General features: G+C 34.8%; 1 long non-coding RNA gene and 1 pseudogene across 1 annotated transcript; both read right to left on the bottom strand.

Moving 5' to 3' along the window:
- Positions 1-14,459: 14,459 nt before the first annotated feature.
- Positions 14,460-46,773, bottom strand: LOC123382905. The gene is made up of 4 exons (XR_006592047.1): positions 46,612-46,773; positions 44,887-44,983; positions 27,938-28,099; positions 14,460-14,893 (listed from the first exon to the last, which is right to left on the bottom strand). It is a non-coding gene; the product is annotated as an uncharacterized LOC123382905 (long non-coding RNA).
- A 5,893-nt stretch (positions 46,774-52,666) lies between these two features.
- LOC111558471 lies at positions 52,667-52,780 on the bottom strand (annotated as a pseudogene).
- Positions 52,781-72,089: the final 19,309 nt, after the last annotated feature.

A 72,089-nucleotide genomic window follows, 5' to 3' on the forward strand; every position in this document is an offset into this window, starting at 1 on the left:
AAGACTTCAAATCAATATGCTCTGTTATCTTTATCTTTAGAGTAGGCAGTTAGTTAGGTTTTAACCAGATGCCTGGAGGCCCGCAAAGGAGGAGTCACGGCGCTGTCAGCAGAGTTAGAAACCTGGCAGCTCTCCCAAAACAAAGCCACAGGAAGAGGGATCAAACTGGGCAGGCTCAAGACACAGATCCTGACCAAGTAAGGGAAAAAAGGGTGAAACACGGCTCCCGAGAGGTCTCTTCCCCAAGTAATAAATATTCCATCCCTTGTTAAACCACTGTCAATAAAAGATAGAAACTCAAACCCCAGGGTGTGCAGCTGTCTCTTGAGCTCACCTGCTCTCACATCTCCAGAGGGTACTGTCACTTTAATAAACTTCCCTGCTTCCACTGCTCAGCCTGGGTCTGGTCTCTCCTTGAATTCTTTCTTGGGAGGAGACAAAAGAGCTTCCAGCAACATCCTGGGGATGAGCTGAGTGAATCCCCAGTCCACAAGGCCACATTATTAAGAACTATTCTTATTTTCACTTAGATTTTGATAGTTGTAAAATACATTTATATCTTTCAATAAATATTTGCTATAATTTACTATGAATCAGGCAATGTTTTATGTAAGACACAGAATTATTGTTTTGATTTAATCCTTTTATTTATTTAGGAAAAACATGGGAATATAAATCAGAAGATGGGTTCAAATTGTTGATATTTCACTGTGAGTTTTGGGGAAAGTTATCGAATCTCTCTGGGTCTGTTTCCACACTGATTTAAGTGTATGTACAACTGCTATACAAATTGAAAAGCACCGTAGAGACGTTAGCTCAACTATTATTTCAAAAGCATCAAGCGTTTTGTATTTTTACACACATTTCCATTTGTATTACTGGATAATCCATTCAAATATGAGATAAAGCTTTATCATTTCCCAGGATATTAAACCCTATTTTTATTTTTTTTTTAATTTTTTTTCAAAGTTTATTTATTTTTGGGACAGAGAAAGACAGAGCATGAATGGGGGAGGGGCATAGAGAGAGGGAGACACAGAATCGGAAACAGGCTCCAGGCTCTGAGCCATCAGCCCAGAGCCTGACGCGGGGCTCGAACTCACGGAGTGCGAGATCATGACCTGGCTGAAGTCGGACGCTCAACCGACTGTGCCACCCAGGCGCCCCTAAACCCTATTTTTAAAGATCATCATTCTTTCTCTCTAGTGTCATATAGTCAACACTATTGTGCATATAGTTTCGCTTTTCCAGTTTATGGGCAGGAAAATGATGCAGTTAAGTTACTTCATCTAACAGACTGTGTTCGGTGGATCCTGTGCCAGTTTCCTTTCCTGGAATATTTGACCTGAGAAAGGATATAGAAAATTGAAGTTCAGTCGCTTTGGTGAAGTGGATCTTGCAGGTTAGACTTTTAAAACATGTCTTAGCAGAGTAATTTATGTCACAATAAATTTGCTTTCCTCCTTTACAAGATAAATCAACATATAGTCCATGGTGTTTTATTTTATACTAAAGATAAAATACTATAAAATGGAATTCAAATGGTTTTGTTTTATCTTTGTTGTTGTTGTTTTAACTTCAAGGTGTTCAGAATGTCATCCTATTGCTTGTAGCAAATGGATTGCAGGCTTTGGTTTTGCTATTCTAAAGTAGGTGGGATTGTTTTCACACCACGGATACTCCAGGGACCAAGTACGGTCTCGTAATTGTATTTACTTCATGAAAACATTAAGTTTATTAATTTGCATAAATGCAGAGGCAAAAAGTGCAATAGAAAATGACAACATGATTCTATCTGTCCGTGTTTTTGTCTCAAGAGTAACCATGAAGAATAAGAATAAAGTTCTTTGAAGATATTACAATGGTCAATTTCAATGCCTTGCAGACATGAGCATGTAGTTTATGTAAAAACAATACATGTTATAAAATTTTAAGTGCTTTGTAATTTTTACTCCAAGTATGCACTTTGCAAAAGGGAATCCTACTTTTTTATAGTGCTTATTCTAGATTTTTTCACTATCTCTCTCTCTCTCTATTTCAAATTGTTTTCCTTATGAATTCATTAGAAAGAAAAAATACCAATGGGATGGCCTATATAGAACCTTAAACAGATATGTGGGCAAATTTTATTTATTTTTTTAGAACGGATTGTTCACACTTTTACAATGATGGGTGCATGATGAAACACAGAGTGAAGTTGGTCTTGAGATATGTCTTGTAGATGCTATGATTTATACCAAGTAAGAGGCTGTACTTAATATTAAGCTATTCCAATGGAAGAATGTATTTTTATGGTTCCATTGAAAAATATTACTCCTATTCAGAAAAGAGTATCGCTATAATAGCATATGGTTTTACTAAATTAGCAAGTTAGTACTGAGATAAATTAAGTAAATGCAATTTATTTAATTTTATGATAAACCCAATTAAATGTAACTAAAGATCTCCCATAGACATTGTAAACTATGATTTTATCATATTAATGAGTACTTCAAAACTATTGGTGACTGTTGTTTTAGACTGATTATTTTAGTCCTTTCGCATGTTATTTTCAAAATGTGAACGTCTGATTTGAACTCAAAATGTGTAAAAAAAGTTCTTTTAAAGGAACAAAGCTCAAATAATGGGAAGCAATGCATCATATATAACCTAATAATATTAAAAAAAAATTTAAAACTGTTGGTGGGAAAAAGAAGTTTTCCCCATTTATATAAAGAAAGGGTCACCTACTCTTAATACCGATTCTAAACGCAGAAGAGACTGTGGTTTGGGATGCAACAAAACAAAACAATTATAAAACTATAAAGTATGTGCTGCCAGCACACCATCACTCAGATTCAGTAGAAAATCAATTCGGGAAGAAGCACGATACAATTTCATATGCCAAAAAGCCTTGTAACGAATTGGGTGTGCAAGAAATTATGGTCAAAGGACACAGTGTCCACCTAGAAAATAACTTTTGAAGACGATATTTGTATTTTATTAAAAGCATAACCTGAAAATAATCAGTGGGTGCTATAGTATTAGATAATTTCTTCTCTCCATTCACATTTTTAGAATCAAAATTACTAGACAGTCATATGATACAATAGTCTGAGTACTTTTTGTCTTTGGCTTTATACATGTGACTACTAACTCAGAGATAGTCAGGGCTTTACTATATACTGGAATAAACCATACTTTTCAAGAATTTAAATACTTATATAGAGGAAGACCGGGTAGAGTTTTGAAACTATACCTCACACATTTTTCTACGCTTGTATAATAGTGTTCAAATTTACTGTCTTTTTATTTCTAGAAAAAGGTTGTGACAGCAAATCACTTAGAAGAGTCATAGGTGTTTCCTTACTAACCTTATTAAAATGTAAATCACAGGAGGAGATTTTACACAATAAGATAAAAGATTAGCGGATGTGCAAAATTTTCCCTTTTAAGTTTCTCATGCTCTAGAAGTAAAAATAATAATTAGAAATTCTTTAAATAATAATTATAATCTTTGTAAAACAGTTTCTGCTTCAGTAATTATTTTTCTTTCTTCTTTTGAAAAAGTATGTTACATATTTTATAAAAATTAAGCAATTGGTAAAATTAGCATATTAGAAAATTTTAGTTACCATTTAATAAAATACAATCTACAATAATCTAGTATTTTAAAATATTGAGAGGAAACTACTTTAATGTTTACATGGTAATTCAAGTGAAATTGGTTTGAGCCTTAAATTACTATTTCTCATTTGACTATACAACCAAAGCTACTATAAGACTTGACATTAACCATCACATATTTGTATCTTTTGAACAGAGAAAAATATATTTCAGAAAGTGTCCTATATCTTCCGTTTATAACAAGCATGTTATACTTGCATATGAATGCCACTGGAGAACAAAGATTGCTTTTTCAATATTTTAATAGATGTAAGAGATCAAATATGTATCTAGCGTTTATTGTTAATAACAAAATGTTTGCTAAAGCACATGGTTAATAATAATAGTAATAGTAAGAAAAATAATGAGGACTGAAATAGAATTTATTATTTGCTGGACATTGTCATTTTTTTTGTCATAATACTTATTTTTATTTCATTTTAAGTAAGCAAAACTTCTATTTTTTACTCTACTGGTATATTTATTTTTTTTTTTTTTAGCTTTTTAATGTTTATTTTTGAGAGACAGAGTGTGAGCGGGGGAGGGGCAGAGAGAGAGAGAAAGACACAGAGTCTGAAGAGACTCTAGGCTCTGAGCCATCAGCACAGAGCCTGATGCAGGGTAGGGCTTGAACCCACAAGCCGTGAGATCATGACCTGAGCCGAAGTTTGATGCTCAACTGACTGAGCCACCCAGGCACCCCACTCTACTGGTATATTTAAAAAGAATTGGTCATGGGTTGACTATAACTTCTGCTTTATTTTCTGAGAGATGGATTTTTGTTTTCTAGTGGAAAATAACGTTACATTAAATATGTCTCTTCAAAGATACCATATTTAACTAGGAAGTTTTTCAATATCTATTTATTCTTTTTTCTTCCTTTATCTCCAATCTTAGAAGGTCACATGTAATCCCAGTAATCATATAATTTTCCACTGAGGACAGAAATACACCTCACTCCTAAATTTTACCTTTCCTCCCCTTCAAGAAACAAAGCAAATTAAATATTTTGAGAACTGTGTACTTTAATTCCTTGCGAATTTGCTAGGATTAATGTGCTTACAAAGTGGATCAAAGTCAAATAATTTGAAGTAAATTTGAACTAGCTGCCTGTCAGGGTTTGTTGCCACACCCATACATCAGGCTTTTTACAAGACACTGGCATGCAGTAATCTGAAAGAGAAAGAAAAAAAAAAAAAAGAGAGAGAGAGAGAGAATTTCAGGCACCCTAGCAGAATTTTTTAAAAAGTATTGAGTATTCCATGCCAGGGTTTTCTTGGAGAAGTGTTATCCTTGAAAACAAACACGAAGTAAATAGCTTAAACCACTTAACTCTGCTTCCTTAGATAAAAACACAAACAAAAACATAGAAATCTTTTAAGTCCTCCTATAATGTATGAAACATAGATAAGTAAAATTCCGAAGTAAATAAATACACAAAGCAGAAATAAAACCTCCATACTCAGTTTTCTGGAAAAAGATTGTTGGATGAGGGGCTATAGAGAAAAAAAAATGTTTATCAAGGCTAATTATGTATTTGGTGAGTCACACGCATTTTGCTAAACAACACATAATTCAGGTAAGCATCTATTTTATATGTAAAGACAGGTGAGTTGAGAATATTTTGTAAATTTCAAAGTGTCTCTAGGAAAGAACTAGGGATGATATGCATATCTTATGACAACAAAACTAATATTTAAAAGTTAGGCTGTAATAATTGGGATTGAAGACTCTAGGCATCTAAAAAAATTTTTTTTTAAGTTTATTTATTTTTGGGGACAGAGAGAGACAGAGCATGAATGGGGGAGGGTCAGAGAGAGAAGGAGACACAGAATCGGAAACAGGCTCCAGGCTCCGATCTGTCAGCACAGAGCCCGACGCGGGGCTGGAACTCACGGACCGCGAGATCATGACCTGAGCCGAAGTCCGACGCTCAACCAACCGACTGAGCCACCAGGGCGCCCCAAGACTCTAAGCATCTAAATGAGAGAATGGCTGGAGATAACATTAAGGGGAAAAGCATGTGAAGGCTGCTAACCTATTTTGCATAAACATGATGTAAATTAAAATATTATTTGTATATTATTTAATAAAACATGTTCATGCTATTTAATTATACACACTCACACACTTACACACACACACACACACACACACACACATCACATAAACACATATATGGGCAGAAACTAAGTTTGTTGAATTCATATTTGACCCTCCTCTAAGACTTAGTTTTCCACACTTGGCAGCAGAAAGTGATGAGGCAGCATGGGGCAAGTTGAGGGCAACCCCCTCCCACCCCCACACCCCCACCCCCCGCCACGGGGAAATATGTGTGATATTCCTCAGACACTCCTGACTACCCTAGAACAAAGGAGAGAGATTTCAATGCTTTCCATGATGATATGGGAAACTAAGGCAAATGAAAAATTAAATTCCCTTACTGCCTACAGCCCATTGACAAGTCCTTGAAACCAGCAGAGTGACCTCCCTCTAGGAGCTCAGCTGCCTCCATAATGACACTTTGTTAGGGGAAAAAGGGAATCTTCACTTAACATTATCCCAACCTTGAGGATCCTGTAAGGCTACTCCCTTTATCTCAAGTGCCCCAAGATATATGCGGCAATCATACTCTAAGCTTATGGCGCCCTGATATACATCTGAAGGGTCTCATGACTGAAGATTTACTAAACGGTAATAAATGGCATTTCCCTAACAGCTAGCCCGCCAAGGTCCTGGAAACCTTGCTTCCAATATTCCTTAGAGACTTACTCTATCCCTGACCCCCTCCCAACCTGAGGGTATATAATGAGTTACCCATCATGACCACAGTGCAGCTCTTCCCTCCCATGGGTCCTGTCCCCGTGGTTTAATAAAATCACCATTTTTGCACCAAAGATGTCTTCAAGAATTCTTTCTTGGCCATTGGCTCTGGACACCCCCACTGTCACCCCAAAACTTCATCAGAAAGGACAAAACAAGGATAGGAAGCTAACAGCCTATTCATCCAAAGCAAGATACCTATTTTATTATGCTTCTAAAGCACATGTAAAATTCATGCAACAACTGTCTTTAGGTGGATTTTTTTTGGGGGGGGGCGGGGAACAAACTCTGTTACAAATAATTTAATGTTCCAGATGATCTAAATACTGTCAGTACTCCTGCCCCTCTATTTAACTACTTTTTTTTTTTCTAAGTCTACAAGATTTTGTAGTGTTCTGGTAATCTGTGCTGTCTGGCAATGCCCTTTGAGACCACAACATTTTGTTTAGTTATTCTTTTTCTAAATAATTACAAAGTTCTCATTTTTTTCTCTTAATTTTGCCTTTTACAGTTTCCATGACTCCTCATTTACCCTGAGCCAGAAAATGAGATATTTTAAGCAACTCTTTCATTTTTATTCTCACAATTTTACTGTATATGTGTTGGTAAGGAGATAAACATTATATATATATATATATATATATATATATATATATATATATATGGAGAGAGAGAGAGAGAGAAAGAAACTGTGTTTTGTACCAAAAGCTGATCATGGTTCCTACTGTCATTTAGATGACTTTTCAATGTAAGATACAGATGTTAGACAGTAAATACAATTATTAGCATGTTTGTGTTTAATATATAGTTATGAATAATAAACTGCTTTTCAGTAAACCATAAAAATAAATTTAGCTTCCTGACAGAAGTTGGGAAAATCTTTTTTTTCTCTAAGTTCTTTTTTTTTTAATTTTTTTTAATGTTTATTTATTTTTGAGAGAGAGGGAGACAGAGACAGAGCGTGAGTGGGGGAGGAGCAGAGAGAGAGGGAGACACAGAATCTGCAACAGGCTCCAGGCTCTGGAGTTGTCAGCACAGCTGAGATCATGACCTGAGCCGAAATAGGCTGCTTAACAGACTGAGCCACCCAAGCGCCCCTCTTCTGAGTTCTATATTACCACCAAGACCAAGCGCAATACATTTTTAGTCTGTAAAACTGAAAACAGTCTTCATTTTACTTGATATTTCCTCAGATTCTAACATTAAGCATTCAACATGCTACATTGCATATAGCATGATAAACAATGAAGACAAAACAAAGAGCCCTTGCACCTAAATAATCTAAATGAATCTTATATGATGAAAATGTAAGTTTTAAGTCTTTCCTATTGTAATCAGGAATGCCGTGTCAGAAGTTTTAGCCTGTAGTTTGGTTTCAGGAGATATTATTTTGGCTTTTTCATACGTAATAAAATACAGAAGCTATGCCATAGATATCTATGCAGAGTCTACATAATGAGAAATATCTATTACTGGTCCCTATTTAATTTCAATTTCCAAGCTAACCAGATAATTTTTGACTTAAATGTAATTGTAAAACAGACAAACAAACAAACCTGAGATTGCATTAGAAATGTCTCAAATTTGGGGTTATTTTCAAACTCCTATATGTGGATTAGTGGTCTTTGTTTCCTAGGGATTAAGTAGTTGCAGGGGTCAGAAATTTAGCAGTTCCTTAAAACTAATATGCAGTATAGGTATTCACTCCCTGCATTGTACAGCAATAAAATTTTCATAAACATTATCATGCTCCCCCTTTTATACATTAGTTAAGATTGTTTCACAGAGTTATGCCATAAATTAGCTTTTGGTGGAGTAATTCTCAGCATTTATAGAAAAGAAAAAAAATAGGATGTGTATTTATCAACCAGCAAGGAATCTAGATAAGGAAGTATTACATTTTGGTGATTTCAAGACCACCTGATGATTAATGTGGTTAGGACATCGATAAGAAAGTCCACAGAGGGGCGTCTGGATGGCTCAGTCAGTTAAGCATCCGACTTTGGCTCAGGTCATGGTCATGATCTCATGGTTTGTGGGTTCGAGCCCTGCGTGGGGCTCTGTGATGACAGCTCAGAGCATGGAGCCTGCTTTGGATTCTGTGTCTCCCTCCTTCTTTCCCCTTCCCCCACTCACGCTCTGTGTCTTTCTCTTTCTCAAAAATAAATATAAAATAAATTTAAAAAAAAAAAGAAAGAAAAGAAAATCCAGTCTTTGGAGCCTACTTCTGCTATAATGAGGCAGTTATGATCCAGAAATAAGGACTCAACTTCCCAGATTTTAATATATTTAGAGAAATGAATTCAAAGACGGAGAATAACATTTGCCAGGTGACTAAAGTTATTCAATAACACACATTTAATACAAGGAAAATTAACACATAAAATAAACTGTTTCCTTTAACTGCTATCATCAAGTGAACACATTGTTTGCTCTTTCAATTATATTCTTCAAGTATGTATTGACTTCTGCATCTCCTATGTATAAAATTCAAGTTAATCTCAAGAATTAAATAATAAATAACAAGACTATAGCTATGTAAAATAGAGTAAGCAGGGTCTGAAATGTTACCATAAAAGTAACAAGGTAAAGACATCAATTCTAGTTCTGCCTTCAGCTGTGTTTTATGCACTGCTCTTGATTAAAAACACAAAATTACATCGGGTGTGTGTGTGTTCATGTGTGAGCACGCATATGCTTGTGTGCTTGCATTTGCTTAGCGAGAGAAGACAGCAAGGAAACCAGTTTAAATGAAGCGTAATCAAAGGAAACCAAATAAAAAGCCAAAAGAGATTGTAAAATTCTGACTGATTATTCTTACAGAAATCACTTGAAGCTCAATGCATTTGAAGTTTAAAAGGATGAAGTTTAAAGTTATCAGGCCTTCAAGTACTTCCAGGAGATATCCACAACCTAAATTATAAAATATATCTCCCATTTTTGTCATAGACTATGCTTCCAGGAAGAAAAGCAAATGAAGAAGTCCATGAGAGTAGAGACAGGCAGCACCTATTTTCAGGACAATGAAGTTTTCATTGTGTTTTCCTTCTCTCTCCCCCATCAAATTCTCCTTATTCCTGTGCGTGTCCTCCCTAAGCCTGCACTCCACCAAGAGTTATTCTCCAGTCATCAGCCCACTTGTCTGTCCCATTCTACACGTTTTGTAGCGTTCTTTGTCTATCAATACCACGTGTCTTGGCATGTATTTATTTTATTTATTTATTTATTTTTTTTTTGTGATACACTATTTCTCCCTAGGTAAGATCCTGCAGCATATTCAGGTCCTATTCAGCATATAACAGGGAACTATGCTCATAATAGATGCTCAGTCAATATTTGTTATGTAAAGGAAAAGCTTACTTCAGCCTAGGAAGTTAATTAATTTCATTTCTTTGCAGGGATAATACCAGATATTTCTCTGCTAAATAATCTCTAGCTTAATTTAAGATTTGATATGCTGAAAATGGTTTATTACTTTTTTTGCCAGTCAAAAGCTGTTTACCTTATTGTGCATGTCTTTGCCTCAAATTTAAGATCCATTTGGGCTGAACATTTGTAAAGAAAACAGATCTTATAAATCACTTCCCACCGGACCTTACTTACCAATCCTTGGTTCTTGAATATGTTATCTATATTCATTAAACAACCAAGAAAGGTAGTCATTATTTTTCAACTTTAGAAAGTTGAATCTCAGACACATGATGGTAGAAATAGGTTTTGAGCTCAGGTTATGAACATATGCTATTTTCATTAAAAATCTTTTGGACTTTTGCCTTGGCTTCTCTACTAACTTTCAACCTTGACTTTGTCATGCTTTCCCTCATATTTTCCACTGATCTTAAATCTCAATGTGATAAGACAGGGTTATAGAGAAATTAAGTCCCAGGAGGATCTGTCATCAGATAGCAATGTGATGTGTTCACATCTTAGGTTTATTGTTTACTTGTCAAATTTTAGTGAAGATGAAGGTTGTGAAATCTCGGGCTCTGTATCTTTAAAAAACACAAAGTAATAATATCTAATCTATGCATTTATTGTGAGGAATAACGGCAAATACGTATAAGTTCTCTAAGGGGTCTGGGACATGATGAGTGATAAGTAAATGTTCATTTTTATTTTAATCGTTATTTATTGATAGAGTGACTGCAAAACGGAGTTCATTTTACTTTCCAATAAAAACTAATTATTTTTAGCCATGGTAACTATTTAGTCTAGTCCTTGCCCTTCAAATATGTTTCTAATATAATTTTTTTCTTTGTAAGTATGTAATAGCTGAAATCATGAGTAAAGCTTTTTGTAACTTTCTCAAATCTAAGAATTAGTTTGCTTTTGCTTGCTTTTTCAATTCCCAAATTAATGTCAAGATAGGTAGACATAAAATAAATTTTCTAAGTATGGAATCAATAAGAATTCAAAGACTGACACAGCTTCATAGTTTTAAGGTCCTTTTTAATGGATTTATTCTTTCCCTGTCAGCCTTTGCAAAATATTTTTGTATAAAGGTTAAAAGCTTTCCTATATCAACCATATAGTAAATGACAAGACTGAACTTTACAAACAAGTACTAAATAACCATGTGGATCAACCACGACATGGATTTAGCTTATTTTATATAATTCCCAGTATATGATGTTTAGTCTATTTAATTTAATATGAATAAATACAACTTTTATGATGATGAAATCACTCAAAGTTATTAACTGATTGTTTTTGCTTTCAGAATATTTATACTGGTTTGACAGTCTTACAAAACAGGATTAATTAAAAATATTTGAAAGGTAATTAAGGTGTAAAATACTCCAATTTTAATCTTAATATTAGCTATTTAAAGAGTGGGAAGCCTCTCTGATTCACAGAGTAATGAAGTCTCCGAATAATAATGAAGACAGTTTCAACGTGTATACACCACGTCCATGGTTAGAATTCCACAGTTGCATCTGTAGAGACAACAGCTTATATACATGTACAAGGTGGTAAAGAATAAAATACGAAAAACAGTGAGTAAACCAGGGAACTCCTCATCTTTTGTTTATACCTTACCTTATCAAAGGCAATGTATTATCTAAGTAAATTTGCTCATCAGTCAAGATTTATTGTCAGAAGGATAGGGAAAATAGGAAGTTGGTAAAGAGATATGTACTTTTTATGAGATGAATAAAGTTTGTTGGCCTAATTACAACATGGTGACTATAGTTGATAACACTGAATTGTATAACTGAAATTTGCTAAAAGCAGGTATCTTACAATTTAATTTGTCAATTATACCTTAATAAAACTAGAAAAATATTGTTAATATGTAAGTTCTCATCTATGTAGCTATAGCATTAATCCAGACCATTACTGTCTCATTTGAAAATTACTGTAACAGCGTAGTCATGTCTTTATGATACGACTTTCAATAATCTATCTATCCTAAATACAACAGAAAGAATAGCCTCCTGCAGATCTCTCTTCCCTTTGTTCCTGCTATGCTAAGAAAACTACAACATTTCCTTAAAACTCATCAGCTCAAGTCCAGATGGCTTACTCCACTGGGTTTTTATGGCTGTCCCTAAACTGTCAGCCCTGTACTTGATCCAGTTTTTGTTTGTTTTTTTGTTTGTTTGTTTGTTTTAAATTACTCATTACTTCTCAACACAAACCACTCTGATTCATTCATAGTAAACTTGCTAAGTTGCAATTGTACTATACATTTTTATACTATTATTTGAAAGATAACAGGGAAAATTTTCTTAATTTTAAAGACTCAGATAAACCATCATATACTGAACACCTCACTTGTTCATGTAGTAGTTTCAAAACAAAACAACAACAAAATAAAATGTTGACTGTGTATTAAAGTATTAACTTTGCCAAAGGAGAGGTCTGGCCTTTGCACTTGCTTTCCAGGAGGTGCTCTTTAAGCCCCTGAAATATCCTGCCTGATATGACTTTGTGTTCCCAGGGACTTTGGACAAAGCTATTTAATCTAACAATGTGATTTAAGGTGGGGACTCTGGTGTGAACTCAACCTCTGGAAGGGCTAGAGACTAAGGTCTGCCACTTGGGCAGTCAACAGTATTGACATGACCCACCCCGAGTACAAACTCTGAAAACGAAGGCCTAGGTTAACTGTCCTAGCTAGAAATGTACCATGCATATTGTCACTCTGAGCTGCGTCTCCATGATTCCCTTGGGAGAGGACAACAGGAAGCTCTACCCTTAGTGACTCTTGGACCCTGTCTTATGTGACTCTTCCCTCCCATCTTTTGCTATATTAAACTAGAGTCATGAACATAACAGCTATACTGAGTTCTGCGCATATTCTAGAAAACTATGGCATCTGAGGGTGGTCTTAAGGGCTCATAAATGGTGACAGAACTGAAGGGGTCTTGGGGACTTGCGTACTTTGCATGAACAAATTGAAAACCCCAGTAGAAAAAAGCAACAAAAAATTGATTTGTAGCACCTTTTTCTCCAATCTTCATTTCTATGCTCATGTCTCTTCTCCATCTGTCCTTTGTTTATACAGACTGAATCTTTCTCAACATGTATATAGAGCACATAGGCTCAAATATACAATTACATATAATCGCACAGAGTGGACAACACCTTCTCCAATAACCATTCTTTACATGATATGCAGATTTTAAACTAAGTATTTATATGCTAAATTCTCTTTAAGTCCCCATTGTTTCTTATTTCTGATGTTTTCCTTCTTGAGGGCTACCTACAATTTTTTGGCTAATTGCATCATTCTAGGCGTTCAGTATTACTTCTGATGTATCTTCATGGCAAAGCTCATACAGAAGTCTCAGGACTCTGAGTCCCCTTAATATCATTTTGTATATGTAGGTCACTTACCTGTGTTTTTTTTTTCTATTTTCTTCCTGTGTATTTATGTTCTTCTTCAATATAATCTGTACCAAATTATTCCCCAGACACATTCCTTAATTTTTCAGTTAAATTATTAAAAAAAAAAAAACCCTGGATATTCTACTATGATTCTCAAATTGAGGCAAATCATTTAAGATGTAATTGCTGGCCTCAAGAAAGCACAAATAAAGTGGGAGATAAATGCAGCATCCCTAGAGAGTCAAAAGTAAAGTGTTACATGCTAAGATTGAGAGACTGTTCCAAAAGCAAAGCAAAGCTTTTTTCGTCTGTCGGTTTATTTATTTCAGGTTGGGATGGAGCACAGAGAAATGTGGGTAAAGTATTTTCTTTCCCCTCATTGGAGCTGTTTAATCCTCCTCAACCTGACTCTACCTTTCTCTAGTTCCCACCATGAGATTCTGGTATTTGATTATAAGTATTCAAATAATTAGAACCACAGTGTTCGGGAACTTGAAATGAATGCACAAAAGTAAGCTTATATAATTATAAGTCAGCTTATAGAATTATGTCTAATTTTTTTAACATTTATTTATTATCAAGAGACAGAGAGACAGAGCGTGAGCATGGGCGGGGCAGAGAGAGGAGGAGACACAGAATCTGAAGCAGGCTCCAGGCTCTGAGCTGTCAGCACAGAGCCCAACGTGGGGCTCAAACTCATGAACTGCAAGATCATGGCCTAAGCCGAAGTCGGATCCTTAACCGACTAAGGCACCCAGGCGCCCCTAGAATTATGTCTAAAGGAAAAGTAAAAAGAGTCTTTTGTATGTAATATAAATAGAGAAACTTTAGGAGAATAAGAAGCATGTATGTTTTGATCACTTCTTTCTAGCACATAGGCATGAAATGGGCACTCAATAAATGTTTTTTGGTTGAATAGATGAACTTTGCCCAGGTCATTCATGATTTTGGTTACCAGAAATATTTTTCTTACACATGTGATTCAAACTATGTTCCATATTTTTGAAAAGAAAATGATCCATATAATTATGGCAAAGGCAAAACAAGGTGACTTTTACTGATCAGGCACAATTTGTCAAGGTCTGTTCTAGCTTTTTATATGGATTTTCTAATTTAGCTTTTACAGTACATGCTATTCAAATTTAAACCAAAGAAAGCAAGATTTTGTAATTTTTTTATTTTAAATGCTGTATTAGACAACTTATAATAAAAACTTTTCTTAATAACACAGGGTCTCACACCCGCGAGCACACAGCCCAGTCTTCCCCAGAATTAGTACAATTTCGTGAGTGAATTGATTGCACTCGTAGGATAGCTTGGGAACTTTTGCTTCATGTTTTTCTTGCTGTCTTACATTTGAATTTGTGATGTTAATATCCGTGAGAAAAAAAAATCATCGGAAAAGTATTTTTGCAAACACCAGGCCCTCAAAAGACGGAGGAATCTGCATCTCTGCTGTGATGATTTTAATCTTCCAAGCAAAGTATTTAATTTCTATTCTTTAGCTATTATTAAGGCTGATATTTTTCTTCGAAAATTTTGCATTAGACACATGGCTGCACAGTTTTGGCCAAGCTCAGAAACAGTGAAGCTGTGGGAGGAAACAAAAATGAATAGTGGAGCAGGAATACCATGACAACCTCGTGCCGCCATGACGAAAATCACACATGCGCTTCTGCGTTCGTAGTTTCTTATACATTAAGTAGCATAAACACACTGCATGGTTCATTTGTCCCTAATTTTTCACTTGGATAAATTATCTGGATGTTCCAACTCACGTGCATTAATCCCGGGGAGAAACAGCACAGTTTATTTTAGAGAAAGAATTCATTTCCAGATCCCGTATCGAATCTATTTATTATTCTCCAGTGCCTCAAAATATCCCAATTATCAATAGAGTCGAAAGCCAAACCAGAGGCAAATTAAGAGTATTAAGAAGTCAGGAAAAACTCCAACAAACCAGATGTGAAAAATGTCACACCATGTTTTTTAATTAACCATAAAGTCGTCTTTTCTTTTTGCTCAACTCCTTCCTGCCAACCTGCCCCGGCTTCTCCTTTCCCTTCTTCCCATCCCCAATGTTCAAGCACAATATTATAACTGTGAACACTTAACTGTTTTTGCAAGATGTAGTTAAACTTATTTCTTTTAACCTCCTGGCTACATTGGCTTTTATTTTTCTTGATCGTACTCTTGGAGACTACTGGAACATTTTATAGATTCCTCCAATAAACAATGCATAGCTAAAATTTATTCATATATTATTTTACTATACTCAAGTACAAAACATATTTTATGTATTCTAACAGTAGAGGATATTAAGTAAATGATCTATAAATGTAAATATAGAATACTTTGGATGAAATTTATTGAAAAAGTATATTTAATAAGTCAAAGAAGCTGATGCAAAGTATGTGTAACAAAATGTATCTTTTTATTATCTAGATATGCATAAAGGTGTTTTCAAATTACATAGGTTGTATAATCGTTGGCAGAGATGTTAGTCACATGTCATTAGGTGGTAAAGAATTATAATGTAAATCTCTCCCTGGTTTGATTTCTATAGATACACATAGATATTAGTATACATGCACACATATATTCATGTGTGTTTACAAAGACATATATTGTATTGAGTGGGGAGATAGTGGGCTATTGCATACCCATTTCTCTTAATCTGGTCTATGACTCTGAGCCATTCACTTCTCTGGAGCAAAGAGAATTCTGATGCAGTTCCTGGTCCCTGAAATTCATGATCCACAGATGTATAAAGTAATTATGCATAGGAGCAAAGATCATTGCGTCTTCCATATGTCTTGATAGAGCTGGGCCCCAAGGTAACCCAGCAGCAGGGCACCAATAGCACATAAGATAACTCCTAATACATACGTGGTAGAACAGACAGCGGAGAAAGAGACAGCACAAACAACATAATTAGAAGAGGCTCCAAACACTAAAGATTTGCTGAAATCCTGATGTACATGCCTTAGCTGACTAAAATATTCACCAAAAGCCATAAAAAATTAATGGGTAAAGACCTTGAGATTTTGCATGATAAAGAAGAGAGGAAAGAGTTGTGGGCAATGTATACTGTGCAGAATATATCTAATGATAGACAATCTGTGATTGTGGAGTATAAATTCTAAATAAAGCTGCTGAAACAGAAGGGGCATACTTTAAGTGAAATATGTCTGACAATGTGGAGATAAAAGTCCTGTATTAGTCTGGATCTAATGAGAAGAGGGAAACTACACAGATATTTGGGGAGGTTAATGAATAAGATAAAATAAACATAACAGGGCATTGGAATAATGGGATTGGTTAACATGAAGCAAAAAAAAGTCCCAAAACAAAACAGGAAAAGCAGGTATAAGGAGCAGCCAGGTCTCCTAAAAGAGATATCCAAAGCCCAAGAAAAAGATCCAGACCATGTTGGAAGGATCTCAGCTATGGCTCATTAAGTGCAGGGAAATCACTATAGCGCTGTGCTGAAGAACTTGGAAATTTGCTCCCTGGATCCTGTGGGAAATCCTAACTCTAAGGTATTTAGGAAAGCTGTTCATGGGGTGGTTTCTCTTCTGAGGCACTTCACTAGAAACCTGCCGAAGGGGAGGTGTCAAAGAAAACGACTGGCTGATGTGTGCTGCTGACCACCACATTTTGCAAGAACTGGTTCTGTTGAAACTGTGAGCAACGAAGGGGAGCCTGGGTGGCTCAGTTGGTTAAGCAACCAACTTCAGTTCCGGTCATGATCTCATGGTTTGTGGGTTCGAGCCCCACATCGGGCTCTGCACTGACACTGCAGAGCCTGCTTGGGATTCTCTCTCTCTGTGCCCCTCCCCCCTCCGAATAAATAAATAAGCTTAAGAGAGAGAGAGGGAGAGAGAGATAGTGAGCATTGCAGGAAGCAGAGGCAGTAGGCTACAAAAATCACCCAAGGTGAGTGGGATGCTATTTGCAAGCACCACTTGCTTGTGTTTCTGGCTATCATTCACTACAGTTGCTGAGCACAGAAGAAACTGAGGAACCTGGTCCTGGAGAGGGCTGTTCGTACTGCAGGGGCCTGTCCAGTGAGCACCCAAGAACCAGGGAGCAGAAAACAATTGTTTCCTACACAACTCTCCAGCACTCTCTACCAACAAAGCTTCAGTGCCAGCTGTTAAAGAAGGAAGATGCTTTATGGTCCAAGGTGCATTTTCACAAAGCAGGCAAAAAGCTGAATTGTGGGCAAAAAGCCATGAAATCAACAACTGAGCCAATCCACCCCTTTGACTATTTAGCTTCCATATACACCCTTTTCCAAGCATTTTGACTTTTCAAAATACAACAAAATAAGTCTGTATTTCTGCTTAAAAAGACACAGCTATCATTCTAACAAGTGAAGAAAATCTTCCCACTTTCCCCAAAATGAGGAGACATGCAATCATGAGTCATTGTATCCATCACTGGATATATTAAGTACCCCTCAAATACAGCTGCCATCCCACTGGATTTCTATTATCTAAAGACTATAAAGTTAACTCCTAATAACTTGTAAAATGAAAATAGAAAGAGATATAAAGAATAGCATTTCAAACACATACACACATATAGCATACAAATAGAAACGCGCAAAGATTAGTTTTTATAACTAGTTATCAGACTACAAGTAATGCCTATGTCTTCCCTCTTTTGCTATCCATTCTATATTTCCCCTGACCTCAACAAGAAACTAGATGTAGCATTCTTATTAGTCACAGACACGTCAAATGTCTTTGGATTTGTTGGATCACAAGGCCCAGTGATAGAGCAACTTGTATTGCATAGTGAAATTCACTTCTGTAATTTCCCCAGGAATTTAGTATTGTTTCTGATTTATTATCATGGAAGGGAACGGAAGTCTTAGGGGCTTCCAGTTAGCACTCTTACTGTAATGTCCCCTATGGATCAGTGTGCGATGTGTGGACTTTATCAACTTGTTAAACAAACTTCTCTTGTTCTAGTCCCATAAAAACTGACCTCCCTGGCACCTGGGTGGCCCCATTAGTTAAGCATCTGACTTCAGCTCAGGTCATGATCTCGCAGTTTGTGAGTTCAAACCCTGCACTGGGATCTCTGCTGTCAACACAGAGCCAGCTTTGGATCCTCTGTCCGCCCCCGCCCCCCCCCCCATCCCTCTGCTCCTGCCCTGCTTGCTTTCTTTCTGTCTCTCTCAAAAATAAACATTAAAAAAAAACTGATCTCCTTAGAGGTGATTCTGTAGTATATATTAACAAGAATTCTGCCTCTTTGTTTTTGTGATAGTAAGGTACAACCACTTGTCTTTCACCTTGAGGTGATATCTCAATCTACTCAGGACAAGTGAATCCCTAGATACTTCACTAGGGTGATTTTTGAGGTTATGAGGTTGATCTTACAACCCTCTTACTTACGTATCTCTTACCAAGACCTCTCAAGTATCTGTTACTTCAGATCTAATCAATATAATGTCATCAATGTTGTGGACCAGTGTGATGTTTTGTGAATACCAAGAGTGTTAAAATCTTGGAGGACTACAATAAGTATCTTCATACCTGTTTCTTTCAAGTGTTTTATGGTAGAATTAATTTCTATAATTTCCCCAGTAATTTGGTATTGGTTCTGATTTATTACCTTGAAAAGGAATGGAAGGTCCAAGAGCTTCTAGTTAGTGCTAACTGTAATGTCCCCCTACGGGTCTGTGTGTCAGTATGTGAGTCTATCGATTGCTAGGTATGTCTAGGTCCATTGGAAGCCATGGATGCTACAACAGATAGTCACCAGAGAAGCTGCAGGAAGTGAGCACGAGAGAAGCCCTGTGCAGTGCATCAGGAGCCTGCTGAGTAAGCACACTCCCAAACTAGGAAGCTAATGGTCTTTCTTCTTGCGATGTCTTCTTTGTGCCTTTTACCGACAAAACTTGAGTGACATCTGACAAAGAAAAATATTTTAAAGGCCCGGTCCATTTTCACAGAGCCGAAAAAGTATATATTTCAAGTTAAGAGGCAAGAAATCAATAATGGGCACACATCTTAGATTTTTCAAATACACATATACATAAGCAAACACACACACACACACAGTAGATGAGGGGAAAAGTTAAAAGTATTCCACTTATATCACTTGGGTTATAGTTCACAAATTTTTAAAATATTATATCTGGGGTGCCTGGGTGGCTCTGTCGGTTAAGCGTCCGACTTGGGCTCAGGTCATGATCTCGCAGTTCGTGAGTTTGAGCTCCGTGTCGGGCTCACTGCTCACAGCTCAGAGCCTAGAGCCTACTTCGGATTGTGTATCTCCTCTCTCTGCCTCTTCCCTGCTCATACTCTGTCCCTCTCCCTCTCTCAAAAATAAATAAACATTAAAAAAAATTTAAATATGGGGTGCCTGGGTGGCTCAGTCAGTTGAGCAACTGACTTTGGCTCAGGTCATGATCTCACAGCTTGTGACTTCAAGCCCTATGTCGGGCTCTGTGCTGACAGCTCAGAGCCTGGAGCCTGTTTCTGATTCTGTGTCCCTCTCTCGCTCTGCCCCTCCCCCGCTCGTGCTCTGTCTCTCTAAGAATAAATAAAACATTAACATTTTTTTTTAAATATCATATCTTACTAGGAGAGTAAGCCAGCAGTGGAAAAATTGAACAAAACAATAAGAAAAAGCATTGAAAATGATGTTTTTGGATATTATTTCTTGAAGAGCAAAGGCAAACATTGCATATATGTGCGTGTACATGTGTATAGGTATAATTTTCATGTATAAGCATTATATATATATATGTAAACGTGTACGTTCACTCTTTTGTTATTTTCACAAGTTATGAGAGATGATCAATTCAATACCTTTTCCAGCATTGAAGTTACATACTAGATTTTTGTTTATACCCCACTTAAAAAATATATTCAGATGGTATTTCTAAAGTTGGATTTTGGACGGGCAAGACTTGACACCAATGACACTGGTGGTTGTGTAGCCAGGCTGTTATGAAGACCCTAAATTAGGTGGGGTAGGCAAGAAGATCGAGTTTCTCGGAAACTCACTGTTAAGTGAGTTAAGTGTTAACTCAAACACCCAGGGGTGCTGGGTGGCTCAGTTGATTAAGCATCCAACTCCTGACTTCAGTTCATATCATGATCTCATGGTTCATCCGTTTGAACGCACGTCACTGTCAGTGCAGAGTCTACTTGGGATTCTCTCTCTCCCTCTCCTTCTGCCCCTCCCCACACATGTACTCTGTGTGTCTGTCTCTCTCTCAAAATAAATACATAAGCTTTAAAAAATAAACATTTCAGTCTTGGGCATACAAATCAGACACAGCCAAGATAAATAGTCCTAACTAATAAAACACTAAATCAAGCTTTTAAAATATTTGGACTGCAACTGAGTTACTCAATGATATGTCAAGTATCAGTATTGGGAACAGGCAAACTATTTAGCTCTGTGACATCAATTAAGCCACTCAACCACTCCTGCTCCAGTGTGTTATATATACAGTGGTGGAAATTGTAAAAAAATATTAGGCATTCAACTTTTTATAACACTAATATTTGTGTCATAACATAAAGAGATAAGACCAAATTATAATGCTACCAATTTATTCCCGATTAAAAATCAAAATAGTTAACAAATTGTTCGATAGGGTCAAGGACCAACTGAAATGAGTAAGTAACCCATCAGATAGATGTCTTCTACAACATTTAGTCAGTCTACACTGATAGATACATATTAATCATCAACCCCAATTATCTCCTATTTATTTAAATAACTGTTTTCTTTATAGTTAAAATGATAGCAGTATAATAGATTAAATGACAGCTATGCCTTGGTGCCAAAAGATGAGTTTTTGAGCCAGTTATCTCTAAAATATCAACCAAATTTAATAACTTGTATTTGTCTTACTTAAAGTTCCTGTAAATCTATATATTACTTTTTTATTCATATACAGTTTCTTCCTTAAGACATGATAAGTTTGTCTGGGGTTTTCATAAGAAGGGCAAAAGCAGAAAAATATATTGCAAAAATATTAATAAAAGCACATTGGTTTCTATACATGTAATATTTGCATAGTAGTAGTAATGTAGTAGTAGAATTACAGTGCTTTTATTTTTTTAAGTGCACAAAAATTAAATAATTAAATGATTCAAGTTATGTACAGGAGAAAAGAGGATCATCTTTGACTCTCCAGAGAGCAGAACACAAGGAGTATATAGAAATTAAAATAATGCCATCATGAGCTCTGTTAGTATACTCAGAGAAACTGCCAATGAGGCTAACTTGAGACAAAAACTAAGATAAAAATAAGTGAAAATGTGATGATTATTCACATGGCTTAAGCAGATTAAAAATATTCTAAATCTTAATGATTCAACCTTCAAAAATTGAATTAATACTTAATAGTTCACACCAGTAAAACTAAAAAGTACCCTCCTGGAAACATGACAAGTTCATTGCAAGTTTCTATAACGTCGAAATGATGGCATTTGTTATTCTACCCCTACTAAGTCCCAGCTGAACTTAGTTGATCTATGAAAGGAGGCTCCCTTGGCTATGAGCTTAAAGACAAGATGGTTTGTAGAGTCACAGTCCTTCCGACAGTGCCCTTTACTACAGGCGCACTGAGATTTCCTTATAGACAAGTTCCGTCTTGTTTTGTGTACATGCTGCAACGGAGGCTGGGTCGCACAGTCAGATGAGTCACTCTCGCATTTAAATGAATACTTTTATCTCATCCTACTTTAGTTTACAGTTAAAACATTTTGCTGTCATAATTCTTGTGAACAGCTATTTCTATTGATGTCTACCACGAAATATTTGACTTCTATATACTACCCCTAAAGCATTATTTCTAAAAGAAATCTGTGATATATGCTTTTTCATAAAGTAAATTTTACTCCCTATAGAGCTTAAAAAATTAGGATTCTGTTTATAATATAGAAGGATAGAAAAGTCCTGATGTTATGTTAAGTCCTGATGTTCTCACTATTTAGGAAAGATCACTATCTTTTGGTTTTAAGAATGAATCAAATTCTGCCTCAAAGATCAGAAAACCTAAAATATATTTTCTGCATGAACAAATTAACTGCTTTCTCTAGGCTCACACCTGTCCTCAACAGTGAAATATTTTAAAAAGGACCTGAAAGTATTAATATGGTACAATCCAAACTGTGTAATTTGCTTAGCTTAACCTTTATATACTTCAAGGTTTTTAAATCGCACAAAAAATACAAGTACTCTAAATTAAAACATAATCTTATTAATGTTATGTGTAACAAAGACATTTGTTTATGTGGTTTTCCAGAGATAAAAAATATAAAAGTCTTTATGTTTTTAAAATATTGTGGTCTTGGGGCGCCTGGGTGGCGCAGTCGGTTAAGCGTCCGACTTCAGCCAGGTCACGATCTCGCGGTCCGTGAGTTCGAGCCCCGCGTCGGGCTCTGTGCTGACCGCTCAGAGCCTGGAGCCTGTTTCCCATTCTGTGTCTCCCTCTCTCTCTGCCCCTCCCCCGTTCGTGCTCTGTCTCTCTGTGTCTGAAAAATAAATAAACGTTGAAAAAAAAAATAAAATATTGTGGTCTTACTCTGACGTTTCTTTTTGTTAAATCTGATTTTCTACTTTTTTCAATTTCTTGAAAATTTAACAATAAATGTTTCCCATGTTTTAATATTTATATGATACAATTTGTAATATGTAATCTAAAATCACTACTTCTTTCTGCCATTGTAGGAAAAAAAGCAGCCACAGATAATATGTAACTCCTATGGTTGCTGCTGTGTTCAATAAAGTTTTATTTACAGGTATGAGTGGCAGGCCAGATTTGGCCTACAGACCAATGGATTTAGAGTATATCTCTTGCACAGAAATAACTAAATGATTCTAGTTTGGGCATGTTTATGAAGAAATCAGCCCTAAAACATTGCAAAAAAGTACACTTCTAAATAGATTCTTTTCCTAGTTCATCTATGTCTCACAAAGTGAGTGTTATTGACACTTTACTTGTGTTTTATCATTGGAAATAGCAAATATTGGGAGGTCAGCCTATGTTCAGAAACGTGATGTTACTCAACCACATAGCTAATGAAAAGTGCTTACTATAGATGATGTGATTTTAATATACACAGGTATTATTTACGAGTTACCTAACTACTATCTTAAATATATATGATTCTCTTTTATTTACTTTTGCAGTAGTCTCTTTTGTTCAGATTGTCATGTATTTCCTTTGTAATGATTCGTATGAGTTTCCAGTACATCTTGTCAAAATTAAATTTTATTCTACTATATCTTTTTGCTCTTATCACTTCATCTATTCAAATGCAAGCACCTAACTTTTTTGCTGAGTATCTTTAAGGCCAATCACATTTATCACATCGTATGGCTCATAAATCACTTAGAAAGTGTCTCTAAGTGATAAGGATTTAAAATAGTTGTATCAGTATTACATAAAAAAAAAGCAAAAGCTAAAACAAAAAATTCAGTATTTTCTAATATCCTGTATGTTTCAATTTGTCCTGATTTTCTTAAACATCTATTTTGTTTTGGTTCATTTAATTCAGCATACCAACAGAATCTGCACATTTTATGCTTTTTAGTTTTAAGCAGATTTAACTTCCTGTCTTCTAAAATTGCTACCACTGCCCCATTTGGACTCTGCTGTGCTAAATATCTTTTTTTTTTTAATGTTTATTTATCTTTGAGAGAGAGAGACAGCACAAGTGGAGAAGGGGCAGAGAGAGAGGGGGACTTAGAATGGGAAGCAGGCTCCAGGCTCTGAGTTGTCAGCACAGAGCCCAAAGTGGTGCTGGAACTCATGAATGGGGAGATCATGACCCTAGTGAAAGTCAGATACTCATCCAGCTGAGCCACCCAGGCGCCCCATTTGTGCTGAATACCTTCTGAACTGAGAGAATGAGGCAAGAATGTGGCAGGACGACCTTACTTCCCCCGTTAGGGATTACCACTCAGTCACAGGCAATAGGAATAAAGAACACGTGCACTTGACACAAAGCAAAGCAGGCGCTGTGAGTGTTCAATAAGATGATGGTAAGAAAAATGCCTCCATTTTCATTCCATTGAAACAAGTCCAAGCTTCTTTATCTGATAAATTTCTCTTATAAAAACAGGGCATGTAAAATTTCTGTATAAAGAGCAACAGTGAATCAACAAGGTCCTTCAGCATTTTTGGCAATACATGAGATATGGAAGCAAGTGAAAGTTTCAGGGAACAAGATAAACTTTTATAACCCTTCTGAGAGTTGAAAAAGATACACTGCAGGGGCTTGTGAGAGTTTAAGGTGGGTATATAGGAATTTCTTTGGTAAATATTTCTTTTCATAAACCAACAATGAAGAAGCCGATGACCAATTATATTTTATTTTTTAAACTAAAAGCTGAAGATTTCAAGAAAGCAATAAATGACACGATAAATGAAATGGAAAACCGACTGGTTTCACTAGTTTGCAGTAGCAGAACTTTGCTTTTAACCATGCTGCGAAAAATTGTTTAAAATTAGTGATGCTACTTTTGCTTCCGGCTGAGATGGAGCAACACAAACCAGATTTACTCTCCTGTCAGAAACAACCAAAATAAAAGGCAAAATATGCAAAACAGCAATTTTGAGATTCTAGAGGGCAGGGAATGATACAATGTGATCTCTGAGAGACGGGAAATAAATACGATGAGCCCGACATGTGTACGGGCTTACTGCCTTCAGAGAGATGCCAGGACTCCTCGCCAAAGTAGGGGAACTAAGCAACGCCCAAGAGACCTTCTGAGTTGAGGACATTAAGCTGAAGGTGCTGGAAAACCAATGATGTTTCTAGGGCTTGCAGGATGGACAGGATCCTGGGAGAGAGGTGCACAGAGAAAGAACTCCAGAGATTAGCAGAGGACCCCCTCCAGCATTCATTCAGCTGACTACCCACCACTGCATATTATAAAGTTTGGCATGGGATGTCTTTTTCCCCTTACCATAATAATGTATGAATAATGGTAACTGATAACTCGCCATGCTTTATTGTTTTTCCTCTGGATTTTAAGGAGATGGAATAATGTGTGTGTGCCTAGCCACTCATATATGTTGCAATTTTCTCCACTGGTTTTCTTTTTCACTCATTTTTTTGTATCTTTTGATAAGCAGGTATTTGTAATTTTTAAAATAACAGTATTTTTAAAATAAATGACTACATTATTCTGCATTTTCCAACCATGAAGCTTGTTTTTGTTTTTCCCTGTATTTTCTTCTAGAACATTTATTATTTTGCCTAAATTTAAGCCTACAATTCATCTGAAATTTACTTTTCCATATGGTATGAGGTTGGGGTCAGTTTTAATTTTTCCATACACATATCCAGTTTTGCAAACACATTTGCCTAAAGTTAATTATTTTCTCATCTTTCAGTGACATTTTTATGATAACCCTAGTGCCCATGTAGGTGTAGGTCTGTTTCTGGAATTTATAGTGCTGTTGGCTTAGCACTCCAGTCACTTCAACCCAATTTCACGGACTAATTCAAAGTTGAGCTTCAGTCTCTTCTAGGGACTGTCCATTTCCAGTTTACCTTTTTTTTTTAGGTGACAACTCTTCAGATCTTTAGGCTCTCAAAGAAAATTGAGCACAGTTCATCAGAATTTAATATTTAAAGACAGATTGTTACTGTGGGGGACTCATCATGCAATGATTTAATATACATAAAGAAGTCATTACTCTACTGGTAATACAATCAGTCACAAACTCTTGATAAACTATTTTTGCTGATAACTCTGTGGATCAGAATATGTCAAACATTTTTTTTCCTTTGACTAAAAATAAATAAGAGTGCAATTGGGGCAATGGAAAACTATACGCTCATATACCTAAAATGGAAAAATAACCAAATCTCTCACTAAGGTATCCCATCAATATATGGTTCTTACCAGCTTCAAAAGCAGTTCACACTCAGATAAAAATTTTAATTTCTAACAACAAACAGAAGTCATTTTCTTAATGATCCTAATACATTCCTGAATGAGTCTGACATTCAGTTCAGAAAACACAAAGTGTTTCTGCTTATGCTTCAAGCAATTTTACTTTAGCTTACCTGTGTCTAAAAAGCAGAGGTTACAGTACTAAATGAAAGTAAAGTTTCAGATACATTTCAAAACTTCTCTCATCTCTGATTTCTACATTGCAAAGGATATTTAATCTGATTTCTTAAGTTTGTGAGAAACGGTTGTTATCATTTTTAAAAAATACTGGCTATGTGTAGATATTGATGTTATATTGCTACAAGATAATCAAAACATAATCAAATGTGAAGAAATTATATTTCTTTGGGACTAATTATGAAAAATAGGTATAAAGGAATAATAAATTCTCAAATTTGGATTCTGTATGACATTGATTTTTGCATTGATGTGTTATAACTATAATAAGGTTTTTATGGTACATTTCAAAAAATATATAGTCTCTAAGTTTACTCATAATATCTAGTTCTGATCATTATATGAAGAAATATGGGCATTGTCACATATTGTTTAATTGACAAACTTTCACAGGCCAATTTAGCAATTCATTCAGACATTTAGATATGGCATACCATTTAGACTGGCAATTTCATATCTAGGTATTTATCATGAAAAATATTTCAAATTATTTACTAAAAATAAAATAATTAGGACAATAATTGCATTATTATGTTTGACAAAAAAATGGAGACATCTAAATTTCCATCTTTGGCTGCACATTGGGATCATTTGAAGAACTTTAAAAATAGAATTATTCCTGAATTTGCCTTTCCCCTACTAGAAACAATAATTTAACTGATCTTTACTGGAGATAGGGTATTGTAATTTTAAAAAGTTCCCTGAGTGATCTTATTATGTAGCCAAGGTTGAGAATGCCCGATGTAAATATCCGCCATTGAATCAAGAAACAATTGTACTACACGTGGACTATCATGTGATTTCTAAGTTCATTACGATGTATATCTGTATGTAATTTATTGCTAAATTATATTGCTAAGTAAAAGGAGCCTGGCATTCAGAAGGAACTTACTTTTCTCTTAGAACACTGTGTATAGAGGCGCCTGGGTGGCTCAGTCGGTTGAGCGTCCGACTTCGGCTCAGGTCACGATCTCGCAGTCTGTGAGTTCGAGCCCCGCGTCAGGCTCTGGGCTGATGGCTCAGAGCCTGGAGCCTGCTTCCGATTCTGTGTCTCCCTCTCTCTCTGCCCCTCCCCCGTTCAGGCTCTGTCTCTCTCTGTCTCAAAAATAAATAAATGTTAAAAAAAAAAAAAAAGAACACTGTGTATATATATGTGTATGCACACCAACATCTCTACATGTGCCAGGGAAGTTCCAGACTGTGAGTCGGCAGTGCAGAAGTCAGAGAAGATAAGGAAGTGGCCAGAACGAAGGAAGGATTGGAACGTCTGCCAAATATTTGTAAGACTTAAACCTCCCTATCTCTTTGGCCACTTAGGTGCAGCCTAAAGTTTCCATTCTAGCTAAGTTCATTGGGGAGCTTCCTAACTGAAAAGCAAAAATCAAAACAAAAGATGATGTTTATATAATGACATTGCATATATGGCTTTGCGAGAACAAGGAACGCCAGCTTAGCCATTGTACTCCACAGAGGCTTCCTCATTTCAGAATTACGGTACTCTCACCTAATAGCCATGCCTTCATCTGCTTGCTGAAAGGAATCCTCAGTCGACAAGCCCCAACCCATGTGTCAGAGCTGGCAACAACCTCCGAATTTAAGAGAGAGACAACGTGGAAAACAATTCAACATATTCAGCAGCAGAGGATATCACGTCAGGTACTTCATCCTGTATATACAGGCAGATGATCAAAATATTTTAAGACAAAGAATATGAACATACTGAATATTTTAACTTATGTGAAATGGAACAAAGAAATATTCATAATATCCAAATGAACATATGCAGCAATGTCCTGATTGAATGGTTTATATAGAAAATAGCCAATTTTTATCAATGGAATGTTGATTAACTGTGATTGTCCAATTGATGGAATGTTTTTCAGTTGCTAATCAGTAAGATTTATGATTATGAAAGATAAATAAAAACATGAATGTGAAATCATAAGTGAAATGTTATAATTATATTGTTATAACAGTGTTAAGCTGTGAAGTGATTGTAGTCATTTTATTGAAATATCACTTGGGAAAACATTTCCCTCTTTACAACTTTAATAAGCTTTTTCTAAGATAAAATAATTAAACATTAATTTGTTAAAATACTGATTTTTTTTCCAAAAGAGGTTTATTTCTCAACCAGCCTGCTTCTGTGGAATATATTCTTTTTCTTTCTCCTTTTAAAATAACATATTGAAGTCTAATTTATCATAAAAATCATCAATAACTATGAAATTCCCCTGTATTAAGCATACAATTCAACAATTTTTAATGAGTTCATTGAGTTATGGAACCATCTCCATACTAAAGTTTTATGACATTTTCATCACGCTAAAATAATTGCTCATTCCCATGTGCTATTAATTCACCTTCCCAGCTCCAGCATGAGATAACTACTAATTTACTTTCCATCTCCAAAGAATTGCCATTTTGGGGCATGTTATACAAATGGAATCATATGGTACGTAGTCTTATATTTCTACTATATTTGAAATGTTATCTTGTCTGAAACACACACAAACACACACATGCACATTTGAAGTCTCAAAATAAAATATTTCACTTAAATCTCAAAAGCTTTTATTTATTCACGAAGGCATAAAAATGGTGCTGAGTCATAGTGAATGTTTATGTGAGTTTGAGAAGATAAATTTCAATTCCTATCTTGGACAGTTCAAATTAAATTTATGGTACTGTTATTTTTTTAAAGAAATGAAAAGACAACTCTGTTTTGCCAACTTGCAATTCTTCATATTTCAATGGCATGTGCATGCCTGTATGTATATGTGTGTGTTTTGTGTGTTGTGGCCATGAATTCTACAGTATATTTTTCAGGTCTCCTGAAAATGTAATACATAGAAAAAACAAAACCCAATTTTTTTTAATATGAAACTTATTGTCAAATTAGTTTCCATACAACACCCAGTGCTCATCCCAAAAGGTGCCCTCCTCAATGCCCATCACCCACTTTCCCCTCCCTCCCACCCCCCCATCAACCCTCAGTTTATTCTCAGTTTTTAAGAGTCTTTTATGGTTCGCCTTCTTCCCTCTCTGTAACTTTTTTTTCCCCTTCCCCTCCCCCATGGTTTTCTGTTAAGTTTCTCAGGATCCACGTAAGAGTGAAACCATATGGTATCTGTCTTTCTCTGTATGACTTATTTCACTTAGCATCACACTCTCCAGTTCCATCCACGTTGCTACAAAAGGCCATATTCCATTCTTTCTCATTGCCACGTAGTATTCCATTGTGTATATAAACCACGGTTTCTTTATCCATTCATCAGTTGATGGACATTTAGGCTCTTTCCATAATTTGGCTATTGTTGAAAGTGCTGCTATAAACATTGGGGTACGAGTGCCCCTATGCATCAATACTCCTGTATCCCTTGGGTAAATTCCTAGCAGTGCTACTGCTGGGTCATAGGGTAGGTCTATTTTTAATTTTTTGAAGAACCTCCACACTGTTTTCCAGAGTGGCTGCACCAGTTTGCATTCCCACCAACAGTGCAAGAGGGTTCCTGTTTCTCCACATCCTCGCCAGCATCTATAGTCTCCTGACTTGTTCATTCTAGCCACTCTGGTGTGAGTTGATATTTCAGTGTGATTTTGATTTGTATTTCCCTGATGAGAAGTGACATTGAGCATCTTTTCATGTGCCTGTTGGCCATCTGGATGTCTTCTTTAGAGAAGTGTCTATTCATGTTTTCTGCCCATTTCTTCACTGGATTATTTGTTTTTCAGGTGTGGAGTTTGGTGAGTTCTGAATAGATTTTGGATACTAGCTCTTTGTCCGATATGTCATTTGAAATATCTTTTCCTGTTCCATCGGTTGCCTTTTAGTTTTGTTGATTGTTTCCTTTGCCGTGCAGAAGCTTTTTATCTTCATGAGGTCCCAATAGTTCATTTTTGATTTTAATTCCCTTGCCTTTGGAGATGTGTCAAGTAAGAAATTGTTGCAGCTGAGGTCAGAGAGGTTTTTTCCTACTTTCTCTTCTAGGGTTTTGATGGAAAAACCCAATTTTTAATAGGTAATTTTGATACTATATTTATAAAGTAATTGTCACCGTCAATAGTGTAGTGTAGTATAGCATATTGTAGCGTAGCATAACATAGGTGTATCCTCCAACTAAAGCAATGTGTTATATGATGTACTCTTCAGTTGAGGCTTTAGGCTGTTCCTCCAGCATTTAGTATTTATTCAGGACAAATAGAAGATTCAATACAAGTCTCTACTGTAGTCCAGCCTACTCCAATCATGTGGATGGGCTAAATTCAGTCACTGAACATGGACTCTGGAAAGATCTCCTTGGCAAAGCTAACCCTGCTTACCTGAATATACTTGGCTCACAATGGAGGGAGTGCAATGCAAATGTGCCACAGGCACACTCAATTGAAATGACAGTTTTATAATGATATTCTGCATCCTAGTATGAGCTTCAAAATTAATACTCCCAAGTTATTTAAAGGAAAATCCAATATTCAATAAAATGTTGTGTGATTTAATCTCAGTTTATAATCAGTAGGTTAGTAAGCTTTTTGCAAAATTTCGTATCATGACAAAAAATAAAACTCTTTACTTAAGGCAGTTCATATTTATTTTTCAAGTCTTAGGTCAAGTGTAAGTCCATTGTGATTTCTGCTTTGCATCCCCTAGGAAGAATTAAATGTTAGCTTCCTAATCAATAATTACATTTTCTTTCAAATGTGTTTGCCAGCTTTGCCATTAACTGTCAATATCTTCAAAATGAAGGCATATCCTTTTCATCTTTATAGTTCAAAATGCCTAATGCAACACTTGACATTTAGAAGGTACTCAAAAATGTGTAGTTGATGCTTAGGTGATAATCCGTGATGCCTCAGTTTATCAATGGTAGTAAAAGCATAATCCTCTCTGATCAAAGTGCAATTATTTCTGGTGCCAGTTAGAGCAATGGTTACATGATCCCTCAAGGTGGGACAATTTTAATCAGTATTATTTTGAATATGCCAGTAATAACGCTCTAAGAGATCTTTCTGAAAAATTTTAGCTTTTTGATTGTCTCTTATGCTGGACTGCTCTTCTTTCAAAATACATTGTTTGTTCCAGCTGATAATATTCTGCTCTTATTTCCACATCCCTACCTTCTCCTTTTAACAAAGACAAGATACAATGTATTTTTCCCCAAAATCAACTTCTGCAGTTTGAAGTGTTGTTTAACACTGACGAATTTACACTTTCCTAGATTTTTCTTCTCTTAGTCTCCTTCCTGTTATCTTTTTCCCCCATTAATTCATAGTACATTTACATCATTCTATTTGATTTGAATACAATCACATTTAATATATCATATGTGCTCATTATCTAATTTCTAATTGATTCAAGTGTCATGATATCTTACCAGACAATTCCCATCATATTTCACTATATTGATTATTCACCTGAATATACACGTTCAGTGATATATATATATATATATATATATATATATATATACACACACACACACACACACACACACACACACACTCTCATGTTCTTATTAGCTTCTTTTTGAGTTTGCCACTACCTTTTATTACTGTATAGTTGAGTTTGGTTTCTGTACCCTCATTTTCTCTTCGTGTGTCTAAGGTTATTGACTCTGAATAGTTGTAAGTTAGATCCCTTTCTGTCAAGGAAACTTTCTTGTATAGTTAGGCTTTCTTACCTATTTTTTCTACCTTGGTCTCCTTTTAACTGTCCCCGACCCTGTCCCCAGCTTCCTTTCCTTCTGTCACTGATAGTTGTGTTACTGATGCACTTTCTCCTGTTCGTTTAACTTTTCTTTAACAAACATCAAAATAGAATTAAAACATTTTGTCTGTCAGAAATCTATAATATGTGGATATAATATTCTCCCTTGCAGCTCCCTATGGACCAGGTTTTTTGTTTTGTGTTTTTTTATTTGTTGGTTTGTTTTATTTTTAATAATACATAAAATAAACCATTTCTTGTACAACATTAAATATGTGTTTGCTATAACATCCTACTGAGCAAAAAATAATATTGAATATTTGGATTCATTTAAGAAAAGACACAGAAACTGCAGAATCTTAGAAGTTAGACAAGGGTAGAATTAAAGAGTAGCAAGTCAAAAGGAAATCTATCATAGACTGTGAAATGAAATCTTTTTGTAAGTGATAATCATCTTAATGGGATCATCTCTTTCAACATCAAATGGGAATGATTTGGTGCACAGTATTGAATGTTGTGTTGTTGTTTTTTGATTGCTCTTCTTTGAGAAAAGAAGGGGAAAAACACTTTGTCTTAAAAATCTTTGCAGCAGCTTCTAAGAAAATAGGGATTGTTTTAACCCTTGAGGGAACCTCAGAAATCATCAAGTTCTTACTATTTAAAGCTGATTCACCAAAATAGTAACACTGTCTTTCTTAATTTGAAAATAAGACTGTAAGAATGACTAAACTGACCAGATATCCAATATTTGTTTTCAACAATGACTTCAAGAGAGATTTTATGAAATTGTGTTTGTCTTCTTTTATATCAACCGCAAACCATGTATATTCAGAATTTCTTTCATATTAGTGTAATAATGCCCTACACATTTTATATATAATCAAGTCTATACATTTAAGCCTTTGATGTAATATCAACTATTTCATAAAGCAAATATTTATTGAATCTGTATTGTTGGACAGTAACTGGAAAAAATTAATATAACATATGCTCATAATTTTTAAATTTAAATCCCAAGGCCTTATATTATGAAGTAAAGAAAACAAATTCTTTCATTTTATTCAAATCTGCTTTGGGTTTATGTGACTGGGATGCAATTAAATTATATTACATGTGGTATGTTAAATAAGTGGAATAGGTGTTTTCATATTACCTTTTACTGAATCCTCCCAATAATCTTATGAAGTGATGTTATCACACCCATTTAGAATAGGAAACACAAGTTCTGAGAGTTTAAGTAAGTTACCAGTATATAGTTATTTATGCAACTATAGTTATATAAATTAGTTCATATAACTAAGAAGTGGATGATCTGAGTCAAAGCCAATAGTGTCTTTCTCCAAAGCTATATTCATTCCTGACTTATCATTAATAATTTTTCCTTTCTTCATAAAGAAGTTATGTTTGAAGAGCCTAGGTGGCTCAGTCAGTTAAGCCTTTGGCTCTTGATTTCAGCTCAGGTCAAGATCTCACAGTCCATGAGACTGAACCCCACATAGGGCTCTGCACTGACAGCACAGGGCCTGCTTGGGATTCTCTCTCTCTGTCTCTCTCTCTCTCTCTCTCTCTCTCTCTCTCTGTCCCTCCCCTGCACTCACTCTCTGTCTCAAAATAAATAAACATTTTTAAAAGTTATGCTTTAAAAATGTTTGTTATATATTTCTGCACTATTTGAGCAAACAACCAATTAACCAAAACTGTACTAGCATTTTCCAGAGTGTTTACCTTCTGCTTCTATCCTCTCCTTAAAATCAACTCTCTTGATATGAATTTCCTCCCATTTACGTGAAAATAACAATATCACCTCAGCTAATTAGCTGTACTGTTTTCAGGATCAGATAAATTAATATATGTTGGAGTTGGAATAACATTAAATTTTACCTCTCTCCTCCCTAGCCTCTGATCAAATTCAGAAAATGGACAGAAAAGTTGAGCACTTTAGTGCTCATAAATATGTTTTATAACTGGATTGAAGATCAAATCTTGGAATTTAAGTCAACAAAAATACCTGCTTCCAAATTTGATGTTTGCACCAGCTAATGAACTCACTGTAGCTGGTAATGTGCTAAAATTTATGCACATAGGGCATTGCAGATTGCCACATGCTCTGTCAGATACAAAAACACAAAAGTTCAAGGAGAAGAGATGTGTTTTATGGCCAGACGCCAAAAGGTATGGCATGAGGTCTGACCCAGTTTCCCCATCATTTACAGAACAGAGCAGAAAAAAAAATAATGTGACCCTTTCCACACCAAATCAGATGCAATCAGAAATTCACGCCAGGCATTTTGGTAGGAATAGCTAATTCTTGCTCAAAATCAACCTTTCTTATACAATTAAAAAAAAATAAAACTGAGAAAATGACTACTTCGGTAAAGTCTCTCTTTTAGTAATGTGGTAACTATTTTTTATATATATTTTTATTACATTTCTTTATTTTTGAGAGGCAGAGAGAGACAGAGCATGAGTGGGGGAGGGGCAGAGAGAGAGAGGGAGACACAGAATCCAAAGCAGGTTCCAGGCTCTGAGCTGTCAGCCCAGAGCCCAACACGGGGCTCAAACCCACAAACCATGAGATCATGACCGGAGCTGAAGTCGGACACTCAACCGACTGAGCCACCCAGGCGCCCCAAAAATGCGGTAACTTTTTAAGTTTAAACAAATGGCAGAAAGGTGACAGTTATGACTAACTTCGGGTTTTGTTCTTATATTGAGAAGAGTGAGGGTGGGGGCATGGGCTAAATGGGTGATGGGCATTAAGGAAGGCACTTGTTGGGATGAGCACTGGGTGTTATATATAAGTGATGGATCACTAAATTCTACTACTGAAATCATTATTACACTATATATTAACCAACTTGGATTTAAATAATTTTTTTTTATTTTAAAAAGAATAAAAAAGCCCTTCTCTTCCACCTCCCTTTGTTACACTATCTCTATATACTGGAATGTAGAATGCAGACATCTTTGATAATATATTATGGCAAAGTCTAAGGATGGAAAGGAAGGAATCTGGAAACCACATGCTTTGGATATGAGCACTGGATCGTCTGCCCTATCCCATGTTTAGGATTGGAGAATGTCTGTCATGTCAAAAAGCATTATATTTTGGAGTTTCTTATTATAGCAACCTAGCATATAGCTTTACTAACATATGTAAGGGCAATGAACATTGCTCTAATATTTCAATCAGGTAAGATACTTATTCTATCATGAGCAGGACCCACTAAGGTGGTTCTTTCCACAAAGGAAAAATGTTCTATTACTTAGGATGGTACCTTTAAGTAACAGAATATTTGACAGCTTGAGATTAAGATGACTAAGAAATAACACTAATATTCCTTGCACAAGTTCTGAAACAATGGATAGAAATAAGGAGCCAGGCATATTGTAAACAGAATATTATCAGAGGACAAAGTCTTCCTGTTTCTGAATGTCAGAATTAGATAGATTGGTCCAGCTACAGGTGGCATTGTAAAACAGCAGGTCTCGTTACAGTAAAATCCTGTTTCCTGTTGACAACTGTTTCCCAAGAAAATTATGACAGAGTGGTTGAACATATGTCCAAATCTTTTTTCCAAATATACCAATCATGTTAGTTATTCCTCCTTCCCTAGAAATGAGTGAGTTAAGGAATTGAAGGTTGGGGATATTACATGAGCAGATATCCCTCCATATAGCTGGAAACCTCAGGTGACAAGAATAATTTTCTTTTCTCCCAATATTCTAGAACTCATTTTCTGTTGACCTATCTCCATAAAATATTAAGCCTACAATCAAATAGAAATGTTGTATACTGGAAAAGTTGAGGACTCTTTTTCATAGTTTTATGAAGTTTTTACATTCATACAAACTACTATTTAGTATACTTCCTGAGGACAAGATGGATTGTCTCTAAAAGGCAGAAAAATGCATCATTACAGTTTATTTACTATATTGATTCCATGAACACTTTATTCAAGTCTGAAAAATGTACTTCCAATTCTTATTTCTCCTCTAAAATTATATCCACCCTCTTTTCAGACATGTCGCATTCATGGTTCAACTATGAGTTTCAAAGTCAGCATGAAAACATTGATTTTAAACAATAACTATGGTGGCTTTGGGCTGTGTCAATTTGGCTAAGACAGAATTTTGTTTCCCAGATTTCCTTTTCTTCCATTATTCCAAGTCAGAATTGGCCAAAAGAGAAATATATATATATATATTTAAGATTTGGAAAGCAGAAGTGAGACATCATCCATATTCACCCTGGTGATTAGGAGCAGATAGCCAGTGGGTTAGTGAAGGCTTTCAATCTCCCCCACGGTTAGAGAAAGATGTAGCAATGCTATCAGGTTCATGTTAGTCCTCTTCCCCATGCTTTTCATGTAACTCCTCTTTCTGGTGATAAACAGTCTCTGTCCTATCAACAGACACAGAAACAGCACCTTTCCATAGACTCCTCCACCACTTACCTTTCTTCTTTGATTCTACTCTAGCAGGTGCATATTTCTAGTTTCTCAGCTTCTCTGCAAGTTCCTACTTGTCTCCATGCTCCAGGGTAACTAAGGGCTGGTTAGTGACTTTTCTCTGATAAGTCAGCTCTCCGTTCCAGACCATAATTCCTCTCTTCTTCCCTTAATTGTGTAGATTCTAACTACTATAATAAATCATTATTTTGTAGTGTTCAGAGTGTTTCTGCTTCTCTGATCACTCAGTGATTCAAAAGCTATATAGACAAGTCCCAAATTTGGATATAAATCCCCTACCTTTATTGAATTCTTAGAGAGAAATTCAGTTGAAAGACTAAATCTCTTTGAAAGTAAATTTCAAAGACATAAACATCAAAATGAGTTAATGTCTTAAATCAAATGCTATTGCCCTTGTAAGTCAAGGTCAAGAACACTAAAACCCTACAATTCACACTTTCCAGCTACTTTTTCTCATTCTCAACTAGAAAACTTCTTGAATAACTAGGTAGAATCAGGTTTCTGCAGCAAATGCAGTGTGGACTCTCTTCCCAGAAAAGTTGTGGTATTTCTGGAGCCTTATGTATTTTATAGGTTAATGCCAAGCTTCTCATAAGTCTTACTGAAAAGAATGGCAAATAGTTAATAAAGAACACAGATCATGTTGAAGTAAGTGAGTGTCAATGTCAGTAAGAGCAGAAGTATCTCTTTGAAAAAAACTTTGCATTTTGAAATAATTATATATTCATAGGATATTGCAAAATTATCAAAGAAAATAAAAAAATTTAGCTCAGAAATGTCCCATGAACACTTCACCCAGTAGGTACATCTTACCTAATTATAGCAAACTATCAAAAATGGGAATTTGAAATTGGCACTTTGTACATATTTATATATACAGAACTGTGTAATCATCTCCACAATCAAGATATAAAATACTCCATTTCCTCAAGGATCTCCCTAGTTCAATCCCTTTATAGTTTTACCCACCCCTGAACCCCTTACAGTGCTTAAATCCTGGCAAACACTAATCATTTTTCCCATCTCTGCAATTTTCCATTCCAAGAATGTTGTATAAATTGAATCAGATAGTGTGTGATCTTTAAAAATTGTTCCTTTTCTTCATTCATTATAAGATCCTCGAGGTCCATTTAAGTTGTTGAGCATGATCACTAGTTTGCTCCTTTTTATCACTGAGAACTATTTCCTTGTATGCATGTACCACTAAATTGTGGTAATATTTACCTATTGAGGGACATTTTGTTTTTTCCCAGTTCTTAGCTGTTAAAATAGCTGCTAATTATTGTGTACAGGTTTTTTGGAAATAAGTTTTAATTTCTGTGGAATAAATACACAGAAGTGGATGCAATTGTTTTATGGTTGGTTTTCTATATGGTTGGTTTTCTATATGGTTGTCTATATGCTTGGTTTTCTAGAAACCATTTTCCAGAATAGCTGTAATTTTTATGTTCCCACTAGCAATGTATAAAAGATACATTTACTTTGTGTCATCACCAGCCTTAGGTATTGACATTGCTTTTAATTTTAACTGTTTACATCATGGCCTAATTTTCATTTCTTCAATGGCTAGTGATGTTGAACACCTACCCAGTTGTTTTTTTGAAATGTCTTTTCATGTCTCTACCTCTTTCTTGTCTTTATGCCCAATCCAACAATGCAATTAAATAGTTTTTTTTTGTAATGGGTTGAATTTTAAGAATTCTTTATGTGTCCTATATCTGATTTTTTTTTGTCAGGCGTGTAGTTGATAAATATTTTGTCCCAATCCATAGGTTGTCTTTTCATACTTTAACAGGATCTTTTGCAGAGCAAAATATTTTAATTTTGATGAAACTCAATTTAGGATTTTTTTTTTTTAATTTTATGGACCATGCTTTTAGTGCCAGTCATGTTTGATTAATTTAAGTTACAGGTTTACATTTTATATATAAGTCTGTAATTCATTTAGAGTTAATTTTTGTATAAGGTGTGAGGAATAGGTTAAGATTTGCTGGCGTGTGTCTCTGTGTGTGTCTGTGTGTGTATTCTATTGTTCCATCTTTATTTATTGAAATGATTATGGTCTTACCCCCTCGTCAGAAATGAGTTAACCTTACTTAAATAGGCATATTTCTGCATTCTCTAGTTCATTCCATTAATCTATGTGTCTATCTGTCCTCCAAAATATTGAAAATGTCAAGCTTGAAAGCAAAGTTTCCGGTTTTAACGATATTATTCTTTCCATTATGGCGTTATATTATGATGATTAGCTTTAGAAAGAAAAACAAAAATAACTTGATAATTAAACTATATAGTAAATATTGCTTGCCTTTGTTGATGTTCTTTAAAAAGTTAAGGAAATATCCCTCTGTTACTCTTTTTCTCATGTGTATTCATTTTTAAAAATCACAAATGGGTGTTTCTGATCAATGGGTGAATTTGATCAAAATTTTTTTTTGCATCAGTTGTCATAATCATTTGGTTTTTTTTTCTTCTTTAGCCTGTTAATATGGCAGATTCTACTGATTGATATTTCAGCTACTGAAACAGCCTGGAATAAACCACACTTGACTATGGTGTATAATTCTCTTTTTCTTATGTATTACTGAATTCTATTTCCAAATATTTTGTTAAGAATCTTGGCATCCAAAATGATGAGACATATAGGTTTGTAGTTACCTTTTGTCTTGTGTTCGTATGATTTTGGTATTAGGTTAACACTAGTTTTATAGAATGGGTTGGGGAGTACTCCCTTCTCCATTCTCTGGAAGAGATTGTACAGAATTGGTGTTAATTCTTTTTTTTAATCATTTTGCAGACTTTTTCAGGGAAACCATCTACAGCTGGAGACATCTTTTTCAGTAAGTTGTAATTATAAATTAAATTCCCTTCATTGTTAGACAGTTATTTGCATTATTTATTGATATTGAGCAAGTCATAGCAGTTTCTACTTATAAAAGAATTAGTTCCTTTTACCTCATTAGTCAAATTATATATGTGTAGAGCTGTTTGTAAAATCCCTTATTATCTTTTTGTTATCAGTAAGGTTTGCAGTGATATTGTTTCATTTTTGATACCTGTAATTTACATTTTATTTTTTTCCTTTGCCAATCTTGCTCGAGGGTTGACAATTTTATTAATCTTTACAAAGAATCAGTTTTTGTTTATTAAATTTCTCTATTATTTTTCTGTTTCAATACCACTGATGTCTGCTCTTATCTTTATTATTTCGTTTTGTCTATTTGATTTGAATATATTTGATTATCCTATGATAGTTCGAGATGGGAACTTAGGTTACTGATTTGAAACTTTTCCTACTAGAAGCATTCAAGGCTATAAATTTCCCTTTAAGCACTGTTATAGCTGAATCCCACAAATAGTGATATACAGTTTTTCATTTACATTCAGTTCCATGTTTTTTTGTATTTTTTTTTTTTTTGTATTGCCCTTGAGATTTCCTTCTTGGCCCATTGATATTTAGAAGTATGTTTTCAGTTCCAAATGTTTGGAGATTATCCTTTATATCTGTTTTTAATTTTAATTTAAGTTTTTAGTCAGAGAATGCACTTTAATTTTATTTATTTTAGGTTTTTTAGTTTTGGCACAGTATTTGATCTTTCTTAATATGTATTGCATAGCCAATTGAAAGAAATGTGTATTCTGAAGTTGTTGGGACGAATATTTGATAAATGTTGACTTTATCATGTTGGTTGATAGTGTTTTTGGTTTTTGCTATATCCTTAATGATACTCTGTCCCATGTTTCTATCATTTGTTGAGATAGAATGGTAAAGTCTACAATTATATTTGTGGATATTTATTTCTTCTTTCATAAGTTTTTCAGCTCAGTTTTTTGATGCATATGCATCTAATATTGCTATATATTTGAGGGATTAAACTTTTTATCATTATATAATGTCTTCTCTATTCCCAGTAATTTTATTTGCTCTGAGTTTACTTAATCTGATATCAATAGAGCCAATACTGCTTTCTTTCAAACAATGTTTGTATAGTACATCTTTTTCTATCCTTTTAATTTCAACTTCTGATATCATTATATTGTATATGAATTACTTACAGATAGTATTTGGTTGGGTTATATTGTTTATCTTTGTATCCATTTTTTAAATTCGCTTATATAATCCATTTGTATTTAATGTAATTATTAAATGAAAGCTGAAGTCTGACATTTTCTTTTTTTGTTTTTTGTTTGTTGATGTTTTTTTTTTCCATTTCTTGCCATCATATGATTTACTTGAACATTTTTAAGTCATTTTGATTTACCTATACTCTTTATGAATATATTATTTTAAAGCTTTTATTTAATGTTTGCTTTGGGTTTTATATTATATATACATATAACATATAACTTACTAAAGTCTACTGGTATTGACATTTTACCAGTCTAAGTGTAAAAATCATATACTTCTATATCTCTGGACTTTCTCCAATTTATAGTGTAAGTGTCAGAAACATTTGCTGTCTATATATTAAGACTCACATTAGATATTAGGGTATAAATATTTTACCATATTAAATTTGCTACAATTTCAGAAAAGTATATCCTACCCATAGAATGCATTCCAGACTAGTTTGTACTAAGTGCAAAGTATACATTTTTCTCATTGAGTGTAGAATTACTATGGATGCTGGTGTATATTTCAAAATTTTGCATATTTACAGAATGCTCTGGAAATTTTTCCATTTTATAAATGAAATGATAGGCCCATAGAAGTTTTATAGATAATTAATAAGATACTTAAGATAAAAATCAAGATATTTTAAATCACACATATGATGAGTTAATTTTTCCTCACTCTGTAACATACCTTTCAATGTTGGTAATCTATAAAAAATATATTTTAATAATAAAAATAATCTATAAAAATCTATAAAAATAAAAATCTATAATAAAAAGTCTAAAAAAATAATCTATAAAAATCTATTAAAAAATAATAAAAATAATAGATTACTCTAACTATTCAAAGGACTCTTAGAGGGGCTATTGTTACCTCTTAAGCATATATTTAAGTGTTTAGAAGTTAAAACACTAACACACAGAAGTGAGACACATCAATAATTTATAAGTATGTAAGTGATCTATTGAGAATCAGTACAGTTGCAAATTATCCTCTTTCCAGGCTTAACTAAAGAACAATGTATATAAATGTATGAAGTCTATGTAGCATCAAAGTATCACAAAGTAAAAATGTATTTTTTTGTTATTTATATCTTCTTAATGTAGAAGAATCCTATTTTGAAAAAATATGTAAATGTTTACGGCATGCTAAATGACTATGTTTACATGAAAGCCTTAATAAGGTAATAGTAAATAAATATTATTATTTAGGATAAAATTATTTCTCCATAATAATATTTGCTAAGTATTTTTCTCATAATTTTATAAAGAATAATACTGTAGAGAAAGAAGGTTTGAGCTCTGACATGTAAAGTTCTTGGAAGTCATCAGTCCCATCCTCACAGAAGATATCTGAACAAATTGAAAATCAATAACGTTTTTAGATCCACCAGAGAATTGAGGTCACAGGCTAAACTACAGAAAGCCAAAGACAGAAAGAAAGTCTTGAGAAAATACAGAGAAAAATGACTTTCCCCATAGAAAAACACCAACAAAAAATAATTACATAGAATTCCTCATCAGAACGCATGCAAACAAGAATAGATTAGAGAGAAGTATTTGAAATGTTAAAAGAAAAACACCAAGATAGAATCCTGTATTAAGTAAAAATATTCTTCAAAAGTCAAGGAGAAAAAAAACTTGTTTTCAGATTAAAAAGTAACCAAAATATCTTATTTTTCTTATTCTTAATGACCTAACAGATAAAAGTCTACTCAAAATAATAGTAGAAACAATGTATTGGGTAATTATAGTATATAGATAAATGAAGTGAATGACAATTATGTTACACAGATAGGAGGGAGAAGTTGGGAATATTCTATTTTAAGGTACTTGCAGTATAACAACCTTGAAAAACAAATTTAAAAGAAATACAACATACAAAGAAATGGGAGACAACAGAGTCATAAAATGCTCAATTAAAACTAGAGAGGTATAACTAACATACAATATTCTGTTCATTTCATGTTTACATTATAGTGATTCCATAATGTTATATATTATGAAATAATCCCCATGATAATTCTAATCCCTCACCAAGCAAAGTTGTTACCATATTATGGACTATATTCCCTATGCTACATATTATTTCTTCTTGATTTAGTCATTTTATTATCAGAAATTTGTACTTCTTATCCCCTTCACCTATTTCACTGATGCCCCTAACCCCTCCCCGCTCTGGTAACTGGCAGTTTGTGTCCTGTATCTAAGAGTCAGTTCCTGTTTTATTTTGTTGATTCATTTGTTTTATTTTTTTAGTTTTTTAGATTCTACATATAAGTGAAATTGTACAGTATTTGTCTTTGTCTGACTTATTTCATTCAGCATTATTCTCTCTATGTCCATCCATGTTGTTGCAAATGGCAAAGTTTCATTCTTCTTTATAACTGAGTAATAGTTCTGTGTGTGTGTGTGTGTGTGTGTGTGTGTGTATCACACATTTTTAATCCATTCACTCAATACTAAGACACTTAAATTGCTTCTACATCTTGGCTTTTATAAATAATGCTGCAATGAAGATAGTGGTACATGTATCTCTTGTAATTGGTATTTTCATTTTCTCTGGATAAATATCCAGAAGTGGAATTGCAGGATTCTATAGTAGTTGTATTTTTAATTTAGGGAGGGTCTTCTGTACTGTTTCCATAGAGATTGCAGGAATTTACATTCTTACACAGTGCACAAGTTTTCCCTTTCCTCCATATCCTTACTAACACTTGCTATTTTCTGTCTTTTTGATAATTGCCAATCTGGTAGGTGTGAGGTGATATCTCAGAGAAGTCAGACACAACATCACATGTTATATGACTCCACTAACAGAAAGACAGAAAGTAAATTATTGGCTGCCTGGAGCTGGGGATGGGAACAGGGTATGATTTTAAATGGGTAGGAAGGATCTTTTTGACTTGTCATGAAAAAGTTCTAAAATTGGATTGTGGTGATGGCTTCTCACTCTGAAAATTTATTAGAAATCATTGAATTTTAAAAAATAGAATAACCCAGAAATACCAGCAACAGCAATAACAACAAAACACCAGAGAAAGCAAAGAAGAAGATAATGTGAATGTCTCGATGTCTCTTTTTGGGAAAGACACGACTATGAGACATAAACTCAGCCTCAAAAAATAGTCTATCTTGGGATTTTGGTTGTTAAACAAATGATTTTAATTAGGTCAACAATTGCATTATCATATAAAGCAAAATGTACTAAATCAGGAAGCAGAGAGAACCTTGATGCTAAATAATTGTCATGGACAATAGGTTCTGTGTTTCAAAATAACTTGTACTGATATAGAATGTTTTAAATGTCATGATTTGGGATGAAAATATACAAATGGACTTGGATAGAATTTTTTAAACAAAATATAAAAATGCTTTGAAAAAGTGAAAAAGATACAAAAAAGCTGTAGAAATTTACAGAAATGTTCATTGCAAAGTGAAGGAGAAACCATTTTGCTAAGGTTATACCAAATTGTGATGAGTCTTTAAATTTGCACTTAGCTATGCTAAGGAATTTCACCTTCTTTGGTTTGTAAATTATAAAATATTGATTTCACAAGAGAGAACATGTTAACAGCATTTTAGAGTATATGTAAAAATCAATATTTTATAATAATGACAGTAATGGTCACATATACCAGAAAGAGGAGGAAAAATGTAGGCTGTGGGAAATTTTTGTCTGAAGACCAAGAGGTAATAATAAATGAAAGTCTTCCAATGATGTGAAGACAAAAACAGGTCACACAGAGATGAATCTGAGTGAATGTAGAAAGAAGCAGTGTCTTTTTCTTTCTAAGACCATGAAGTGGAGCTTATATGTGTGGATATGTGGGTTGAGTGTCAGTTTGAGGGAGGCAAAGTCAGGGAAAATAGAAGATAAAAACAGACACAAATATTAAGAATCAGTTGATGGCATAATGACCAAAAATTGACAATAGTTTTAGTAGAATAAAAGAGAGAAAGAAAATTTGGGAGTATTTCAAGAAGTAAATCAGAGCTAACGTTAGCAGGGAGAATTAGGATTCTAACTTTAGAGTGATTTCATACCATCAGGAAAGGGTATTTGCTTTAAGGCTTTACTACTGTTCACAATTCAATGATCATAATTGTTCATAAAATGATAAGGTACCACCAAAATAGTACTTAAATTAGTATGCTTACTTGTTCATAGAAACCAATATATTTCATTGTAGTTGCCATTATGGTGTTGTGCTTTGTCATGATCAGCCCTCTTTATTTGGGTATGGAGTATATTTGCCTGTTGAGAAAAAGTAAATTACACGAGAATTAAGGTATTGTAAGAATGTCATTCAGGGTTATCAAGTCAACATGAATAATGAATACAAATACTAAGAAATGATTATGATGGAGTCCATTTGCACAGTAATATCATATGTTCAACAAGAAAGAAATCTGCATGTTAGATACTCAATTTTATAATTTCAAATAATTATGGGATGAATATTTTTATAGAATACGAAAATAATTCTATGGAATAACACAGAGTTAAAAATTTACCAGTATTTTGGCATATTCATTGTTCAATTAACGTGTGTTGCATAAATTTTACAATTTAATATTCCACTGTCTAAAAGATTGGTTTAAATGGGATTGTTTACTATATTGAATTGAGCCAGATAACTTAATGATCTTTTTATAGTCCTCAAAATCGATGAGATTCCTAAGACATAATAGAGATAAATGCAATTAAACAAAAATGCTTTAAGGCTGTTATTCTTAAATTTATTACTTCTATAGCTATAAAAACTCTCTTCATTTAAAAGGCTTTCAAATAAAAGTTATTTAGAATATAACACATTTCCCCCCAAATTCTATACAAGCAATAAAGTAAAAGTACTAAATATGGAAATTATAAGACTAATGACATTTATTAAATGAAATGTATAATGTTCCAGAAAGTAATGTGACTTGTTCAAAATAATAAAAATGGGAGGCTTAAAAAGTAGAGTTTCTGACTTTACAGTATTCTTTCCATTGTGACATTCTGTCGTGATGATTAGAAAGAAAGACCAAAATATTTCATTGTGACATAAAAAAGAAAAAGAAGAATATTGGTGAAGATATAGACAAATTCTGGCTTCGGGATCAGCAATTCAAGTTAACTTAGTTTTGTAGACTTAAATTATTTCTGTAAAACAGGGGCTAAGATTACCTGAAGACAGGGCTTATAGAAAGTGAAATGCTTTATGTAGTGTAATGTAACTGCTATAATTTTAATAGGGAAAGAATCTTTTGTAACTAAGCTTACACAACTCAGCTTGAAACAGAAAACAAATGGTCATTCTAAATTCTAGTTTTTATCTACAAATATGATTACATGTGCACGGAAGAGATTCTAGGGTTACACAGGATGATCAAGCAGAGCCACAAAGAACCCAGTGAACTAAGAGGAGGTTGAGGCTGTGTGACTTGATCTCTCCATCCAAATGTAATACAGTTGCTATAAAAATGAGAAAGGATATGAGAAAAGAAAAATGTTGGTGGCCAGAATTAGAAATTAGGAAGGGCTACTGTTTACCTATGAGAAAGAAGGACGTTCTGCCCCTTGTGACAACACAGGTGGACCTTGAGTATATTATACTAAGATAAGTCAGACGGAGAAAGACAAGTATTACATCACTTACATGTGAATCTTAAAAAGCCAAACTTGGGGCATCTAGGTGCCATAGTCGGTTAAGTGCCTAACTCTTGGTTTTGGCTCAGGTCATGATCTCATGGTTCGTGGGATTGAGGCCCAGTTTGGACTCTAGGCTGGGAATGGAGTCTGCATGGGATTCTCTTTCTCCCTCTCTCTCTTTCCCTATGCCCCTCCCCCCACCTCTGTCTCTCTAAAAAAATAATAAAATAAAAAAAAAGAGTAAATACCATATTACAGTTTTCATGATCAGGCCCTATGTGGAGTATTGAGTTCAGTTCCAGGCAGCATATTTAATCCATTTTATATGTCTTGATTGATGAAGTATCTGAAAACCTTGATATTAAAACAAGAAAGAGAAAAAGAAGGAGATTTGAAAGGCCTGAAGACAATTACCCTAGGGAGGAGAAAAAAGAACTTTAGAGGAAAATATTGGCTTCCTTCAATACCTGGGAGACAGTGAAGTTTTTGTGATGTGTGTGTGGGGGATGGGGTGGGGGAGATTCCATTGGAATGATAGGATAGATTGAAAATATAGTTGGAACTATAAGGGGATGTTTTACATAAATGTGTGTAAATATTTTCAAAACAATAAGGTATGAAAATAGAGTACCTAAAACTAAATAAAAATAATGTGTCCCAAGCATGGAGAAAACAGAAATATTCAGATATACAGTGATATTTTAGAACTTAAGTCACTGATAATCTCTATTCTTAACTTTTAAAAAAAGTTTATTCAGTATTTGTGTAAATGGTGACAGTTTTGTATTACCTTTTTCTTTTCTTTCTTTCTTTCTTTTTTTTTTTTTTTTTTTTTTACTTTTGCTCACCCACAGAATTGGACCTGGATGTCCACTTCTCATTGAAATAGAAGAGTGTTGAAGTGTTTATACATAGCCGATTACATTGTGAGTATACGAAAAAATTAACTCAAAAGATTCTAAAATACAGTCAATTTTCTCCCTATAAATCTAAAGTTAAAAGTGTTTACTTACCCAAAATTGGTTAAAATAGGGAATTACTACATATACTTGTCATTATTAAGTAGAAATGTGTTTATTTTCCAACATATTAAAATAATGTGGCCAAATATATGACTTTCTAGTTCCTTGAAAATTCAAGGCTTTTTTGTTGTTGTTGTTATTTGTTTGTTTGTTTGTTTGTTTTTGGTCATTCATTTCCAACCAAGTGAATGGATTATTTCTCAAAGAAACGTAAACATCCAACTAATCTTTGCATTTCAAACACATATACCTATTTCTGCAGCCCCTGGCTACATTCTGTGGTTTATTTTGTCACCATCCTTTATTTATTAAATTAACTATGTTCAGTGACTTGTGTTTTCTGCTTTAGTACTGTGAGTAGCTAAGCACCTCAAAGCCTCCCCAGCCAGCACTGAAGGGTTTATTTTTCCCATGACTCATAAAGAAGTAGCTAATAGTAGTGCCACACAGAGGTCATAGCATCCAGTGAAGACAAAATGCTCCTTCAAAATGAATCAGCTTCATGATGGCAATAATATCTAATTTGAACTTGCCTACTTTGTCTACTTTGCACTGTTTGGTATAAAGGTATAAGTTAGCAAGTATAGTACCGCTGTGAGTTCATAATTGAATTGATCATTCTCATAATGGGTAATGTCTCTCTTCCTTCCACAATGTCTATTCCTTGGCTATAATGTTCTGTAATTGATATCAAGCTATTTCACTTCGTGTTGAGAGGCACATACATATGTGAGGACAAAGGGGGAATGATAATGTTTCATATAGAAAGCCAGGTATTTTTTACTTAAGTCTCTGAAAATGACTTTTATCATTGGCAATCAAGTTTTTCACACACAAGTATCCTCTGCCTTCGTTATGTCCACCTAAATTGGATGTCAAATTTTGCAAAGTATGTGATCAGATATTTAACATCTTTTCTTATGATTGCCAATTCACAAAATGATAAAATGCTTATCTGAAACTTCCACCTATGAACACTTTATTACCAAAACCCAGCTCATAAAAATATGTCTTCTGGGAAATATTATTTACTTTAGATGGTTTAAATTCTTTTTATCTCTCATTTAGCTTCTATAATTAATTGTTAATTTATATATTGTGATATTATTCTTATATTTTGCATATATTTCATATAATACTAAATTTTAAGCTATTTGAAGGAAGTGACTCCTAAATATTCATTTTCCATTTTTCTTTTCATTTTGTTATATGGAATTATGTAAGCATTAATTATTTGAACTTAAGTGCTGAGATACTTTTTTTTTTTTACTTTTTTTTTTCAACGTTTTTTTATTTATTTTTGGGACAGAGAGAGACAGAGCATGAACGGGGGAGGGGCAGAGAGAGAGGGAGACACAGAATCGGAAACAGGCTCCAGGCTCCGAGCCATCAGCCCAGAGCCCGACGCGGGGCTCGAACTCACAGACCGCGAGATCGTGACCTGGCTGAAGTCGGACGCTTAACCGACTGCGCCACCCAGGCGCCCCGCGATACTTTTATTTTTGACTCATTTGAACTTTTTTGGATGAGCTAGTACTTATTTAGAAAACAATTTCATACTTTCAAATAAAACTGATATTGTCTCTATTGGCAGAAGAATGATTTAGATAAACATACGTTTAAGAACACATACATACATAAGGCAAAGTCACATGCTACCACACCTACAAAGTAAAATTTGCACTTGTCCATGTATATAAACAGTATATATATGACATTGTACATATATATATTTTATAAGTAGGCTCCATGCCCAATATGGGGCTTGAACTCATGATCCCGAGATCAAGAGTCACATACTCTATTGACTGAGCAAGTCAGGCATCCCTTGACCATATATCTAAAGGAGCCATGCTCCTAACCCTTTTATAAAACAAGTTAAAAAAGAAAAGCCAAAGAAGGTTAAAGATAATGAAAAGACTATTCTAAATAAAAGATATAAAGAGGAATAAAGTATGTGAATGTAAAAAGAGGAAATACCAGGAGACTTTAGAATTTTTTGTTGCTAAACTTTCATGGTATAAAGGGATAGAAACATGAAAATGAACTATGCCAGTAAAACCGTAATTTCCTAATATCTCTCATTATCAGTTTCTTCACATATAAAAATGTGATAGTAGCATTACCTCTTAGGATCACTTTAGGGTATATGCATGAGTCCACACACACATATTTATTAACATATAGTGTTATATACTGATAAAAATTTATCAAATAATACTAGCTTACAAAAGGGCATAAAATAACTCATTTTAAATTCTAAGGACAAACATTTTCTGTTTGGGAATGAAGGTTACAATTTTTTGATCCTCTTATCCTTCCCAATAACACTTTCTTCTTGCCATGAATAAATACTGATTTTAAAGGGACTGTGAAATATCACCTGTGCTTTTTAGAACATTCCTTCAGTGTCCTCATTGTTCAGCAAGACACCCAAACATCAACAAAAGTTGCTGAGGTTCTCTGAAGCAGGTAGGCCTTTGTCTTCTGTATTACCTTAGTAATCTAGTTAATTCCTGGGAAACAAAGTGTGCTCCTGAATATTACAACAGTAAAACCATATTTGAGTATCATGGTTATATGATATAACACTGTAATTCTAGGCTCTTTCTGAATGTTTTTTCCTTTTATTGTCCACAGTTTTGTTTTTTTTTTTAACGTTTATTTATTTTTGAGACAGAGAGAGACAGAGCATGAATGGGGGAGGGTCAGAGAGAGGGAGACACAGAATCTGAAACAGGCTCCAGGCTCTGAGCTGTCAGCACAGAGCCCGATGCGGGGCTCAAACTCAAGGACCGCGAGATCATGACCTGAGCCGAAGTCTGCCGCCCAACCGACTGAGCCACCCAGGAGCCCTTATTGTCCACGGTTTTAAATGACAATGACAAAGGGGTACTTGGTTGTCTCAGTCAGTTGAGCACCGGATTTCAGCTCAGGTCACGATCTTGTACTTTGTGGGCTTGAGCCCCAAGTCAGACTCTCTGCTGTCAGCTCAGAGCCCACTTCAGATCCTCTCTCCCCTTTCTCTGCTTCTCCCTTGCTCATGCTCATGCGCTCTGCTCCCTCTGTCTCAAAAATAAATAAATATTTAAAAGAAAAAAAATGACACTAACAATGACAATTATCTCCTGGTTATTTGTAATGATGTCAAATCAGATCATAATTATAAGTGTTTAACTTAAATACTTACTTGAAATAATATTCTCCTTCTTTACAAAAATAATGTTTAATACTTAATGGTTAGATATGCTATTTAGAAAAATAATGCATATATGTTATTTCCTAACACTTACCTGACCATGCATTCAATATGGCATTACATAAAATTTGATTTACACAGATACTCAAATTGATTTCCTAAACCTAATTAAGAATGATTTTTATGATGATCTTCTAAGAGGTCATTGCATTGAAAAATATTCCTTAGGGTATTACCAGATATTTAATGTTCAAGTGCTTGGAAAAAATGTCATCAACAGCTTCAAGATATTAAGCTAGCCTATTTACTTTACAATAACATCAGTGGGAGTAAAATCTGGTCATCATCTCTACCACTTTTCAAGTCTTGCATTTTCCCTTTAGCTCAGCTTGTTAAATGATACTCCTCTTATTGTGAAATATTTCAATAGGGAGCTTTAAGGAATTAGTTTCCAACACTTAAATGACCTAAGTTGCACTGAGGCAAAGAATTTTATTATGATTGGGAAAGAATAATTTCAGTTCCCACACATCCATTTATTCCATTGTTCACAGCAAGATCATTGTGAAACTAAGTACTTGATTACAGTGAAACACCAATAAAATACATGTATATTCTTATATAATGCAAGATATTGAAAAGCATGTTTTGTTATATTCATCATTTTCCTTTTTAAAATATTTTTGTACTTTGGTGTATACAAAAGAGGTACTTATGGGTTGATGGAAAAGAAATAGTTAAATGGCTAAACATGCTACATCTGGGATGATGGATGAGGAGATAAAGATCCGCTAAAATGTTTCCCCAAAATTCTAAGATGAAAAACAAAATATTGTGGCTGAGATATGTATCTAGGTCCTCTTTTCTCCCTCTTAATATCTATAGAAGATGATGATAGTTAGATAGATAGATGATAGATAGATAGATAGATGATAGATATTCCAGTGATATACTGGGTCTGTATGTGTCTATCTATCTATCTATCTATTTATAAAATATACATATAGCTACCTATATGTATATCTATCTATATCAGTTTCTATATAGGAGCACACTGGATATCTCTATAGATAGATCTATCTCTCTCTATATATGTATCTATCTATAGTGGTATCTCTCTATATATCCACATATATAGATATCTCTACAAGATATCTGTATATCTATCTATTTATCTATCTATCTTCCAGTGATATCACGCACACACACACACACACACACACACACAATCCACTGATTTTAGCAATGTGGTTCGTATTAATTTGCATCAGAGTTATGGTCCTTAAATAGAATAGTTTTGGAAAGCCAGACCTCATCATTAGTCTCAAAGTTAGAGATCATCTTATATTGGATCACCACCCTTTAAAGTAATCAATCAGTTGGATGTAAACCATATATGCTTATAAAATAGAGCTGGTGGACAGGAAAAAGTGACAACATTAAAAAAAAAAACTATAAAAGCCTAAAGGAGATGCACATAAAGTATCTAAGTGATATTATGAAATGTGAATCTTGAAATATATTTATAAGCATACATATGTTTCTACCCTAGATCTAAAACATAATTGAATCAAAGAGAATAATCATAAATGGGAATGTGTATCTTAAATTTTAAATAAGGATATTTTTAATAAAAGCCATTTGCACAGAGTCTAAAATCTGGAATTAAATATACTATCTTTTCTCAGCAAAACCTAAGAATTATACTGGCGGAGAGAGGAGTTTGAGTATTGAAAGCAAAGTAAAAAAAAATAAAAATATCCCACAAATGTCTTTTTATTGGAGTGAGAAAATAGTAGAGTAGTTCTTAAATTATCTATCCAGATGTGGGAAATGTGTATCACTTATTCATCTAATTGTAGAGAAATATGTGTTTAAATGTGAGCCTGAGGAAACATAAAGTTATAAGCAAGGATCTGGGAGACAATAATAGAATTAACAGATTCACAAGAGGAATGGAGAAATGAGTAGCATCATAATCAAACTAATATGTAAGAAAAATAAAAATAAATAAGCACATAAAAGGAAAACCATTAAGAAAAATAAATAGTAAACAGAAAGTCTTATCATGGAAACATATTCACTTGTTCCATAAAAATAAACAGAATGGTAACTTCTATCAATAACAGCAATGTCTAGTTATAACAAAAACATTAAATACTACACTTGATCTTAGCCAAAAGGCCAGGAAGCAATAACATAACAAAGATATTAAATATGGTAAACAAGATTGGGTATAGAAATTTACCTTTAAAGAGTAAAAATTGAGAGATAGAGAGATAGAAAGGGGGAAGGGTACAAAAAGTGATATCAGGACAATACAAACAAAAAGATAGTAGTACCCATATTAATATCAGAAGATATAAGAAACAAAAAAAACATAGGCATAAAAATATATAAAATTACATAAAACAAACATTACTAATGTTTAAACAGTTTAGAAATGCAAAAGAAACTTGATGAAGAAATTGTAGTCTAAACTTTAACACATCTTTCCCATTCGAAGGATTACTATCTGGTGGCCAAGAGCTAGAACCAAATATAAAAACAATATCGTATTTCATTAAAATGACCCGAATGTGAACTTGTCAAACATTGTATAAAATGAAGTAAAAAAAACCCAAACAAGCAGTGCAGCAACTGGGAGCAACATACTTGTGAAATGTAGGGATTCAAGCACCAAATTAAGGGGAAAAATTGAGTGAATTCCACTGGAAAATTGCTGTGTGGGACAAAAACTCACTACATAGTCAGAGCTGTTTGGTCCTCCATACTTGCCTGATAAGTGACAATATTGTCAGTCTGAAAATTCAAGTCACTGACTTCAGCCTTGACATAAATGGTAGGTCTGTCTTCTTTATTGGGTAAGTAAATTTTTATAAATACAGAAATGGTGAAGAAAAAACCCTTAATTTTGATAAATTTGTGCTAAATTAAAGGTACTATCTTGTATACATTATATAAAACGCAATAGTTAAAAGAAACTCATTTATTGATTATATGGTCTTAAGTGGAAAGATAAAAGATAATTTGACTAAATATATTAAATATTTTCATGTTAAAAACAGCTTACTTAATTATGAATATGAGTCATGCACTTAAATTACATCTTGGTTAAGCATTCAGAAAGCTTCAGAGTTTTTGGCTTTGAAAAGTTGTAGATATTAAAGTGTTTAAATATATTATGTTGATGATGTCCATTTAAACTACACACATGCAAATAGAATATCTATTTAAATTATGCAAGTATACATTCATGCACTTAGTATATAATGTTTATATTTTTATTTAAAATATATACATATATATATCATGTAAGAAATACATATATAATGCATGTCTTCAACATATTCATATTTATCATAAGTATCATATGTAACATGATTTTTGAAGATGATCTTCCACATGGTATATATTCATATACAATATTACAGAAATGCATTTTATTCACCCATAATTAATACGTGCCTTATATCTATAAATATATTTTGTTACACTATAAATAAATCTAATAATTAAGTTGTAAATTGAACAGAAATTTAAATAAATTTATTTTACTGATTATTAAAATATTAACCAAGTAAATAGACAAATTAGTTTTTTTAAAGGTATAACTTCATATATATGTGCAGAAAACATTTCTTTTTAAAAAATTTTTTAATATTTACTTATTTTTGAGAGATAGAGTGCAAGTGGGGGAGGGGCAGAGAAAGAGAGAGAGACACAGAATCTGAAGCAGGCTCCAGGTCCCAAGCTGACAGTACAGATCCCAATGTGGGTCTCGAACCCACAGACTGGGGGATCATGACCTGAGCCAACACCAGAAGCTTAACCAACTGAGCCACTTAGGCACCCCCAGAAAACATTTCTAAGTTTAACTGTTAAAACTTACATGTCAGTAACTTTTTATTTATAATATTAAAAGACGAATCATAAGTTTAAATCCCCCAAACTGCATATTCCTTTTCCCTGGCTGCCTATTCAAAATTATAAAAGCAACATATGTTGACATACTTATTTCATAAATAGTAATATCTAGCATAAAAAAACATGGCAACACAGAAAAATAAAGGTAATATTTTTTGCGTGTGTGTGTGTGTGTGTGTGTGTGTGTATAGAATGTATGAGTTTGGAATAAGCACCTTATATACCCATGATTGGGAAAAAAATGATATTTTGAACAAAATGAAATAATACAAACCTTGATCTTGTACAAGGTAAAAGAGTAATCCTTTATAGTCTTCCCTATCTTCATTATTATATAAAATGTACTCAATATGAAAGTGTTTACTATATGTTAAGAGCTAGGAAAAGAATAGCATATATTACTATAGTGTAGATAAGGAAATTAATAAACATAAAGGCCAAAATTAAAAAAAGAAACATGAAGAATAGAAGGATGGGTAGATAAATAGAAAGGCAGGTTATTTTGAAATCCACAGAGGCTAATTCCTTATGAGAATTTTAAAACAATAACAAATTTAAAATGAAGAAAATTAAGGATGCAAAAGACACACAGCCATAGACAAATAAAAGATGAAAGAATTAGATAATGATTCTACATATAATAAATTTGAAATATTAGGGGAAATGTGTGATTTCCCATAAAATTATAATTTAAAAATGTGACTAGATGATAGATTATATTTGAATGAAACAATTTCCTTAGAGAAGATTGAAAACATTTTAAAAAGTTACCAGAATTGATGATGCTGCAGCCTAATTCTGTGTAACATCTGAACACATAAAGCTATTCTAGATACAATAAGCATGAAAGCTCCACAACTAAGTTGAGATACTACCTTAATTACATAAAGTTGATAAAGATAATTTTTTAAAATGACTGTAGACCAATCTCAGTCATAAGTGCATAAAATTATAAAGAAATGTAGCAAAAAGTACAGGAGACTCACAGGCCACTGATACAAGATAAGTTCTAGAACATAACAGTCCACTGTTTTCCTGACATATTGTTCAATATTACCTAATTGTGTGTGTGTGTGTGTGTGTGTGTGTGTGTGTGTGTGTGTGTGTACGTGCGCGCGCGCGCGAGCACATACACTCTGGAATTTGTAGAAAATAAATGGACTTCAATAAAATGCTTGTCTGGGATTAGAACCTTACTCCTTCCATTCCCTCATTAACTTTATTCGTTCAATTGTTGATCGGTTAAAATATAGGAGAATTGTATCTTCCAGAGGGTGTAACAAAAAATAATAAAATGGCTTAGGTGTAAAATGATCACTTTTCATTTGGCAAAGTTCCACCTTTCAAAGTTTGGAATTTCGCTTTAAATAGTGCCCTAGACTGCAAATGAAAATATTAGTGTAGTGGAATTTCAAAGGACTGTAAGAGATTGTGGAAACTGAAAAATAGTGTCCTACATCATGTGAGAGGTTATTTTGATGGCTTCTAAGGACCCTGTAGTGGATGCTATGATGGATCGCTCATATTCCCCACCAGGAATGAAGGACTGACTCCCCACCTTCTCCTTGTCAGAAAGGTTTCATCTGTCAACAATTCTCTGTTGAAGAGAGCTGGTTTTGCTCAAAATAATGCCCACTTCCAGTGATTAATCAATGTTGGGTTACAAGCACCCAGGCTCTCTGTCAACCTTTGAGATAATTCTAAGGTGGACTGCCAACTTTGGAACTCCCCATAGAGACAGCTAAAGTCTCCATTCGCTTTGCATGCAGCTCAATTTCTGTCCAATGTGTTGGTTTGTTTTCCCCTTCCCTCCACAGGGGTTAACTCAAAACACTCACTAATAAGTTTTTTGCATGCTAATCTCAATCTCTGAGTTGGTTTTCTCAGAAATCAAATCTGCAGACAGTTCCAGGTGTGACTTAAAGAAACAGACTCTGGAATAAGACTTTGCAAGTAGAGTAAAGACGCTATGACCTATGACTGGCACTGGGTGGAACACAGACACCTTATGGTCCAAGGTTGCGCTGCAAGTTTTTAACCTTCAGAGTTGGTGAACTACAATGGTAGAAGGGAATGCATTCGCAGATGTGATATATCCCATATTTGAGAAAGAAGGGGGAAATGTTAATTACAAATTAATTGGAACTGCGTTTCTAATAATGCAGTTTGATTAGACTCTGAAAAAGATAACTAAAAGCTAAGCTTGATAATTGAAAATAAAAGCTAAGTGTGAGAGCTAGAGGTCTTCCTGGAGGCATATATTTCTTACCTCAGCAGGCCGGAAAAACCTAAGACCCAGGGAACCACATGTAGGCTTACATGGAGAGTATCCAAGCTTCCAGTTAAGGCCTGTTTCCTATTCCAAAACAGATTCTGGTAGGGAAAGATGGTATTCTGATATATTGAATGAGGATATATAGATTGAGGTGCTCAAAGATTTTAAACTCTCAAAATTCAGTGGACCTCCTAAGCCTGAACAGATTGCTTACATCTTCATATTCATCATTAGCTGAAGAGAATGCAGAGGCCTCCCTTGCAAGATCTAGGCCAATAATTAATATTAGTAACTTAACCATTAACCAAGGTTAAGTCACAACATAACCCAATGTAGGTATATTAAACCTGAAAAGAGGGAATTGATTATAGGTCAAGGGATCTGTAGGACCTGACCAGCATGTAAAAGAAAATCTGGGAAAGTCTACAAGCGACTGAATTCTGAGTGTGCTCGAATAGGATGGTGAAGATTAAGGCTCAAATAGAGAGAATTTATTGATTTGAGGGTTTTCTTCCAACATATAGGATTAACACCTTGGGGAAGCTCTCAGGAGGTGATACAAGCATGCTATGTGGATGGCTAAAGATCAAGTTCCTAGGAGCATGGAAAAATTGATGGCTTGTATTATATGAGGGAGAAATGCCAGAACTTTAATTGGAGATAGAGGAATTAAAGAAGGAATTAAAATGTTCGAAGTTGAGAAATGTTGGAGGGAATAAGCTATGTAAGACCTGAAAAGTCAGCCATGGACTCCATTCCCTGGAAGGCCCCAGACGGGACATAATTTATAAAGTATAAGTAGTGGCATGGTGATAAGCACCACTGTATGCTTATTCTGCAGCCCCACTATAGGGCAGGGTTGATGGAGGAGCTTTTGTTACAAACCTGCGTTTACTGACAAATGCCAGTGTTAGGATCCAAATCGATGGATGGCAAGAGGTGACACTTAAGCAGCAAAAGTCAGCTTGGCATACTCATTAGTATGTGTCTTAATGTTTGAGGGGCAGCAATGTGATTTCTGCAGAGTCATAAAAATGTTAACTAGAAAATTCTGTTCTAGTGACAACAAACAGATGGGCAGTTAACAGTGTCAATACCCTACCTGTAAATTAAAAAGAAATCAGTGACGGTTGGTGAGAAAACTGAGTGCTATTCCCCACCCACCCACCACCATTCCTGGTTTATGCCCCTGCAAAGCCATGGTTCTTAACTTTGTACCGAACTTTTAGATCTGAAACTCATTGTGCAAAGAAGTGACTGACCCCAGAAGGAAAAAAATCTCACAACACCACAGCAAGTATCCATGGTAATGATTTGTGCAGTCCTTCCTGAAAGGGAACTACTACCATTATTCAGGCAAATATACACTGAGGAAAAAGAAATACACAAATATTCCAAATACAGTTGGACAAAGAGTTCAATTTACAATTAGCACCAGGGAATCTGAAGTGTCATTACAGTCTCACTGTTAGAAGGGGAACATATAAAAGCCAGGATATTACTTTAATTTTAGCCCAAGTGCACTTCTCACTGGGTTAACTGAGTCTGCAGACCCACTGGGGGCTTGTATACCTGATCCCAAGATGAAAACCTGGGATACACATAATTGGTCAATGCCACAACTCTGAAATGGGCTCTAGGAGATATTATGTTTGAGAAAGCTACATGGACACCTTTGAAACTTCTCACCTTCTTCAACCAAGATATCATAAATCAAACACAGTACAGTATCTAGTATCTGGACATTTCTTCTTCTCGGTATGTAGAAAGTTGCCAAAAAATGCCAAGAAACGCCTTGAGAAACCATAATTCTGTTTTGAGCCCCCTTCAAGTTGTAAAGCAAACTGAATAACTGCAAAGAGAAGTGACCCCCAGAAGAGATGGGACAATTTGTCCAACTTTTGGCAGAGCAGTAGGAGAAGCAGGCAGCCACTAGAGAGGTGAGTAAGAAGGACACAGTTTGGAGTTTTACGGTGGTTTTAAGGCTAAGAGTGGGTTGATGTGAAAATCTCTGGACAGCCACAGACAAAAGAGAATCCATACCGCCTACCCTCTTTTTTCCCCCATGGACTTCCATTTATCAACCACAAGACTTGGGATGGAAGAAGAAAACCAAGAGAAACCCTTGGGTGATGTGTGCATCCAGAGAGCCTGCCTGGGTTTGAAGTGGAGTAGTGAAACTAAAAGAAATCTGTCCCTGTTCTGATTACTAATTTAGAACAAATCAGCAATCTTCAGAATCTGGGGGCAGCACATCTTCTTGCGCCAGGATCCATCATTGAGTAAAAGATAGAGTTTTCTGCACTAGGGGAAGAGCTCACTATCCTGCACCTAGAGTTCACCCGAAACACAAGGCATGGGTGGTGTGGCCCATGGGACAGAGAGGAAACTGCACCCACACTGGCCCCAGCGCCTAATTTGAAGCACCACTGGGGGAGAGGCAGAGGGGCATTGAGTACAAGGCAAATGTGGTTGCTGGGAAAGGACCAAGAGCTTGAGAGAGCCTCACATTGGAGTCTTGGCAACTCAGGGTCTGCCAGAGACAGAGGGTGAGGAGGAGGGCAGAAGCTCCTCTCTCCCCCTGCCCGCTGCCAGCACTTCAAACCATGTACCTTTGCACTCTTGCGGGTATGGAGTACTAGCCAAGTGCAGTCTGCACCTGGACGAGGGATGGAGAACTGAGAGACGCACCTGGTAACAGGCATGAAGGCTGAAACCTGAGGACAGTGCTCCTGGATAAACCCTCATGTTCCAGGCCACAAAGTATCATGAAACTGAGCGGTCCACTGCTGTTCGATGAAGCTGTTAGGGCACTGGAGGTGACTGAGGCAGCAGCAAAGCCCACTCCCCACTTTACTTAGGGCCAGATTGACTCAGCACCCCTCCTTAATGTCCTGACCCAAGAACTGGCATGCCCACATCTGGGCACAAATATAATTATCATTTTGGTGGTTAGACATGCATTTCTAACAAACACTGGCTATATCATTATGAAAAGAATGGTACTTATATTATATACATGCATATATAAATATATGTGCATGCTTCTAAATGTGTATGCATTGTGTATATAATATATGTATGTATATATACACATATACACACATGCTTCTCACATAACTATATGCTCTGTATTTAATATGCATGGAAACAATTTTTTGGAACAAAAACCACATAAAAGGAAATCTATTCAAATTTGTCTCCAGGGCAAGAAATTCTGAGTAATGTCCAAAATTACATATATTACAATCACACTATAAATCAATATTATTAGAAATAAAGTCAAAGAGTTCCCTTTTCAGAACTGCTGGCCCTTTGGGGATTTGGAACTGCAATCAAGGACATATAGAATTCATTTTTCTTTGCAGCTTTATTGAAATACAGTTGACATAAAATGAACTGCACATATTTAAAGGGCACAATTTAATAAGTTTTGAGATATATATATATATATATATATATACATACTCCTAAAGCTATGACCACAATCAATAATTTCTCCCCTTATGAAATCATGATTCCTAATTCAGTTTCCAACTTCTGGATCTGAAACTCATTGTGTGAAGAAGTGACTGAGTCCTCAAAGGAAGACTCTCACAACAACACAGCAAATACCCATGGTAATGATTTTCACAGTCCTTCCTGAAAGGGAACTAGTACCATTTATTCACATCCTTGCCTTGGTTTTGATCATAGAAGGAAATCATTCAGTCTCTCATGATTAATTAGGTATAAACTGTAGGTATTTTATAGGCATATCATATTCTGTAGCTTGAAGTATTTCTTCAACCTGAATTAGACTGAGGAAATTTCCTTCTTTTTTAAATGATTTTTTTTAACGTTTATTTATTTTTGAGACAGAGAGAGACAGAGCATGAATGGGGGAGGGTCAGAGAGAGGGAGACACAGACTCCGAAACAGGCTCCAGGCTCTGAGCTGTCAGCACAGAGCCCGACGCGGGGCTCGAACTCACAGATAATGAGATCATGACCTGAGCCGAGTCGGCCACTTAACCGACTGAGCCACCCTGGCGCCCCGGAAATTTCCTTCTAATATTAGTTTGTTGGCGAGTTTTTGAAAGGAATGGATATTGTACATTAGCAAATGTTTGTTTAGTATATACTCATTTTTTCCTAAAATTTTTTTGTTTAGTTTGTTATTAGAATAATGCTAGCCTCATAGAATGATTAAAGCTTTCCTTATTTTCAAATTTTGGAATAATTTATGTTGAAATATTATTTTCTTTCATTAAAGACTTGACACAATTCCCTGATAAGGGCATGTGTATCTGGAGTTTTGTTGTGCATGTTAACTAAAAGTCTAATTTTTAAAATAGACAGAGACATGTGCATACTATCTATTTATAATTAGGTTTGTCAGTTTCTTTCTTTGAAATAAATTCGAAAATTGTTAAATTTATTAAGATAAAGTTGCATATTATCATCATTAGTAGTACCTGGAATATCTGTAGTTATGTACTTCTCTCATTCTTGAGAAATAGAGAAATAGGCTTTTTCTCTATTTTTTGCTGATTAGTTTGGGTAAATTTTATCAATTTTCTTGATAATTTCAAAGAATCAGCTATTGCTTTCAGAGATTTGAATGACAAGAAGAATTCAACAGGCCATTGCTGGCTTTTAAGATGAATGGGGCTATATGCAAGGACCAGAGAGAAGCTACACAGAGCTGAGTCTTGGTCAACAGCCAACAAGGGGGTCTTACAGTTGAACTGAATTCTGTAAATAGCAGCATAAGTTTGTTAGAGAAGCCCAAGCTACAGAAAGGAACGCAATTGACTAACACCTTGACTTCAGCTTTGTGAGATCCTAAGCAGTGAATTCAGAAAAACCAATCATACCATCTCAGATTTCTGAGGTAGAAGACTGGGAGATAATAAATGAGTGTTATTTTAAACCTCTAAATTGTAATTTGTTATGTAACAATAGAAAACTGATAGATAGACAATATTAAGTTACTGTAAACAAGACTGTGTGATATCAGTGCAAAGATAGACATATAGTTCAATGGAACAGAGTCTAGCAATATACAGACATAAATATATATGCACAATATTCATACATATGTATACATATACATGTTTATATATGCATACACATACATGTTTATATATGCATATATAAAAAAATCCAAAGTCAAATAATTGTCTAAACTGGTACCAGAGCAATTCATTGGTGCAGGAAAATCCCTTGAAGAAATTGTTCTGGAAAAATTTGGTATCTGCATGATGAATTAATCACCTGACCTTTATATCATTCCTTACTTAAAAATCAGTTAGGGATAGGATAGACCTAAAGGTAAAACTAAAATAAGAAAGTTTCTGAAGAGAAGCCAGGAACATTTCTTTGTACCTTGAGATAGGCAAAAATTTCTTACAGAGGACACAGAAAAAGCAAACCATAAAAGAAAGTGATGATTTGGGCTTGTTAAAATTAAAACGGGGGTAAATCAGGGAGCCTGGGCGGCTCAGTCGATTAAGCGTCCAACTTCGGTTTAGGTCATGATCTCATGGTTTGCGAGTTCGAGCCCTGCATCGGGCTCTGTGCTGACAGCTCAGAGCATGGAACCTGCTTCAGATTCTGTGTCTCCCTCTCTTTCTGTCCCTCCCCAACTCATGCTCTATCTCTCTCTCTCTAAAAGAAGATAAACAAACATTAAAAGATTAAAAAAAAAACTTATGTAAATCAAATTAGGAAAATAAACAGGAAAACTCTGAGGGAACATTTTTACAGCATATGTTTCAGACACAGGGCTAACGTATAAAATCCACAATAAACTCGTACAAGTCAATGATAAAAACACAAACAACCCAGTTAAAAATGGGTAATAAGTTTGAACAGACATTTCACAAAAAAGGATGTACTCACTGTGAAAATGATAAACATAATTTGGCGAGGCTTGGAGCAACTGGGAATCTCATACATTATTGATAAGAGCTTAAAATGGTATAATCATTTTGGAATACTTTTGGCTGTTTTTTAAATTGAACATATTTCTATCCCATTACTCCAAAATTCCCCTTCTATCTAATGTAAATTATAGCATACACCCACAAGTAATCTTACACAAGAATTTTCCTACATTTCACTCATAATAGCCAAAATTAGTCATAGTCCTAATGTTTGTCAACAAGAGAAAATATTGCAGTATATTTACTGAATGGAACATTGTTTATAAATAGAAAAGAACTCCTACTGTTATCCACTGCTGGTAAATTCATATAGAATCACTTTGTAAATGAAAGAAGCTTGATATACAAAAATACACGCTATGAAACTGTAGAATAAAGAAACTAACCTACAGTGATAGAAATCATTCTTGACAGACTGGAAAAACAAGAAGTGCTAGAATTGGAAGGCTTGGTATGAGACATACAGTCCTGAGAGTGGAAAATGGGCAAATTATTATGTCTTGCATATCCCATCACAAAAAGTAAGCACAATGTCTGCTAAGTCTCTGTGTTCTGGAAGCAGCATATTCCTTATCTGGCTAATAATGCTTCAGCCAATATATTGAGTGGCACGAGTGAAAAAAACATTGACAGCTTTCAGTAGTATCCAAATCAGGAAAGTGCTCTGCAGCAGTTTTGGGCTAAAATATGAGGAGTTTTCCTTCTTGTACTGTTTTTGGAAGTATTTGTGCTGGAAAAAATGCCATGTGGAGTTAATGGCAAGCCCCAGTAGGAGAAACAAAATGAATACTTTCAGTGTTCCGGAGTAAAGCCAGGCCATTTGCAGTAGGGGATTATATGACTTATGGAAAATTCATTTTGACACACTGCTATTGAGATAGAGCTTCTGACCTTCAGACACAAAAGAGATCCTGAGGCCAAAACTTCCTGTAATGAGATGAGTATCATTCACTAAAGACACCATGAGAACAAGTCTATCAGTAATGCGTTGAAAGTCAGAAGTGGTGCATCCAGAATCAAATAGGAGTAGGACCTGAGTATAAATAAGTTCTAGTTCCATGAACAGGTCACTCATACTGTCATGTCACCCATCACAATTTACCAACAATGAGCAGTACCTGTGTCTACATGGGCATTCCTTACGACCAGCTGACACAGGGGAAAATAGCCCAAATTTGGTTCACAGATGTGATGTGGCTTGGAATGTGGGTAGAGGTTAAATTTACTGTGACTGCATGAAAAATTCACTCCTGAAAGATAGTCATAAGAGAAAACTTCTGAAATGGCAGAACTTCACACCTGATCATCCACTTTGGATGGGAAGAACTATAGTCTGATGTTATACATGGATATGGACATGGTTAGAATATACATGGCTGGAAGGAGAAAGAAGCCTGTAAAGAGAAAGATGGGAAAGTCAGAAAGAAAGGAGTACAGGGTAGAGGGTTTTGAATAGACATGTAAGACTGGACATACCCTTTGTGTTCTTGTCACACTCAAAGCATTCAACATGGAAGAGACATTAAATGACTGGGTAAATATTGTAACTTGGCAAGTTGACATGAGCCATCTTGTGTCATTTGCCAATCTGTTGCTGGCTTATTGAACATGAGTATAGTAACCATGCTGCAGGATTGAAGACCATAGGTGGGCTCAACAGTGTGGGCTCCTAGTTAACAATGTTGATGTAACTAACACTGTAACTATTTGGGGACGTTTCAAACTGCACCCATATAAGATGGCAAACTTAATCAATAAATCCATGTATTCCGACTACTCCACTGGCCATTCTTTGATCTCTCTCCATCTCTTCAGGCCTCCTATTCCCTGAGACACAACAGCATGTAAATTAGGCTAATCAATCACCTTGGAATAACCTCGAAGCGTTCAAGTAAGAGTTGCACATCTCTCACTTTAAATCAAAGCTAGAAATGATAGAGCTTCTTGAAGAAGGCATTTCAAAAGCTGAGACAGGCCAAAAGCTAAGCCATACCTGTACCAAGAGTTAGCTTCTTTGATATAGAAAAGAAAAGTTCTTGAAGAAAATTATAAGTGCTAGTTCAGTGAACACATGGGAAATAAGAAAGCGAAACAGCCTTATTGTTAATATGGAGAAAATTTTAGTGGTCTGCATAGAAGATCGATCCAGCCACAACCTTTTCTTAAGCCAAGCCTAATCCAGACAAGACTCTAACTGTCTTCAATTCTATGAAGGCTAGGTCAGGTAAGGAAGTTGCAGAGGAAAATGTTGAAGCTAGCAGAGGTTGGCTTATGAGGTTTAAGGAGAGAAGCCATCTTCATCACATAAAACAACAAGGTGAAGCAGCAAGTGCTGATGTAGAAGCTGCAGCAAGTTATCCAGAAGGTCTAGCTAAGACAGATAATGAACCAGCACTAACCAAGAGATTTTCAATGCTTATAAAATCATTTTTTTTATAAAATCATTTTCTATTGGAAGAAGATTTCATCTAGAACTTCCACAGACAGGAAACGTCAATGCTTGGCTTCAAAGCTTCAAAGGAAAAGCTGGCTCTCTGGTTAGGGGCTAATACAGCTGGTGACCTTAAGTTGAAGCCAGTTCTTTTGCCATTCTGAAAATCCTAGGGTCTTTAAAAATTATGCTGAATCTACTCTCTCTGTGTGCTATAAATGGAACAACAAAGTCCGGATGACAGTATATCTATTTACAACATGATTTACCGGATATTTTAAGCCCACTATTGAGACCTCCTGGAGAAAAGATTCTTTTCAAAATATAAATTTTCAATTACAATGCACTGGTTATCCAAGAGTGTTGATGGAGATGTACAAGGAGATTAATGTTGTTTTCACGCCTGCTAACACAACATCCATTCCGTAGCCCAGGAATAAAGACTCATCTCAACTTTTGAGGCTTATTATTTAAGAAATAAATTTTGTAAGGATGTAGCTGCCATACATAGTGATTCCTGTGATGTATCTGGATAGAGTAAATTGGAAGTCTTCTGGAAAGGATTTACCATTGTAGATGCTACTAAGAATATTTGTGATTCTTAGGATGAGAACAAATGATTGACATGAACAGGAATTTGGAAAAAGTTAACTTTGAGGGGCTCAAAGAAGAAGTAACTATAGATGTGGTAGAAATAGCAGGAAAAGTAGAATTAGAAATGAAGCATGAAGATCTGACTGAATTGCTGCAATCTCATAACTTTAATAGAAAAGGAACTAATTTCTTTGGATGAGCACAGAAAGTGGTTTATTTTTTGTTATTGTTGTTTAAAGTTTTATTTAAACTCTAGTTAGTTAACATATAGTGTAACACTGGTTCCAAGAGTAGAGTTTAATGATTCATCACTTAGATATAACATCCAGTGCTCATCAGAACAAGGGCTCTCCTTAATGCCCGTTACCCATTTAACCCATTCCCCACCTAACTTCCTCCATCAACCCTCAGTTTGTTCTCTATAGTTAATGGTCTCCTAAAGTTTGTCTCCCTCTCTTTATTTTCCTTTCCCTGTGTTCATCTGTTTTGTTTCTTAAATTCCACATATGAGTGAAGTTGTATGGTATTTGTCTTTCTTTGACTTATTTCACTTAGCATAATACACTCTGGCTCCATCCACATCACTGCAAATGGCAAGACATCATTCTTTTGATGGCTGAGTAATATTCCATTGTATATTATTACCACATCTTCTTTATCCATTCATCCACTGATGGACATTTGAGTTCTTTCTATAATTTCATTATTGTTGATTATGCTGTTGTAAATATTAGGTTACATATGGTCCTTTGAATCAGCATTTCTGTATCCTTTGTTTAAATTTCTAATAGTGCAATTACTGGGTTGTAGGGTAGTTCTATTTGTAACTTTTTGAGGAACCTCTGTACCATTTTCCAGTGTGGCTGCACTAGTTTGTGTTCCCACCAACAGTGTAAGAGGGTTCCCCTTTCTCCATATCCTCACCAACATTTATTGTTTCCAACATCTAATTTCAGCCAAGGAAAGTGGTTTCTTGAGATGGAAACAACTTATGGTGAAAATGCTGTTAAGATTGTTGAAATGGCATCAAAGGATTTATCACATCAACTCAGTTTTTAAAGCAGTGGCAGGGTTTGAGAAGATTTACTTCAAATTTGAAAGTTCTACTGTGGATAAAATGCTATCAAACAGCACTGTATGCTACAGAAAAGTCGTTCATGAAAAAAAAAAGAGGCAACTAATGTGGCACACTTTATTGTTGTCTTATTTTAAGAAATTGCTACAGGAGCGTCTGGGTGACTCAGTTGCTTAAGCATCCGACTTTGGCTCAGGTCATGATCTCACGGTTCGTGGGCTCAAGCCCCACATCTGGCTCTGTGCTGACAGATCAGAGCCAGGAGCCTGCTTCAGATTCTGCATCTCCCTCTCTTTCTACCCCTCCCCGGATCATGCTCTGTCTTTTCTCTGTCTCTCAAAAATAAATAAATGTTAAAAAAATAAAAATAGAAATTGCCACGGCCACCCAAACCATCAGTAACCACTGCCCTCATCAGTCAGCAGCCATCGACGTCAAGGTAAGACTCTCTATCAGCAAAAAGATTATGATTTACTAAAAGCATGAAAAATATCATTTTTTATCAGTAAATTATTTTTTAATTAAGTTATGGACATTGTTTTTCTTGACATTACGGAGTCATACACTTAATAGACTACAGTATAGTGTGGACGTAATTTTTATATGCACTAGGAGAATTAAATATTCATTTGACTGGCTTTGTTGTACTGTTTACTTGATTACAGCGGTCCGGAATTGAAGTACAATATTTCTGAGGTGTGCCTATACTTGGGTGTCCCTTTATATTACCTTACCTTCTTTTGACAGTAATTAGACAAGCACGGCACCATGGCTTGAGAAAGTCGTGATGATCAGGAATTCAAAAACCTCACGAATGAGGATATGGTTCATGCCACTGTGGAAAAAGAGATGCTAGCTGAACCAGGTGAACTGGAGGGTAGGTAACAGAGGAGAGGGATAATAAATACCAGTTGTAGTTCCAAGACCAGTGGCACTGGGAGAGAGTATAGTTTTTTCTTCTAAACTTCCTTTTCTAAGGTCCCCACAGAAAGATATACTCTTGTAATCTTGGAAGAACTTCACTCAGAATTTGTATAAAGGAATGGATCCAGGTGGCACAATGGATATATTATTGTTAATGCTCTTATCCCCAGTTGTCCCTCCAGAAATAACGTCCTCCCTTAGATGCTGGGAGTAACCCCTAAAGAAAATCCTCACCTATCAGTCCCCTACAAGCATTGCCTCATCTGCCTTAGCCAGAGTTACACCTCCTTCACTAAGTGGCCCACATCCAGTGACTGATTAGCCAGAAGTATGAAGACCTGGCTACCTCACTTAAAGTAAGGACCATACACAGGACCATCACCACCTCAGAAATCCCCATCAAATCAGATACGCTTAATTGTGATTGCATCTTACCAAAACCTCTTTTTCCACTCAACCATTATGTTTTCCTTTCCCTTCAGTAGGTTGTTACCACAAAAGCATGCCTGAATCTTAAATCCTATCTCAGGTAACCAAGCTAAGATGATGCCTTTCCACTGTAAAAATATGAATGGATTTTGAATGTAGTGAAGATAACATTTTATATCTCTCTTTTAGAGCCGAAAAATGTTCTGCTTCCTAACTGGTCTTCACACAGACAGAAAGAAGGTTACGTAAAACAATTAATCTCAATAAAAACTCATTTTATGGATTACTTACATACATTCAGTACGGAAATACAGACAGAGATTGAGGGTCAGGTAAGTATCATAAATTAACATAATATGTTCCAAATTACTGCACCTAACCCATAAGTAACAGTTGTTTTTCTAACATATGTTTCTAGTTTATGGACTCTTTCCAATAATGAGAAATTTTGTTCATTTTTGCTAGTACAGATACAACATACATATTAATGATAGAAACTATTTAGGCTCTAAATATGGTTTTATCTTATGTAAAATATCTTATGTTTTATTTATGTCTTGATAATGGATAACTTTGGATGACCATTCAGCGTGTAAAATATTCTCTAAACCAGACATCAACTGATTGAGCTATAGTTCAGTATCTTTTCAATAATCAAAAGGAATCACTTATGGTTTCTGGGTTCCCCAATCCACTTGGTTTCCTGACAGTTACTTTCGTATGTGTTGAAACCTCATACATTCTTAACCATTCCCTCTAAATATAAATTAGCTAATATGGTGTCAATTTCTTCTTTTATAAATATGATACATACTGTACTGTCTGTAAAGGAAAATAAAAACTAATGTGGGTGACAAGAGAATGTTACATTTCTTGAGAGATTATTTTACTTTTAGTATTTAGTATCCATAAATGTAATTCATACATTAAATTAGCGAATTTTAAATTTTTATGCCTACTTTATAAACGAAGAAACAGATCCAGAAAGGTGTCCAACAGCTTCACAGGGTTGTCTCAAAATCGTGCTGTTTTTTACTAAAACAAACATTGCCTGGTTTCACAAATCCTTTCAATTTTATCAAGTGCTGATAATCAAACTGACACTCCCACTCAACCAAGTATTCAGTGACATTTTTCATCAAATGCAGCTTGTTGATAGTTCACAGAAGTTTTCTTTGTCTGAACTCAGACTTCTCACATATTTTCTTGTGAAAATTCCCCACATGAAACGTGTAAGCAAAAATGTTCAATTAGGCCCTGAAAACAAACAAAACACTCGCACTGGATAGTCTTGATTTGTGTCAAAGTAAAATATGAAAATGTTTCAGCACCTGTTTCCCAACACCCTCCAGATACAAACATGAGAGATTGCATCTCTCAGAGCATCAGGATCATGTTAAAATTTTCTCTCTACACAGCTTAATAAAATACTTGAATGGAATAGCATGAAAAATCACTATATATTAATGAGTCCAAGAAAGTCTGGAAACCAGCTCATAGTCTGTGTTGGCAGGCGTTTCTCCTACCCAATCATTTTTTTTCCCCCTCACTGCTTTAGAACACTCAGGAGCCTGGCCTCAGCTTCATTGTGCTTTAGTTAATAGCTAGCAAAGGTCAAAAGAATATTTTTTTTTCTTTTCAAATACATAGTTGGGACGTGTTTTTACTAGATTCTGACTTTATTGAAGAAAGTATAACTTGGGAAGAAGAATATATGCTAGAATATATTAAAACCCTGCTCCTTCTTGCTCGGTGACCTTGGTGTAATAATTTCATCAGTAAAATAATGCAATGTTTTCAGGGATATTTTACAGATTAGAAAAACTATCTCCAAAGCATTTTAAACCTTAGAGAAGGAACCATATGAATTGAGGCTATTATTTTTTCTTGTTACTGTTATGGAACTATTTTCAGTTTGAATGCATTTATCAATGCTCTCTTTGTAAGACAGAATGTATTAAATTGAAACAAGAAAAACATATAAAAGTAATGAGATGAAAAATATTTTGAGATGAACATTTTTAATAAAGCTGCTTTTAAGAATGGTGCAGCCTTTTGAATTATATTTAATTTCGGCAGAGGTCAGTCAATCTTTGCTCCTCCCAAGATTAATATGAAGTGCATCCTTGAGCATTTTTAATCATTGGAACCTAAGTGACCTTAGGACAAAAGCAAAGTTTAGCTAGAAATTTTGCTACACATCAGCATTTTCTTTGAACTTCAGAAATGCTGAGTATACAAATGCCATTCATGAACCATGTTTACTCTTTAAGAAGAAAAAAAAAACTTTTAAGAAAACATTTATTTCATATAAATAGAGATAAAATACATTTTTAAATATTTTCAAATAATCTGCCAATTCTTACATAAAATACATAATTTTGAAATATATACTACAGAAATATCGACTTATACTACAAATAAATAAATATTATTAAGACACCATGTTTGGGAAGTGCGGTCAGTAAAATATCTGTGCTTATGCCAATACAGAGCTCAGGAATTGATAAAAATAGCCAAACAATAAACTCTTGTTACATATGTGAGCAAATAAATGAATTTGTTAAGCTTATAAACAATGAATCTTTTAAGATCCTCCTGCTCTTGGGTCTACTCGAAAACTGTACCTGACACACCTTGAAAGAGACCCACAGGGGCACCTGGGTGGCTCAGTTGGTTAAACGTAAGACTTTGGCTCAGGTCATGATCCCATAGTTAGTGGGTTCGAGGCCTGAGTCGCCCTGGGCTGACAGGATGGAGCCTGCTTCGGATTCTATGTCTCCCTCTCTTTCTGTTCCTTCCCCGTCCATGCTCTGTCTGTCTCTCTCTGTCTCAGAAATAAACATTAAAAAAAAAAATAAAAATAAAAATAAAAAGACTCACAGATCTCAGGCAGCCAGAGGGTCCTTTGTGTCTAAATAAGAAAGTCTCAACCTAATAATAGATATATGCTTAAGGAACTCCAAAAATTAGTGAGTTCTAAGATAGTACTAATAACTCAGTTGTTTTGCAAAAGGTTGAGAAGTGGTTTGCTTAGTGTGAATAAACATACAATGATTTTTTATTAATGTTTAGTAGACGCAAGAAAGGTGTTTGTGTTAAATAGTCTTCTAGGCTAAAATACAAGTCACCTGAACACTGTATCATGCTTGGGCAGGTTAGTATGGAATACCATAAGTCAAAGATGTATTCCTTCCTTTCTCTGGCATAAAATATATCATAGAAAAGACACTCTAAAATCATCTTTAAGTGAGGTTTACACTATTTCAGATCCTGAAATTAAAGGATGTAATGTCTAAAGTATAATCTTAACGAGCGTCTATGAGAAGCATTGAAGACCTGATTGCACAACTCTATTGTCTAGAAATAATTAATGTTTAGGAATGGAATGTGAGATGGATGAATATCCACAGTTTGGGCATGTTATTGAATAAGCAGCATGGCCTTTAGTTTGGGGACAGGAATTAAGGGGAAAGAAACATATGTGCAAATAGAATAAAAATATCTGTACACATATGATCTCAAGTAGTTCACAAGATTTAGCTTCATCAAGAAGAAAGGAACTGGATGTCACAGTCTGGCAACATTTTTCTAAACTGGCATATTATATGAATATTAAATTTGGCACTTTCATAAGAGCTCGCAATTTTATTTATAACATGTCACTTTCTAATTGCTTTTTTAATACTTTGCCTCCATAATAATTTCTTTATCCTGACAGTTTTTACAGGCTAAGTATGAAAACACTTCAAAAGATTTTTTTTTTCCTGTAATAGGTGAAGTTTTATAGCTGGACAACCAAACTGCAAAGTCTTACACTTCAAAGAAATCTTCTCCACTGGAACATAGTTAAAAAAATGTGAGTAATCTTTTAAAGATTTAGTATATCAGATTGATCTCTACATGTATAATTGATTCCAG

This window comes from Felis catus, chromosome F1 (assembly GCF_018350175.1).
Source record: "Felis catus isolate Fca126 chromosome F1, F.catus_Fca126_mat1.0, whole genome shotgun sequence".
NCBI lineage: Eukaryota > Metazoa > Chordata > Mammalia > Carnivora > Felidae > Felis > Felis catus.